Here is a 72,089-nt window from a genome sequence, read left to right on the forward strand (position 1 = left end):
AGAGTTCCAATGCAAACTCGAGATACGTTGGCTTGACGATCTCAAAGAAGAGCCCCCACGGGTCAGTCGTTAGGAGGGTTCGGACCGCGTCAGCCAATTGAGTCTGCTCGAGTGTGGCCCAATCAATGCAGCGGCCCACACCTAGGGGTCGGGCCTGTAATATCTGATATAATTCCTCCTAGGGTCCCTAGGGAACCTGGAGGACCGGGTTCCTAATCTCCGTGGTAGGACCCGAGGGTGACGCTGCTCCTTTCCTCTTCTTCGAGGCGGGAACAGTGGTCTTCTTACCACGTGAGGGCGACATTGTACCTGCATTAAAAAATCAAAAATCAACCAATATGCCCCACGAATAGTATGAAAAATCAAGGCTAAATATAAATATTTTATGAGATTTACGTACGAGATGATACAAGCTAAAACCACTCAATATATCAAGTTAGAGGATTATGGAAATAATGAATGCATGTGAGTAGGCATAAATTTCATGGAAACAAGGAAAAATGAAAGAGTATAGCATAATGTAGTAACTAAAATGACAAAAATGTTTATTAAAAAAGCATGAGTATTTTAATATTCTAATTAAAAAAGCATGAGTATTTTAATATTCTAACTATGAATATTCATTCAAAATAGTTCAATATAGCAGAGTAATCATGAAATAAGCAACATATTTAAAGAAAATAGAGAGAAAAGAGTAAACAAACGTAAAAACAAGGAGCTTTGGGAGTCAGAATTGGTGTTGTAGGTGGCGCACGGGCGTGGGTGATAGGGCGTGTGAAGTTGTAGCTGCTAGGGTTAAGGTTTTTTTGGGAGGGAGCTGATGAATAGTGAGGGGTTTATATAGATTTTGGGGCACACGGCCATAGGACGTGCTTTGTGGCCTAAATTTTGCCTTTGTGTTTCACGAATTTTGAATTTGAACGCGTCTGACATTTGGTCCGCGTCCGTGTTCTTTGGGCATGTAGGTGCACACAGCCGTGTAGCATGGCCGTGTCTTATTTCGTTCGCTTCTCCCACGCCAGTGTACATAGGTCCACGCCCGTGTCCATTTTGACAGTGTCAACCACGGGTGGTTGGCACGGGCGTGTCGCACGCCCGTGTTACATTTTCAGTTTCAACCACGGTTTCGAGGCACGGGTATTTGGTAGTTTCGCCCACGGCCATGTCACACGGCCGTGGCAACTTATCGTATCTCGTGTTGGGGAAAAAATCTTGCCCTTTTTTAACACGACCTAAGGTACGCCCGTGTGCCTGGCCTTGTAGCCCTTTGAAAGTCTGCGTTCCATGATTCGGTTAGTATGTTAGATGTTAAAAATTAAAATTTTAAAGAAATTGACATTGTTAGTGCTCGGATTTCCTCCCGAGAAGCGCTTATTTATAGTCTAAGCTCGACTTACCTCTCTTCTGCATGGTCAAGGTAGTGCGAGGAGTTTACACTCTTCATCCCTGCTATCAACTTTATCAACATAATGTTTAAGACGGGTATTGTTTACCTTAAATGTGCCAAATTTGGGATGAATTACCTCGACTGTACCATATGGAAAAATACTGAGTACCATAAGAGGAGTTTCTTCATTAGGTTCAGGAGTGACAATGCGAGGATCTGCTGCATCTAGTAGTACTTTGTCTCCAACCTTAAGTTTATTTGGTAAGGTATTGAGCTTGTCTTGGCTCAGTTTCAGTTCATCGGGTGTTCTTGGTTTCTGTATCCTAGCTCATCGATTTGTACCCTTCATTCTTCATAGATATGTCCTTTGTTGTTGTTTGAACACAACTCAAATGTATTCTTCGAAACTGTTTCCTGCATAGAGGGTGTCACCACATGATCAGTACTAGTAGAATGATTTATACAACCACCTTCAATATTTATTCGAATTAAGAGCTTGAAGAGTGATTGTTTTGTCTCCTACACGAAGTGTGAGTTCACCTGTACCAACATCAATAATGGTTCTAGCAATCGCTAAAAAGGGTCGTCCTAAAATTAAAGGTGCGTTACTATCCTCTTCCATGTCTAGAACAACAAAGTTTACTGGGTATATAAATTTATCGATCTTAACAAGAACATCTTCAATGATTACCCCAAGGAATCTAATGGTTTTATTAGCCAATTAAATGCTTATCTTTGTTTGTTTGGGTTTCCCAAGACCTAGTTGTTTAAACATTTTATAAGGTATAACATTAATGCTTGCCCCTAAGTTAGCCCATTGCATGATGAACATCTAAACTACCAATTAAACAAGGAATCGAAAACTCCATGGATCCTTCAGTTTGTTGGGTAGCTTATTCTGTAATATGGCTGAGCAAATTGAATTCAACTCCACATGCGACGCCTCATCCAACTTTCGTTTATTTATTAAAAGCTTCTTTAAAAACTTGACTGCGTTTGGCATCTGCGAAAGGGCTTCAATAAACGGTAAATTAATATGTAGTTTCTTTAAAAGTTTAAGGAATTTACCAAATTTTTCGTCTGATCGGTCTTTCCTTGTCGCATTGGGGTATGGCATACGAGGTTTATATTCTGTACTCATCAGCTTTGGGTCATTTTGGCCTACCTCATTCTTACATTTGCTTACCACCATTTCTGGCCTTGGTTTTGCAACTAACCCTTCATCATCTTGAATGGCAATCGTGTTGAGTTGCTCCCTTGGGTTAGATTCAGTATGGCTTGGCAGGCTACCTTGTGGTCGTTCAGAAATCAGCTTGGCGAGCTGTCCAATCTAAGTTTCGAGCCCCTGGATAAATTTGGTTGTTGATTTTTGAGTGTTGTCTCGGTATTCTAAAAACGAGTTTCTGACACCGAAATGAATTTGGTTAGCATCTCCACAAGGTTTAGCTTTTTCTCCTGCTGGTACGGTGGTTGCTGAAAGCCTAAAGGGGGTGGTGGTCTCTGATTTCCTTGGCCTCCCCATGAAAAATTTGGGTGGTTCCTCCAACCTGTATTGTAAATATTGCTATAAGGATTGTTTTGAGATCAAGAATTGTTACCCATGTAATTTAACTGCTCATTCTCCATGTTGTGGCTATAAGATGGGTATTCTGAACTGCTTGATCCACCTCCACTCACTTCGCACTACATTACTGGGTGAACTTGTGAAGAACTAAGGAGACCGTCAATTTTCTTATTCAAGAGTTCTACCTGATTAGAGAGCATGGTGACTGAATCGACATTATAAACGCCGCCTGCTTTTGTTGGCTTTGCCCTCATGACTTGCCACTGATAATTATTCAGTGACATATCTTCTATAAATTCATAAGCATCTTAAAGTGTCTTATTATTGATGGTTCTGCCAGCGGCTATGTCGATCATCTATCGAGTCGAAGGATTCAGGCCATTATGAAATGTTTGAACCTGTAGCCAGAGTGGTAACCCATGGTGAGGGCATTTTCTCAAGAGGTCCTTGTATCTCTCTCATGCATCGTACTGTGTTTTCAAATTCATCTACACAAAAGAAGAGATATCATTACGTAATTTAACCGTTTTAGCCGGCAGAAAATATTTTAATAAAAACTTTTCGGTCATTTGTTCCCAAGTAGTGATTGACCCCCGTGGCAATGAATTCAACCATTGTTTTGCTTTGTTTCTCAATGAAAAGGGAAACAACCGAAGGCAAATGGCGTCATCAGAAACGCCATTTATTTTAAAAGTGTCGTAAAATTCTAAGAAATTTTCTAAGTGAGCGTTGGGATCTTCGTCCCGCAAACCATCAAACTGAGCAAATTGCTGTATCATTTGAATTGTGTTAGGTTTCAGTTCAAAAGTATTTGCAGCTACAGCGGGTCTAACTATGCTCGACTCAGTTCCTGTTAAAGAAGGTTTAGCATAATCATACATAGTGCGCGGAGCAAGATTCTGATTAACAACAATCGCAGGAGGTAGTGAATTTTCTTGGTTTTCAGCCATTTCCTCGATTGTGGTTGAAGTATCGTCGTCTTGCACTTTCTCTATGTATCGTAAGCTTCATCTTATTTCTCTTCAGTTTCTGCGAACTGTGCGATTAAGCTCACTATCAAACAGTAATGGTCCTGGCGAGTTTCTTCTAGTCATAAACTAGAAAAACCTGTCAGAAGAAAATAAATGAAGAATTAGAAAAGAAAAGAAAATTTTAAATTGCAATAAAAGTAAAATGGCTAAAGTAATAAAAACCGAGTGTTCCTAATATCCTAGTTCCCCTGCAACTGCGCCAAAAACTTGATACGTGATATTCGTGACAGGTTTTAAAGATTTATGAATGAATCACTCTTGAGACTAATGTATTATCACGATTAAGACACGTGTACCTATCGAACAGTAGTATAGTTCAGCAAGACCAGATTGTCAAACCCGAAGGAACTACGAGTACTAGTTTTTACTTTCTTTTCATTATCTAGCCTAAAAATTAAGAGGTTTGGTTATCTAAACTAATTATTAACTAAGAATGCACAGAAAGAAAATTTTGGAAAATAGTTTTGTGAAAATTCGATTGATTAAGACAATACCTAAGGATAGACTTCACTTGTTATTTGACTCTGAATCAGACGATTTATTCATTTGACTTGATCCGTAGAAATCCTTAAGTTATATTATTATCTCTCTCAAGACTAATAATGTTTAACCTTAGGTTGAATAATTGAAATATCTTTCTAATTAACACCCTAGAATTGCATTAACTCGCTCTATGGATTCCCTTATTAGGTTTCACCTTAATCCGACAAAATCTTATCACCCTATCTCTAGGCGTGCAATCAACTCCGTCTAATACCTGGAACCAAACCTGCCGAATAAAAAGATTTGCTGCAGGTCCGACGACGACCCCCGAATATAATGGGTGGTGGGTTAAAAGATTCAATGATAACATCCCTGGGCTGAGTCAAAAAGGCACTCAACCAATGGAAGAATACCTGCAAGTGATCCCATCTGAGCTAGATATCATAAAGCAGGATTTTGAAAGAAGGAATGCAGAGCTAGGAAAGAGGATAGAGTAGTTGGAAGAGGAAAAGATGAAATTAGGACTAGATGTTGACGTTCAGAAGCTAGAGGCTGATAAACTGAGAAAAGGAAAGAACAAGGCAAGGAAGATCTGGACAGTTTAAAAACAGATTATAAGAAATTGCGCTTGTCGATGAAAACTGCTGGGCTAGAAAAAATATCAGAACAATAGTGACAAGAGATCAAAAAAGAAAAGAATAGAGCCGAACAATGGGAAAAGAAATTCCAAGATGCCCGAGTTCGAGAAAATGCTCTCGAAAGAGACCTATTGGAATGACAAAATGAAAAGGTCAGATTTAAAGCTAGGGTAGCAGAACTAGAAAAGTCACTTCATCAGTATCGTAGTCGCAACTCCACATTAAGCTGAAAGCGAGCTTAAACAGTATTGAAGAGTTGAAAAGGAAAATAGAAATGCTCGAGATTACATTACAAAATTGTGGACTCTTAGTTGAACTCTTGGAATCAAACAACGAGCATTGGAAGGAGCAATTCCACCATTTTCAAGTCAGGTCAGAGATAAAGACCATATTATGGGTGAAGCTGTGGCTCAAATATGAGAGGTGGCCGATCATTTGCAAACCCTAGCAATTCAGGTTGACTTGCTAAGCTTGAAGTATAATTAGAATTGGATCAGGGTCAAGAGTTAGCTTGGCTTTTTAGGAAGGTTAAGGCTTTGAGTATTAGGGCAAAGCCATATATGTAATCCATTTTATGTAAAGAAATTTATTTTCAGTAAAGTTGTTCTAATAGAATTGAATCAGAGTCAATGCCTCTTTTTGCATTCATTTCATGCATTTGCATTATATTGCATCATATGCGTTAAATTTCATAAAAAGGACCTTAATTAAACAAAATTATTTCAGTTAATCTGGAAACCAACAAGAGCCAACCAACTGAACATCGTTACAGTACTCGAGTCAAAACCAAAGTAATGGACCAAAGATTGGAAAGGCTAGAATAGATTAAAAAAGATATGCAAGATCAGTTGAAAGTGCAACTCCAAGAACAATTAGCAAAAGTACAACAGGATATGAGGGATCAGATACAGGAATCCCAAAGAAGTATGATAAGCTAATTGACGCAGTTGCTGGGACTTAAAAAGGGGAAGAGCACTACGGTCAACTCAGGGGATGATAATGATGATCCTATTTACCCCTCGGGTTTTACGCCGATAAACATCCAGGTACAACCAGAGGCGTACCCAAGAAGAGTACCTGTTACTATCAGACCCCAACAGTATCAAGCCGGTACCTCGGCACCAACGAATTACCTGACAGGTTCAAGCTCTAATCCGGGGGATAATCCAACTAATCCCATTGTTCCTGATCTAGATGATATAGCAGAAATGGAAAGGTAAGAGTTGAACTGCCAAAGCAACTTGAGGATCGATACAGATGGTTAGAAGAAAAATTTAGAGTAATAGAAAATGCTAACTACCACTGCGGAATTAATGCTAAGGATCTGAGTTTGGTCCTCGATTTAATGCTCCCACCGAAATTCAAAACTCTAGAGTTTGAAAAGTATAATAGGACTAGTTGTCATGAAGCTCACATCACTATGTTCTATCGAAGGATGACAGGATACGTCAATAATGATCAACTGTTAATCCACTGCTTTTAAGACAGTCTAATTGGGTCAGCAGCTAAATGGTACAACCAACTGAGTCGTACCAAAATTAATTCATGGAAAGACTTGCACAAGCCTTTATGAAGCAATATATTCATGTGACGGACATGACACCTGACAGAATCATGTTGCAGAATATGGAAAAGAAACAAAGTGAGCTTCAGGCAATATGCCCAAAGATGGAGAGTGGTGGCAACGCAAGTCCAGTCACCTCTTCTAGAGAAAGTAACCACAATGCTTTTCATCAATACTCTAAAAGCCTCGTTCATTAACCATATGTTGGGAAACGCTACCAAAAGCTTCCCGGATATAGTAATGTCTGATGAGATGATTGAAAATGCGGTGAGAAGCAGTAAGATAGACACAGGAGAAAACGCCAAAAGATTAACCCTGAGGAAGAAGGAAAATAAGCTGAATAATGCAAGCACATATAACAAAGGTTATTCAAAACCAATCACTGTAGGCCCGCCAAGGACAGTAACCACTAGCCACCAGGCCCCCTAAGGAAAGAATCCAACCTGAGGCTAAATATAGAAAAGTTTCAGTTCACATCTATCCCGATGACATATAGGGAGCTATATTAGAGTCTGTTTGATGCACATGTGGTATCCCCTTTCTACTTGAAACCTATGCAATCTCTATTCCCCAAATGGTACGACGCAAATGCTCAATGCGAATACCACGCGAAAATTACTGGACACTCAATCGAGAACTAAACCGCTTTTAAAAAGTTAATTGAAAGGTTCATCAAGATGGGCATTGTAAAGTTTGATAATCCATCGGGACCTAATGTGGCAAGAAATTAGTTGCCTAGTAATTCTGATAAAGAGGTAAATGCGATAATTGAGAATGGAGGGAAGAGAACCAAGAGGATGTAGCAGAAGTAGAAACCCTATTGAGATGGTTTTGGAATAAGATGGTAAATGAATGATTAATCGAACAAGATTCAGAGGAGAGACCCAAATGGATGAAGAACTACTGTGAGTTCCACATTAAAGAAGGTCATGACATCTAGGAATGCGTTGAATTCAGGGCTCTAGTGCAAAATCTGATGGATAATAAGGAGTTAGAATTCTTTGAATATGCCAAGGGCTTAAAAGAAGGAGATATATGCAACTCAGAGGAAATGTCAAGAACGAATGTCCATAAGGTCAATCACCCAGTGGTTATTATTTCACGACCTAGAAACAATGAAGCTGGAGTACAAATTGCACCAAGGTCATAATCTAAGAACCTGTAGCCTTTCCCTACAATGATAACAAGAGTGTTCCCTGGAATTATGACTGCAACATGAAGATCACGGGAGAAAAGAACCCAATTAGTGCTTTAGAAGAAGGCTAGGATGTGGGTTTCTACACATGTAGTGTAAGGCGCTATGATCCATCAAATACAGGAGCTAAGCTTATAAAAGGAAATGCCTTGGCGGTTGAACAAAAGAAAGAAAAGACGGCCAGGCTTGAATCACCGGTTAATAAGCTGGTAACTGAGAAAGAGGCTAAAGAATTCTTGAAATTATTAAAGCATAGCGAGTATAGTGTTGTAGAACAGCTACATAAACAACCAGCTTGCATATCAGTGCTAGCTTTACTCTTAAGTTTGGAGACACATTGTAGCGCATTGATGAAAGTGCTAAATGAAACTTATATCACCAATGATATCTCGATAAACAAGCTGGACCGCCTAGTTAACAATATAAGTGTAGATAGCTTCATCTTCTTTAATGATGATGAAATACTACCAGGGGGCATGAGATCTACAAAGGCTCTGCACATCACCACCAACTAATCACCGGTTAATAAGCCGGTAATTGAGAAAGAGGCTAAAGAATTCTTGAAATTATTAAAGCATAGCGAGTATAGTGTTGTAGAACAGCTACATAAACAACCAGCTTGCATATCAGTGCTAGCTTTACTCTTAAGTTCGAAGACACGTTGTAGCGCATTGATGAAAGTGCTAAATGAAACTTATGTCACCAACGATATCTCGATAAACAATCTGGACCGCCTAGTTAACAGTATAAGTGCAGATAGCTTCATCTTCTTTAATGATGATGAAATACTACCAGGGGCCATGGGATCTACAAAGGCTCTGTACGTCACCACCAACTGCAAAGGATATACATTACGAGGGGTGTTAATTGATAATAGATCTACATTAAATGTCTTGCCCATATCCATACTGAATAGGTTGCCTGTGGATAGCTCTCATATGAAGACCTACCAAAATATAGTGAGAGCATTCGATGGTACCGAAAGGAGGGTGATGAGAAGGATTGAGATACCCCTTTTGATTAGTCCAAAAACATATGAAGTAGATTTCTTAGTAATGGACATAAAGCCTTCTTATAATTTCTTGTTGAGGAGGCTTAGAATCACTTAGTTGGGGCAGTGCTGTCATCACTGTACAAAAAGCTAAAATTGGTAACTGAGGGTTGACTGGTAACGATAAATGCAGAAGAAGACATTATTGCATCCTTAACCAGTGACGCGCCATACATAGAGGCAGACGATGCAATGATAGAATGTTCCTTTAGATCGCTGGAATTTATGAATGCAACCATCATTATTGAAGGGAACAAGATCCCGAAGCCCAAAATCTCTAAGACTACAAGGATGGGCCTGCAACTGACGGTTGGGAAAGGAGCCTTGCCTGGGAGTGGACTTGGAAAATGCCTATAAAAAAGGTTCAAGGCACCCATGCTAATGGACAAACGAGATCACTTTGGTTTAGGATACAAGCCAGATGCGAGGAAAAAGAAAATAGAGCTAGAGAAGAAATAAGAATGGAGAAGAGCGTGACTGTGTAGGGAAGAGGTCAAGTGGGAACCGATAAATTTTCCCCATATATCCAAGGCTTTCGTATCAGAAGGAACTATTCACCCTGAACGGACGATGACAAGAAAAGAGGCCGCTGAAGAAATGTTAGGAAATCTGAACATCAATGCCATATCCAAAGAAAGAATTGAGGGAGAAAATTTATCAGGCATCTACCTCTATTTACCTAGAAGTGTTCTGAACAATTAAACTGTGGAAGAGATTCCTGTAGTTTTTGAGCTAATTCAGAGTAATGTTCAAAACATGCTTAATGCTTTAAGCCTCGGAGCAATAAGAATCCTTTTGTGAAATAAGCTTATATCCAATATCTTTATTTCAATAAAATGCATCTTTGCGTATCATCTTGAGCAAATATTCTTTTATTCTTTCCATTTCATTCATAATCATACCATACAGATAATTATTCTTAGATTCTTTTTTTTTTTGGATTTTTCTTCATCCCTATAACAGGTCTCCAGATATTAATGATATGAGTGACGCTACTATTAATTTAGAATCTCCTTTTTGAACAAGAAATGTGTATGGAGGATTCTCAGGATTTTGAAGATGATCGAGACTGTAACCTATCCCCTGATTTGTTGAGGATGGTAGAATAAGATGAGAAACAAATCCTACCTTACAAAGAGTCAGTGGAAATTGTGAGCTTAGGAGAGGAAAAAGAGGTGAAGATTAGAGCTTGCATTGTTGCAGAGACAAAGTAAGACCTTATTAAGTTACTCCAAGAATTTAATGATATCTCCACATGGTCATATCAAGACATGCTCGAGTTAAGTATTGATATCGTAGTACACCCACTCCCCATAAAGGAAGAGTGCCAGTTAGTTCAACAGAAGCTCCGAAGGATGAGGCCTGATGTTTTACTAAAAATAAAAAAGGAAGTCAAGAAGCAATTCGATGCTGGTTTCTTACAAGTGGTTAAATACTCAGAATGGGTAGCCAATGTCGTCGTCATCCCTAAAAAATTTGGAAAAGTACGAATGTGTTTAGACTACCGAGTTTTGAACAAAGGCTATCCGAAAGACAATTTCCCATTGCCTCATATCAACACTTTAGTATACAACATGACAAGTTACTCGTTGTTCTCTTTTATGGATGGTTTCTCGGGAGACAACCAAATAAAGATGCATAGTGAAGACGTGGAGAAAACCACATTTGTAACCATGTGGAGTACATTTTGCTATAAGGTGATGTCGTTTGGACTGAAAATGTGGGAGCAACATATCAAAAAGCCAGGGTAACCTTGTTTCATGACATGATGCACAAAGAAATTGAAGTTTATGTCGACGACATGACTGCAAAATCCAAAATGGAAAAAAAGCATGTGCAAGTCTTAAGGTAATTATTCTTAAGGTTGAGAAAATTTCAACTAAAGCTCAATCTAGCAAAATATACCTTCGGGGTAAGGTCAGGAAAATTACTAGGATTTGTAGCCAGAGAAAAGGGGATCGAGATCGACCCAGATAAAATTAAGGCTATACAGGAGTTGTCTCCGCCACGCATTCAAAAAAAGTTCGAGGTTTCTTAGGAAGACTAAATTACATCGCCCGGTTCATTTCACAACAAAATAAGAATTACGACCCCATATTCCATCTCCTTAAGGAACACAATCCAGGAGTTTAGGATGAAGAATGCCAAAAGACTTTTGACAAGGTCAAACAGTGCTTGTTTAATGCCCCAGTACTGATGCCACCTAACCCAAATAAGCTACTGATATTGTATTTGGAGTATTTAGAAATTCTATAGGATGCGTGCTTGGCCAACATGATGAGTCAGAGAGAAAATAAAGAGCAATATACTATCTCAGTAAGAAATTCACTGAATGTGAGACAAGATATTCCCCAATTGAGAAGTTATGTTGTGCCTTGATCTAGACAACCTGAAGACTGAGACAGTATATGTTGTATCACACAACTTGGCTCATCTCAAAACTTGATCCTCTAATGTACATGATGGAGTCGACTGCTTTGAATGGAAAATGGCGCGGTGGCAAATTCTGCTTTTCGAATTTGATATAGTCTATATGAATCAAAATGCTATAAAAGGCTGTACAACAACAAATTTTTTGGCCATTAGAGCTCTAGAAGATTACAAGCCTTTGAACTTTGATTTCCCGAATGAAGATCTAATGTATGTTGCAACCTAATCGCTTGATTCGTAACAAGTAATAAATATTTATAACAAAGATCAAACTTAGACTAACTATTATCACGACGAAAAGGCAAGCACACCTATCGAACAATAGTATAGTAATGGTAAGACCGAGATATCGTACCCAAGGGAACCAAAAGTACTAGTAATGACTATCTTTTTATTATCTAGACTAAGAATAATGGGGTTTTGTTTTAATTAACTAATTATCTAAACTAAGAATGAATAATTAGGGGTTTTTTAATTAACTAATTATCCAAACTAAGAATGCACAGAAAAAATAATTGGGGAATTGCTTTTGGGAAAATCGATTGAATGAAGACAATACCTAAGGAAAAATCCACCTAGACTTTACTTGTTATTCTGGCTCTGAACCGGACGATTTATTCATTCAACATGTTCCGTAGAGATCCATAAGTTATGTTATTATCCCTATTCAAGACAAATAACGTCTAATCCTTAGATTGAATAGCCGAGACTTTTCTCCAATTAACATTCTAGGGTTGCATTAACTCGATCTATGGATCCCCTTATTAGGTTTCACCCTAATTTGGAAAAATCTTGTCACCCTATTTCTAGGCGCGCAATCAACTCTGCTTAATTATGATAAATGTACTCTTAGACAGGGCCTATTCCTCTTCTAAATAAGTGCATGTCTTGAATCAGTATCCTGGGATATCAAAACAAGAATTAAGAAAACATAATTAAGAACAAGTCAAATATTTATCATACAATTCAGAAAATAATAACAAGATTCGTCTTAGGTTTCATTCCCCTTAGGTGTTTAGGGGATTTAGCTCAAAACTAAATAAGAAAATGTCTCCGAAGAATAAAGAATGCAAAACATAAAGAAAACCCAAAACTCCTGAAGGGAAATTGAGGAGGGATCTTCAGTCTTAATGATGAATCTGGCTTCTGAGATGGATCAATCGGCTTCCTTGGGTTAATTCCTTACCCCCTATTCTTCGTTCCCTTTTTCTTCCTCCTCTAAGGTGTATTTATAGGCTTTGGAATGCCTAGAAGCCCTCAAAATTGGCCTTTTTCCACATTAGACTTAACTTGGGCTCGGTAGGGACATGCCTATGTGACACGCCGGTGTACGATTACTTCAGGTCGTGTTCGATCCTATTAGAATGGCACGGCCGTGTGATATGCCCGTGTGAGTCGTACTTCAATTCTGCCAGATTGACACTGCTGTGTGGTCTGCCCGTGTGAGGAGGTCCAGGCCGTGTTAATTTCGTACTTTGGCCCATTTTCTCCGTTTTTGGCCCGTTTCTCATTCCTTTCGCTCTCTTATGCTTTCTTAAGTGTAAAACATGAAATTAAAGCATTTGGAGCATCAAATTCACGAATTCTAATGGAAAATCATCCATAAAATTTGTTAAACATGAGGGAAAAATATGTATAAATTACGGTTTATCAAATACCTCCACAGTTAAGCATTTGCTTGTCCTCAAGCAAAATCCTCAACTCATAATCAAAATAAATTTTTCTCAACTTATAATTTCTATCAATAATATATCAAATTAATCCATAGGTAATCATACATTGAGAATTTAACTAAAAGAACATAAAAGTTTCAAACATTCCAAGTTGAGTATTTAATCATGCCAACATAGGTGTCTCTCCGCATTTAAGTAATTACCTTTGATTCAGAATATCACAGAGTTTTACATCCTCACTAAAGATTCACTCAAATCACTCGAGGTGTTTAAGGACAATAAATGAAGCACTCAATAGTCAATAATGAAAAGTCATTACCATAGGCTTGCATGAAAATCAAATCTCCACTACTATAATTTAAGATGATATATCAATTAAAAGGTCTTTAGAGGGTTGTAGTACGGCTTGGTTAGGGGGGTGTGGTCACAAGCTGAAAGAAAGGGTTAGAATCGAGATTGAATTGAAAAATTGCCTAACTAGAAAAAGAGTTAATATTCACTTGCGTACAACAGAGCTTCTTCTCAGAATATGGAATTACTAATATATATATACATAACGTTTTTTTATTTATTTTAAGAACAAGTTAAATATTCATAGACTAACTTATTACAAACAAGACATAGCTAAGGAATTTCTTCAACTCAAATCTTGACAAAAATAGGGGTTAAATTAGGGGGTTTCAATAATAATGGGTTAAAGGTTAATATTAAGGGTAATACAAGAAATGACTTATTAGGCTCAAGGGGGTTTACTAGGGGTTAGTCGTGGAGGTAGGTGATCGCATGATTCGTAACAAGTAATAAATATTTATAATGAAGATCAAACCTAGACTAACTATTATCACGACGAAAAGGCAAGCGCACCTATTGAATAATAGTATAGTAACGGTAAGACAGGGATATCGTTCCCAAGGGAACCAAAAGTACTAGTAATAACTATCTTTTTATTATCTAGCCTAAGAATAAAAGGGGTTTGTTTTAATTAACTAATTATCTAAACTAAGAATGCACAACAAAAAAAGAATTGGGGAATTGCTTTTAGGCAAATCGATTGAATGAAGACAATACCTAAGGAAAAATCTACCTAGACTTTACTTGTTATTCTGGCTCTGAACCGGACGATTTATTCATTCAACTTGTTCCATAGAGATCCCTAAGTTATGTTATTATCCCTATTCAAGACTAATAACGTCTAATCCTTAGATTGAATAACCGAGACTTTTCTCTAATTAACACTCTAGGGTTGCATTAACTCGATCTATGGATCCCCTTATTAGGTTTCACCCTAATCCGGCAAAATCTTGTCACCCTATTTCTAGGTGCGCAATCAACTCCGCTTAATTATGGAAAATGTACTCTTAGACAAGGTCTATTCCTCCTCTGAATAAGAGAGTGTCTTGAATTAGTATCCTGGGATATCAAAACAAGAATTAAGAACACATAATTAAGAACAAGTTAAATATTTATCATACGATTCAGAGAATAATAACAAGATTCATCTTAGGTTTCATTCCCTTTAGGTATTTAGGGGATTTAGTTCATAACTAAATAAGAAAACATCTCAGAAGAATAAAGAATACAAAACATAAAGAAAACCCAAAACTCCTGAAGGGAAATTGAGGAGAAATCTTCAGTCTTGATGATGAATCTGGCTTCTGAGATGGATCAATCGGCTTCCTGAGGGTAATTCCTTACCCCTCTTCCCCATCTCCCTTTTCCTTCTCCTCTAGTGCGTATTTATAGGCTTTGGAATGCCTAGAAACCCTCAAAATTGGCCTTTTCCGAATTGGACTCAACTTGGGCTAGACAGGGACACGCTCGTGGCACACGCCCGTGTTCGATTACTTCAGGCCGTGTTCGAGCCTGCCAAATTGACACGGCCGTGCGGTCTGCCAGTGTGAGGAGGTCCAGGCCATGTTGATTTCGTACTTTGGCCCATTTTCTCCGTTTTTAGCCCGTTTCTTGTTCTTTTCGCTCTCCTATGCTTTTCTAAGTATAAAACGTGAAATTAAAGCATTAGGAGCATCGAATTAACTAATTCTAATGAGAAATCATCCATAAAATGCATTAAATATGGGGTAAAAATATGTATAAGTTACGGTTTATCAAATACCCCCACACTTAAGCATTTGCTTGTCCTCAAGCAAAATTCTCAACTCGTACTCAAAATAAATTCTCCTAAACTTATAATTCTTATCGATAATATCTCAAAATAATCCATAGGTAATCATACATTGAGAATTCAACTAAAAGAACATAAAATTTTCAATCATTCCAAGTTGAGCATTTTATTTCCCTAAACATAGGTGTCTCCCCTCATCTAAGTACTTACCTTCAATTCAGAATATCACAGAGTTTCACATCCTCACTAAAGATTCACTCAAATCACTCGAGGTGTTTTAAGGACAACAAAGGAAGCACTCAATAGTCAATAATGGAAAGTCATTACCATAGGCTTGCATGAAAATCAAATCTCCACCACTATAATTTAAGATGATACATCAATCAAAAGGTCTTTAGAGGGTTGTAATGAGGCTTGGTTAGGTGGTGTTGTCACAAGCTGAAAGAAAGGGTTAGAATCGAGATTGAATTGAAAAATTTCCTAACTAGAAAAAGAGTTAATCTTCACTTGCGTACAACAGAGCTTCTCTCAGAATATGACATTACAGATATGAATACATAGTTGTGTTTTTTTTTTTAACAATAAGTCAAATAATATAGACTAAATATCAAGAACAAAACATAGCTAGGCAATCCATTCAACTCAAATCTCGACAAAAATAGGGATTAATTTAGGGGATTTCAACAATAATGGGTTGAAGGTTAATATTAAGGGTAATACAAGGAATGGTTTGTTAGGCTCAAGGGGGGTTTACTAGAGGTTAATCGTGGAGGTAGGCTTTTCATGGCATGAGTGGGTTAATCCTAAGTGCCTTAATCATTTTGATATATCAAATTAAATGGTGTGGTCTCGATATGCATAATCAAGCAAGTTCTAGAATAACAAATCAATAATGACGCACTCAAAGCAATAATAAAAGTGAGCATGAAAGGATGAATAGATGCTCAAAAGGCTAAAAAATCTCACAAAATTTATGGTTTTTTGATGTTTAGACTCGTGAATTCCAATTCAAAGTAATACCTAGACTTGGGGAAACAACCTATAATTTAAAATTCTTAAAAATCAACTTATCATGCTTGATCCTCTAATGTCTTAAATTTTAAATAATCAATGCATGAATCCCTGTGTTTTAATTCAAGATATATCAATCAAAATCATAAATTAATTAAAATTTATCCTAAATATGATATGAGAGTTTTTCATGAGAACAAAGTGATTATTCAGGGATTTTTCTGATAGTGAAATAAATACCCCCCCACACTTAAGATGTACATTGCCCTCAATGTACAATGATAGATGTTAGAGAATAAAAATAAGAGAGGGAGAGAAGTGAAACTTCCTATATGATAAATTCCTTGAACTTAGAGTTTTGGAGAGTGATCGGTTTGAGAGTGGAGGAAGATGCTTCGGCAGTCATAGAGGTTCATTAGGCCATAAGTCCTTCCCCGGTGGAGTTGTAGTTCCTGTGTGATGATAAGCTTAGGAGTTCTATATAACTGTGATAAAATCAGGAACTTTTTAGGAGATATTAGGAAGTATAAGGATTCGAAAAGAAATAACTGAAATAAAGAATAAAAATAAAATTCTAAAATCTAAAAAAAAATAGAAATAGTTTCAATAATAAGTAAAAATAGAAAATAATGAATAAATATTTCTAAACATTTTCATCGCTGGATTGTTCACGACGCGGGACTGGCGATGAGATGGGAAGGTGATGACAACTCTGCTATAGAGTAGCATCAATGTTGTCAAATTGTTGAAAACACTGAAGCTTGAATCGGATGAGGTGCTCAGAGATGTTAGCATATGAAGCTGCCACATGAACTGGACGAGAGGGTAGTGGTGGCTGAGAATAGGGATCAGGGAGTGGAGAAGGGGAGATTTCGACTAGTGCTTTTGAAAAGAAGAAGAAAATGAACAGTGATTTGCTTATATAGGGGAGGGCCACGCGGCCTAGGGCCACGCCCATGTACGTATGAGGGTTAGCCCGTGTGTTTCGAATTTTGCAATTTTAGGTCGTGATTGGTTATTCTCCCACGCTCGTGTGTCTTGGGCGTATGTAGTACACGGCCAAATCGCACGGCCGTGCCTAACTTTGTTCGTTTCTCCCCTGCCCATGTTAAGGTGCCACGCCCGTGTATTGTCGTCCACAGCTTAACTGCACGGGCGTGTCTCATGCCCGTGTCGAAGAAACAGAATCAAGCCTTGTCCTTGGTATGCCCGTGTTCCTCTATCAAGTTCAGCCACGGCCATATCGCACGACCGTGGGGATTTATCGCATCTCATGTTTTGGGGAAATCATTTCCTACTTCAACTCGGTCGTCTCGCACGACCATGTCTCTTCCCCTATTTGGCCACGGCTTCAGGCATGCTCGTGTGCCTGGCCACGTGTGCTGAAAAACTTTGCAATTCAAAGATAAAGTTAATGATTGGAAGTGTTAGAAATTAATTAAAAATAAAGAAATCAAAATATGTTAGTGCTCGGGTTGCCTCCCGAGAAGCGCTTATTTATAGTCTAAGCTCGACTTACCTCTCCGTTGATTTATCATGGTGGGTTGAGGAGTTCATACTCCTCGTTCCTGCTATCAATCTTAAAACAAGGTTTTAGGAGGGATTTCCTCATTCAGTGTAGTAGTGACAATGTGAGGATCAACGGCATCTAGTAAGACTTTATCGCCTACCTTAAGTTGATTAGGAGAGGTATCGGGCTTGTTTTGGCATAGTTTCAGTTTATCATGTGTTCTCGATTTGTGTTCTCGCCATTTGTCTAGCTCCTCTATCTGTAGCCTTTGTTCTTCATGGATATCTTTGTTCTTTTCATGATAGTAGCGCATGTCTCTGTTGTCTTGGTTTGAGAAGGTTCCTGCAAGGACGATTGAAAATTAGTTTTATCATCGACAGATTTTATAGTATTATCCTGAGTCTTAGGGGTTTTGACTGAGTTGCGTGCTTGGAGTGTTACTGCGTCGTCACCAGCACGAAGTGTTAGCTCCCTTATGCCTACATTAATAATGGTTCTGGCAGTTGCTAAAAAGGGTCATCCTAAAATTAAAGGTACCTCGTTATCCTCATCCACATCTAAGATGTCAAAGTCTACTGGGTAAATAAATTTATCAATTTTAACGAGAACATCTTCAATAATACCCTTAGGAAATCTAACTATTTTATCAACCAATTGTATGCTCATCTTAGTCTGTTTGGGTTTACCGAGATGTAGTCGTTTAAACATTTTATACGGCATGACATTTATACTTGCCCCTAGATCAGCTAAAGCATTATTCACAGATAAACTACCAATTAAGCGAGGAATTGTAAAACTCCTTGGATCTTTCAATTTGTTAGGTAGCTTATTCTTCAGAATGGCTGAGCAGACTGCATTGAGTTCCACATGTGATGTAGCATGTAATTTCCTTTTATTAGCAAGAAGTTCCTTTAAGAATTTTGCTGAGTTGGGCAGCTGCGAAAGAACTTCAATAAAGGGTAAGTTAATATGTAATTTCTTTAAGAGTTTGACAAACTTACCGAATTGTTCTTCTGTTCTGTCTTTCATCATCGCTTTGGGATATGACACACGAGGTTCATAATTCGTACTTACCTGTTTAGGATCATCATCGTTTAACTCTTCTCGACCTTTGTTCATCGCGTTGTCTCGCTGTAATTCTAGCTCAGGTGAAATAAATCATTCCTTATCTTGGGCACTAATTGCATTGAGGTGTTCCCTCAGATTAGGTTTCGTATTACTTGGTAAGCTACCTTGTGGTCGCTCGGAGATTAGTTTGGATAGCTGGCTTATCTGAGTTTCGAGTCATTGGATCAATACTTGTTGATTCTTAAGTGCTGTCTCGGTATTTTAGAAACGGGTTTCTAACACCGAGATGAATTTTGAAAGCATCTCTTCAAGGTTTTGCTTCTTCTCTTGTTGATAAGGTGGCTGTTGAAAACCTTGAGGATTTTGTGGCTTTTGATTCCCTTGACCTCCCCAGGAAAAATTTGGGTGGTTCCTCCAACCTACATTATAGGTATTACTGTATGGGTTATTTTGAGATCGAAAGTTATTGTTACCTATGTAGTTGACTTGTTCTTCTTCAGTTGTAGGATTGAAGGATTGGTATTCTGTATGCACACCTCCTCCGCTTGAGTCACACCTCATTACTGGATGTACCTGCGTAGAACCAAGAAAACTATCAATCTTTTTATTGAGAAGTTCTACCTGATTAGAGAGCATGGCGACTGAATCGATGTTATAAACACCGGCTATTTTTGTTGGCTTAGTCCTCATGACTTGCCACTAATAGTTGTTCAGTGACATCTCCTCTATGGATTCGTAAGCATCTTCCAGTGTTTTATTGTTTATGGTTCCGCCAGCAGCTGCGTCAATCATTTGTCTTGTCGAGGGATTCACACCATTGTTGTCGTGTCAAATTACTTCAGGCCGTGTTCGAGCTTGTCAAATTGATACAGCCGTGTGGTCTACCTGTGTGACGAGGTTCAAGCTGTGTTGGTTTCGTACTTTGGCCCATTTTCTCCGTTTTTGGCCCGTTTCTCGTTCCTTTTGCTCTCCTATGCTCTCCTAAGTATAAAACATGAAATTAAAGCATTAGGATCATGGAATTCACCAATTCTAATGAGAAATCATCCATAAAATGCATTAAACATGGGGTAAAAATATGTATAATTTACGGTTTATCAACGGCCTAAAGTAATCGAACACGGACGTGTGCCACGAGCGTGTCCCTACCGAGCCCAAGTTAAGTCCAATTCAGAAATGGATAATTTTGAGGGTTTTTAGGCATTCCAAAGCTTATAAATACACCCTAGAGGAGGAGGAAAAAGGAGACGGAGAAGAGGGAGTAAGGAATTACTCCAAGGAAGCCGATTAATCCATCTCAGAAATATGATTCCTCATCAAGACTGAAGATATCTCCTCAATTCCCCTTCAAGAGTTTTGGGTTTTCTTTATGTTTTGTATTCTTTATTATTCTGAGATGTTTTCTTATTTAGTTATGAACTAAAACCCCTCAATACCTAAAGAGAATGAAACCTAAGACGAATCTTGTTATTATTTTCTGAATCGTCTGATAAATATTTAACTTGTTCTTAATTATGTGTTCTTAATTCTTGTTTTGATATCCTAGGATACTGATTCAAGACATGCTCTTATTCAGAGGAGGAATAGACCCTGTCTAAGAGTACATTTTTCATAATTAAGCGGAGTTGATTGCGCGCCTAGACATAGGGTGACAAGATTTTGCCGGATTAGGGTGAAACCTAATAAAGGGATCCATAGATCGAGTTAATGCAACCCTAGAGTGTTAATTAAAGAAAAGTCTTGGTTATTCAATCTAGGGATTAGACGTTATTAGTCCTGAATAGGGATAATAACATAACTTAGGGATCTCTACGGAGCAAGTTGAATGAATAAATCGTCCTATTTAGAGCCAGAATAACAAGTAAAGTCTAGGTGGATTTGTCCTTAGGTATTGTCTTAAGTCAATCGATTTTTCCCAAAAGAAATTCCCCAATTCTTTTCTCTGTGCGTTCTTAGTTTAGATAATTAGTCAATTAAAACAAAACCTCTTTATTCTTAGGCTAGATAATAAAAAGACAGTCATTACTAGTACTTTTAGTTCCTTTGGGTTCGACAATCCGGTCTTGCTAAAACTATACTACTGTTCGATAGGTACACTTGCCTACATTGCGATAATAGTTAGTTCAAGAACAAGTAATTATAAATATTTAAAACCTTTTTTTTTATTTGTCTTGCAATTTAATTTTATATTATTATTACTTATTTATTTTTTCCGTCTCTTGGCAGGTTTTTATAGTTTATGACTAGAAGAAACCCATCAAGGCCACTACTTTTTTACGAAGAAATAGATCGCACAGTTCGTAGAAACAAAAGAGAAATAAGGCGAAGCTTAAGATACACGGAGAACGAGTAAAAAGACGATACTCAACCCCCAATCAAAGAGATAGCTGAAAACCAAGACAATCAGCTACCTCCTGCCATTGCGGCTAATCAAAATCCTGCTCCACGCACTATGTATGATTATGCTAAACCTTCTTTAACAGGAACTGAATCTAGCATAGTTAGACCTGTTGTAGCTGCAAATACTTTTGAATTAAAACCTAACACTATTCAAATGATACAGGAATTTGTTCAGTTTGATGATTTGCAGGATGAAGATCCCAACGCTCACTTAGCAAACTTTCTGGAATTTTACGATACATTTAAAATCAATGGCGTTTCTGATGATGCCATTCATCTTCGGTTATTCCCTTTTTCATTAAGGAACAAAGCTAAACTGTGGTTGAACTCGTTACCACGAGGGTCAATCACTACTTGGGAACAAATGACCGAAAAATTCTTACTAAAATATTTTCCGCCAGCTAAAACGGCTAAATTATGTAATGACATTGTAACACCCCGTACCCGAGGCCGTTGCCGGAGTCGGACACGAGGGGTTCACAGACAAAATTCATTTCTTGCACAGCCCATTTTAACATTTCCAGACAAGCTGGCTAACTGCATCACTGTTACCTTAAAAATCATATCTCGAGTTCCAGAACTCAAAAACCAGTTCTGTAAATTTCTGCTGAAACTAGACTCATAAGTCCATCTACACAATTTTTTCTAGAATTTTTAGTCAAGCCAATTAGTACATTTTATTAGTTAAAGTCTCCCTCGTTTCAGGGTTTGACTGCTCTGACCTTCAAGCATTGCAACTTGAATATCTCCCTGTACAGGGCTTCAACACTTATGCCTTTTGTTTCTAAAGAAACTAGACTCAAAAAGGAATCTTTACATATAGGGAATGACTTCTAATTATCTCTGGTTAATTTATAGTAAATTTTCAAAGTCGGAACAGGGGATCCAAAAATCGATCTGGCCCTATTCCACGAAAACTTAAACACCTCATAAGATACGGCTGATATGATCATTTCGTTACTTCCATATGAAAGTAGACTCATCAAGGTTTGATTACATAATTTATTCACTATTTAATTCCATTCCTACTATTTTTAGTGATTTTTCAAATTTACATCACTGCTGCTGTCAGCATCTGCCTTTAAGGTAGACTTTACCTATTTCATAGTTTCCATGATTCAACTAACCCTTTTAGCATATATAGCACAAAATATGATCATGATTAACCATTCCAATGGCTAATCATTTCCAAACATTTCCATACCTCTTAATGAACAACATACAAAACGATTATAATACTATGCTCAAAGTGTATATAAGCCATTTTCGCATGGCTATCCAAATATATACAAAACCAAAGGGTACATGACCCACAACAAAATGGGTAGTCCTATACATGCCATTTCAAAGTTCAACCAAAAGTGTACCAAAAGGGCTTTGATAGTGTGGGCGACTTCGACTTCCATAATCCCGAGTCCGATAGCTGACGAACCAAAATCTATAAAACAGAGATTCAAAGAACGGAGTAAGCATTTAATGCTTAGTAAGTTTTAAGCAAAACAAAGTGTTCTCAATCACTATCGTTGGTCATTCATTTCAACTATTCGATGAAGTTAATCTAGAGCTTCATCTCGAACTATAATATCATTAAACGCAAAGACTTGGTCATCACATATATACTTTCGAATAATAATGACCTAGATGGTCAAATATTTCCAAAGCACATTCTTCATGAATTTTCAACTTTCCATGTTCCTTTCCACTTATTCATAATCACACCCTTATTTTTAAGTATTTCAACATGACAAATACTAAATTACCGTAGGCACATAAAGAAACAAACATATTCCTTATCACATATATGTAAATGTGCAAAACATAATCCTTACCTTGTACTGGTACATTTAGCCCAACCCATACTCAAACCATAAGGCTTTTGGGCGAATATGCTCTAATACATAAGAACATTTCATCACATACTTCATTATACAGGCATACCATTACCAATTAGATCATTCACATATTTGGAGTCATAATATTAATCACATTACCTACCTCTTCGATACTAATAATTCACCTCGAAATCACTCCACCGATGAGTAAGTAATACGTACCTGAACATCTTAAATACATAACACATATTTGATGGTAACTTATTGCAGATACTCAATATCAAAGTCTTACTTGAATCCTAGCATTTAGCCGTCGGGTCTTTAAAGCTCGGATATAGTACAAGCACGAAGCCTATGGACATTAATCAAGATAATATTCTCGCATAAAGCTCATGGGTTTTAACCCGGATATAGTACTGACACAAATGCCCTTCGGGACTTATCACATTTATACACTTTCACATCCATCACATTGGCCATTTGGCCTTATCACATATATACACATTCACATTCGTCACATTGGCCATTCGGCCTTATCACATATATACACATTCACATTCGTCACATTGGCCATTCGGCCTTATCACATATATACACATTCACATTCATCACATTGGCCATTTGGCCTTATCACATATACACATATTCACATTCATCACATTGGCCATTCGGCTTTACCACATATACATATCTTATACATCAATTTCAGCAATAGCTTATAAGCAACTCAAATAGTTTCATCAATGTTTACAACAAATTCACATATTCACTACAAACTGTTTTCCTGAGCAATAGTCACTAAATTATTTATAACTGGAGCTACAAAACTCAAAATCAATTGCCGTTAATTTTCCCTGAATATAGACTCATATATCTTCTATCCATAAAATTTTCAAAATTTTATGTTTGGCCAATCAATACCAGATTTTTCTTAAAGTTTCCCCTGTTTCACTGTTTGACTAATCTGACCACTCTTCACTACGAATCAAATTTCTCATTGAAAAAAAATTCAAAATGTGTTCTATTTGATTTCATTTGAAACTAGACTCATTAAGGAGTCTAAGCATATAAATTTTATCTTATAAACATTTTTGTACAATTTATAATGATTTTCTAAAAATGGAACAGGGATTTCGAGTCATTTCGACACCGTCTCACACAACTTTAATTATCTCTTTATAGGAGATTTCTTTGTTTACACAGTTTCTTTTATAAGAAACTAGACTCATTAAGCTTTGATTACACATTTTATTCAGCCTCTAATTCAAAACCAACAATTTATGGTGATTTTTTAAAATCACGTTACTGCTGCTGTCCTAAGCAGATTATTAAAATTTTGTTCTTAAAATTTCCAAGTTCAAACAATTGAGAACTTACGATTTGTGTTTAGAACATATCATGGCCACATCATATCTTACTAATTCAGCTCATCATATCCTATTATGATTGAATTCACTCAACGTTTAATCACTTAAAACTTACCTCGAAGTGGTTGACGATTAGATGTCCACGGCTATTCAATTACTTTTTCTTTCCCTTATCCAACTTTGATCCTTTAAGCTCTTGAGCTTAATCTAGCAAAAATCCAAGAGTGACCGAAAGCCTAACTTTTCCCTCCTATATTCGCAATTGAAGAACAAAGAAAATGAACTAAGCCTTGTTCTTTTCACCTTTCACTATTCTATTTATTTTATTATAACACTAATAACATATATTATTATAATAATAAAATAATACTAATATATGTATAAAATACATACATTTTCATTGATTATCCCACATGGCGGCCACTATATATATAAAATGTTAATTTGACATGCAAGTCCTTGGGTTTTAAAGTCACATAATACAAGGTCCTTTCAAAATTTACCTAACACAATTCTCAAAATTTTCACATAAGTCCATTTTCAATTAATTTCACATCAATTGGTAAAAATTAAAGCATTTAAAAATTCACACAGCATAAACATATATTTTAGATATAAAATTTTATATCCAAATATTTCGTAATTCGGTTTAGCGGTCCCGAAACCACTTCCGACTAGGGTCAAAATAGGGTCATTACAACTCTTCCCCTTTAGGGATTTTTGTCCTCGAAAATTTCTACCGATGCATAGTTTAGGATAACGTCCTCTTATTGAATTATATTCATATAAACATTAGCTCATCGATAGCAATTGTAATTCATTATTGATTTTGCATCGATCTATAAAATCATTTTCTTATCTTAAAACAAATACATAAACATTTCTACAAGTATGCACATATATCTCATTTTCTTGATTTCATAAGCAATAATCACTTAATTTAATTCACAAATGCATTTCAAACACATATTAAGCACATATTAATATGTATAATTCACATCATCAACCCACATATTTGTAACCCACATTTTCATTCATGTATAAGTTGTAACCTGACCGAAAGTACACATATAGTCAAACATCCCAATAAATATCCTTTATAACTCCATCATATCTCACTATTCAACTTAACCTATTTCCAACAGGAAATCAACTTCCACATACCTGAACATTGAATTCATTTCTTAACAACATATCCACCATCTTTTACGTATTCACTTATTTAGTATACATAACATAATATAATATGAACTCACAAATTTTTACTTTCATTTGATTTTCACATACCTTCCGTACATACCTGTATCACTTATTCTGATCTTACTTTATTTATCATCTTAAATATACCCGTTGAATCATTCGAAATCATTACGGATACTCATTAAGCACATATAGCTCTTACAATGCCATATCCTAGATATGGTCTTACATATTCTCACATATCGAGCCGATGCCATGTCCTAGACATGGTCTTACACACTATCTCAAATCAATGCCTTCGTCCTAGACGAGGTCTTACATGAATTCCATTTCACACACTTAGTGCCCACTGACCGATCTCGCACTCATAGTGCTCGGTTAAAAGAATTCGCACACACACAGTGCCTCTAATCATTCACACACATAGTGCTCTTATTCATTCATTATTACACATTGAAATGACTTAACCAAGTCTATAAACATCATGTATGTACACTTTTAAACATATCATCTGATTTAAGTTTGAATTCGTATAGTAATGAACACTTAAACTTTGCTCAAATTACCGGCACGAAGCCTACTAGGCACGAAGGCCCGAATACACGTCACCAGCATGATTGCTCTTCGGGGTTTAGCACGGATATATCACTAGCACGAATACTCTTCGGAACTTAGCCCGGATACATCACTAGCACGAATGCCCTTCGGGGCTTAGCCCGGATATATCACTAGCACGAATGCTCTTCGGAACTTAGCCCGGATACATCACTAGCACGAATGCCCTTCGGGGCTTAGCCCGGATACATCACTAGCACAAATGCTCTTCGGAACTTAGCCCGGATACATCACTAGCACGAATGCTCTTCGGGGCTTAGCCCGGATACATCACTAGCACGAATGCTCTTCGGAACTTAGCCCGGATACATCACTAAGTCTCATACATATTTATTCACATGTTATCATGTTTCACATAGCACAAATCACGTTTATAATTTAATCAATTCATTCACATGTTAGCATATAACATGATTCTTGACTTTAAGTCGTAAATATCATTCAAATCTAACACATGTATGCTTCTTTTACTAAACTTTCAGCTCAATAAGCAATCACACACAAGCATATATCCCCAATCTCTTCCTTTGTTCATTTCTCTATTAACCTTATTATGATAAGGACAATGGGACATCATTCATCTATCATACATGTATATCATGGCATTTTAAATTAAATACCAAATTCAATTACTCAAAACTTACTTATATTATACCCTTCTCAATATTGACATATCATAAGCATGTCTCATCCTCTCAATACCATCTGCTATATTTCGATCGGGATCGAATTCATTACAATAAATAAACACATTTTCAATTGTCAAAAATCACCACACTACCAAATAATCACATAATGGCATGTATAGCTAGACCCAAACGTATTACGGTAGTCCTAGAATCGACTAAACCGTAGCTCTGGTACCAATAAAATTGTAACACCCCGTACCCGAGGCCGTTGCCGGAGTCGGACACGAGGGGTTCACAGACAAAATTCATTTCTTGCACAGCCCATTTTAACATTTCCAAACAAGCTGGCTAACTGCGTCACTGTTACCTTAAAAATCATGTCTCGAGTTCCAGAACTCGAAAACCAGTTCCGTAAATTTCTCCTGAAACTAGACTCATAAGTCCATCTACACATTTTTTTCTAGAATTTTTGGTCAAGCCAATTAGTACAGTTTATTAGTTAAAGTCTCCCCCGTTTCAGGGTTCAACTGCTCTGACCTTCATGCATTGCGACTTGAATATCTCCCTGTACAGGGCTTCAACACTTATGTCATTTGTTTCTAAAGAAACTATACTCAAAAAGGAATCTTTACATATAGGGAATGACTTCTAAGTATCTCTGGTTAATTTATAGTAAATTTTCAAAGTCGGAACAGGGGATCCAGAAATCGCTCTGGCCCTGTTCCACAAAAACTTAAACACCTCATAAGATACGGCTGATATGATCATTTCGTTACTTCCATATGAAAGTAGACTCATCAAGGTTTGATTACATAATTTATTCACTATTTAATTCCATTCCTACTATTTTTAGAGATTTTTCAAATTTACATCACTGCTGCTGTCAGCATCTGCCTTTAAGGTATACTTTACCTATTTCATAGTTTCCATGATTCAACTAACCCTTTTAGCATATATAGCACAAAATATGATCATGATTAACCATTCCAATGGCTAATCGTTTCCAAACATTTCCATACCTCTTAATGAACAACATACAAAACGATTATAATACTATGCTCAAAGTGTATATAAGCCATTTTCGCATGGCTATCCAAATATATACAAAACCAAAGGGTACATGACCCACAACAAAATGGGTAGTCCTATACATGCCATTTCAAAGTTCAACCAAAAGTGTACCAAAAGGGCTTTGATAGTGTGGGCGACTTGACTTCCATAATCCCGAGTCCGATAGTGATTTAACCAAAATCTATAAAACAGAGATTCAAAGAACGGAGTAAACATTTAATGCTTAGTAAGTTTTAAGCAAAACAAAGTGTTCTCAATCACTATCGTTGGTCATTCATTTCAACTATTCGATGAAGTTAATCTAGAGCTTCATCTCGAACTATAATATCATTAAACGCAGCACTTGGCTGTCACATATATACTTTCGAATAATAATGACCTAGATGGTCAAATATTTCCAAAGCACATTCTTCATCAATTTTCAACTTTCCATGTTCCTTTCCACTTATTCATAATCACACCCTTATTTTTAAGTATTTCAACATGACAAATACTAAATTACCGTAGGCACATAAAGAAACAAACATATTCCTTATCACATATACGTAAATGTGCAAAACATAATCCTTACCTTGTATGGTACATTTAGCCCAACCCATACTCAAACCATAAGGCTTTTGGGCGTAATATGCTCTAATACATAAGAACATTTCATCACATACTTCATTATACAGGCATACCATTACCAATTAGATCATTCACATATTTGGAGTCATAATATTAATCACATTACCTACCTCTTCGATCATCGATAATTCACCTCAAATCACTCCACCGATGAGTAAGTAATACGTACTGAACATCTTAAATACATAACACATATTTGATGGTAACTTATTGCAGATACTCAATATCAAAGTCTTACTTGAATCCTAGCATTTAGCCGTCGGGTCTTTAAAGCTCGGATATAGTACAAGCAACGAAGCCTATGGACATTAATCAAGATAATATTCTCGCATAAAGCTGCGGGGTTTTAACCTGATATAGTATCGACACAAATGCCCTTCGGGACTTATCACATTTATACACTTTCACATCCATCACATTGGCCATTTGGCCTTATCACATATATACACATTCACATTCATCACATTGGCCATTCGGCCGTATCACATATATACACATTCACATTCGTCACATTGGCCATTCGGCCTTATCACATATATACACATTCACATTCGTCACATTGGCCATTCGGCCTTATCACATATATACACATTCACATTCATCACATTGGCCATTTGGCCTTATCACATATATACATATTCACATTCATCACATTGGCCATTCGACTTTACCACATATACATATCTTATACATCAATTGCAGCAATAGCTTATAAGCAACTCAAATAGTTTCATCAATGTTTACAACAAATTCACATATTCACTACAAACTGTTTTCCTGAGGAATAGTCACTAAATTATTTATAACTGGAGCTACAAAACTCAAAATCAATTGCCGTTAATTTTCCCTGAATATAGACTCATATATCTTCTATCCATAAAATTTTCAAAATTTTATGTTTGGCCAATCAATACCAGATTTTTCTTAAAGTTTCCCCTGTTTCACTGTTTGACTAATCTGACCACTCTTCACTACGAATCAAATTTCTCATTGAAAAAAAATTCAAAATGTGTCATATTTGATTTCATTTGAAACTAGACTCATTAAGGAGTCTAAGCATATAAATTTTATCTTATAAACATTTTTGTACAATTTATAATGATTTTATAAAAATGGAACAGGGGATTTCCGAGTCATTTCGACACCGTCTCACACAACTTTAATTATCTCTTTATAGGAGATTTCTTTGTTTACACAGTTTCTTTTATAAGAAACTAGACTCATTAAGCTTTGATTACACATTTTATTCAGCCTCTAATTCAACACCAACAATTTATGGTGATTTTTTAAAATCACGTTACTGCTGCTGTCCTAAGCAGATTATTAAAATTTTTGTTCTTAAAATTTCCAAGTTCAAACAATTGAGAACTTACGATTTGTGTTTAGAACATATCATGGCCACATCATATCTTACTAATTCAGCTCATCATATCCTATTATGATTGAATTCACTCAACGTTTAATCACTTAAAACTTACCTCGGAAGTGGTTGACAATTAGATGTCCACGGCTATTCAATTACTTTTTCTTTCCCCTTATCCAACTTTGATCCTTTAAGCTCTTGAGCTTAATCTAGCAAAAATCCAAGAGTGACCGAAAGCCTAACTTTTCCCCTCCTATATTCGGCAATTGAAGAACAAAGAAAATGAACTAAGCCTTGTTCTTTTCACCTTTCACTATTCTATTTATTTTATTATAACACTAATAACATATATTATTATAATAATAAAATAATACTAATATATGTATAAAATACATACATTTTCATTGATTATCCCACATGGCTGGCCACTATATATATAAAATGTTAATTTGACATGCAAGTCCTTGGGTTTTAAAGTCACATAATACAAGGTCCTTTCAAAATTTACCTAACACAATTCACAAAATTTTCACATAAGTCCATTTTCAATTAATTTCACATCAATTGGTAAAAATTAAAGCATTTAAAAATTCACACAGGCATAAACATATATTTTAGATATAAAATTTTATATCCAAATATTTCGGTAATTCGGTTTAGCGGTCCCGAAACCACTTCCCGACTAGGGTCAAAATAGGGCTGTCACAGACATCTCTTCTTTTGTGCAGATGGATTTGGAAACCCTCTACGATGCATGAGAGAGATACAAGGACTTACTGAGAAGGTGCCCTCACCATGGGTTATCGCTTTGGCTCCAAGTTTAAACATTCCACAATGGTCTGAATCCTTCGACTTCGCAAATGGTTGACGCAGCAACTGGCAGAACCATCAATAATAAAACACCTGAAGATGCCTATGAGTTTATTGAGGAGATGTCACTGAATAACTATCAGTGGCAAGTCATGAGGACAAAGCCAACGAAAATAGCCGGTGTTTATAATGCCGATTCAGTTACCATGCTGTCAAATCAGGTAGAACTCGTGACTAAAAAGATTGATGGTTTTCTTAGTTCTTCACAAGTTCACCCAATAATACAGTGCAAAGCAAGTAGCGGTGGAACAAGCCATTCGGAATATCAACCTTATGGTCATAACATAGATAACGAGCAACTAAACTACATGTGTAATAATCCTCGACCTCAAAACAATCCATTTAGTAACACTTACAATGCAAGTTGGAGGAGCCATCCCAATTTTTCGTGGGGAGGCCAAGGAAATCAAAGACTACAAAATCCTCCGGGTTTTCAGCAACCACCCTACCAACAGGAAAAGAAGCTAAACCTTGAAGAGATGCTCTCAAAGTTTATATCAGTGTCAGAAACCTATTTTTAGAACACCAAGACAACACTTAAAAATAAACAAGCGTCGATCCAAGGGCTCGAAACTCAGATAGGCTAGCTTTCCAAACTAATCTCCGAACGACCACAAGGTAGTTTGCCAAGTAATACTGAACCCAACCCAAGGGAACAGCTCAATGCGATTAATGTTCAAGATGAAGAAGGATTTGTGGAGCCTGAACCAGAACCGTGACAAGAAACTGTGGTAAGGAAGGGTTAAGGTGAGGTAGATCAAAATACAAACAAATCAGTAAATGTTGAATATGAACCTCATGTACCATACCCCAACACAACAAGGAAAGACCGCTCAGATGAAAAATTTGGTAAATTCCTTAAACTCTTAAAAAAATTACATATTAACTTACCGTTTATTGAAGCTCTATTGCAGATGCCAAACACAATGAAATTCTTAAAAAAGATTTTAGCAAATAAGCGGAGGTTGGACGAGGCGTTGTATGTGGAGCTAAACGCAGTGTGCTCAGCTATTCTGAAAAATAAGCTACCGAACAAACTAAAAGATCCAAGGAGTTTTACGATTCCTTACTTAATTGGTAGTTTAGATGTTAATAATGCATTAGTTTATTTAGGGGATAGTATCAACGTCATGCCTTTTAAAATGTTCAAGCAACCAGGTCTCGGGAAACCCAAACAGACTCGGAGGAGCATTCAATTAGCAGATAAAACTATAAGATTTTCTAGGGGTATTATTGAAGATGTGCTAGTCAAAATCGATAAATTTATATTTCCCGTTGACTTCATTGTTTTAGATATAGAGGAAGATAGCAATACTCCTTTAATCCTAGGAAGGCCCTTTTTAGCAACTGCTAAAACAATTATTGATGTTGGCACATGTGAACTCATGCTTCGCTAGGAGACGAAACACTCACCCTTTAAGCTCGCAATTCTGTTAACACATCGAAAATTGAAGGTGATCGTCTAAACCTTCCTATTAAAACCAACCACATGATACAACCCACTTTGTAGGAGATAAGTCCGAAGGAAGTACATGAGCCACTCTCGAACAATAGTAGAAGTTCTATTCATGAAGAACGAAGGCTGCAGGTAGAGGAGCTAGATGAATGGCGAACACATAAACTGAGAACACATGATAAATCGAAACTACACCAAAACGAGCCCGATACCTCTCAAAATCAACTTAATGTTGGTGATAAGGTCTTATTAGATACCGCAGATCCCCACATTGTCACTACCACTCTGAATGAGGAAATCCCTCTTACTCAGTATTTTTCCATTCGGCACGGTAGAGGTGAGTCATCCCAAGTTCGGCACTTTTAAGGTAAACAACACCTGATTAAAACCTTACTTTGATAAGCTTGATAGTAGGAATGAGGAGTATAAACTCCTCAAACCACCATGACCATTCACTGAAGAGGTAAGTCGAGCTTAGACTATAAATAAGCGCTTCTCGGGAGGCAACCCGAGTACTAACGATATTAATTTCTTTAAATTTTGGTATTTAACTCCTAACTTACTAATGGAAATCTTGAATACAGGTGTTTCCACAGAGACACGACCAAGTACAAGGGTGTGCTTATGGCCATGTGAAAACAGGGCAAGGATTCACCAAACACGGGCTGCGATAAAATGCAACGGCCGTGCGACATGGCCGTGGTCAAATTCGCCAAATAAACACGGGCGTGTGACACGCCCGTGTCTAGCACCCATGGAAAACACTATCAGAATGACACGGGTGTATGGAAACTTACAAGACCGTGGGAGAAGCGAACCACGCCAGACACTGCCGTTCGACACGATCATGTAGCCACACGGCCTATACACACCGGCGTGCGAGAAGGCCGTGTGACGACATCAGAATTCGCAACGAACACGGACGAGACACGAACCACATGGGTGTGTGCAACGGCTATGTCACTTGAAAAATTAGAATAATTATCTTATTTTATTTTTCTTTCATTAAGTTTTGAAGATTCATTTTTTTTCCTTTTAAAAACGCTTTACCTTCAGAGTCAAGCTTGCCATCCAGAGTTATCTCCAACACTCGATCTCGTCAATCCAAGAATATCATCTATTCTTAATACAGGAAGTTTCACTTCTCTCCCTATCTTAATTTTATATACTATAATACCTATCTTTGCACATTGAGGGCAATGTACATCTTGAGTGTGGGAGGGGGGGAATTCATTTCCTTATCAGAAAAATCCCTAAATGATTGCCTTGTTCTCTTAAAAAGCTCTCATATCATATTTAGGATAAATTTTAATTGATTTATTATTTTGATTGATATATCTTGAATTAAAATATAGGCATTTATGCATTGATTGTTTAAACTTCAAGACATTAGAGAATCAAGCATGATGAGTTGATTTTTAAGAATTCAAAATCTTAGGCTGTTTCCCCAAAGTTTAGGTATTACTTTGAATTGGAATTCACAAGTTCTTAACATCAAAAAGCCATAATTTTTGTGAGATTTTTGAGCCTTTTGAGCATCTATTAATTCATTCATGCTCACTTTTATTATTGCTTTGAATGCGTCAGTATTGAACTGTTATTCTAGAACTTGCTTGATTATGCATGTTGAGACCACACCATTTGATTTGATATGTCAAAATGATTAAGGCACTTAGGATTAACCCACTCATGCCATGAAAAGCCTACCTCCACGATTAACCCGTAGTAAACCCCCTTGAGCCTAACAATCCATTCCTTGTATTAACCTCAATATTAACCCTTAACCCATTATTGTTAAAATCCCCTAAATTAATTTGATTTCTATTTTTGTCGAGATTTGAGTTGAAGAAATTGCTTAGCTATGTCTTGTCTGATTATTTAACTTGTTCTTAAAAAAAATATGTATACATATCTGCAATTTCATATTCTGAGAAGAAGCTCTGTTGTACGCAAGTAATGATTAACTCTTTTTCTAGTTAGGTAATTTTTCAATTCAATCTCAATTCTAACCCTTTCTTTTAGCTTGTGACCACACTCCATATCTAAACCTCATTACAACCCTCTAAAGACCTTTTGATTGATGTATCATTATAATGGTGGAGATTTGATTTTCATGCAAGCCTATGGTAATGACTTTTCATTATTGACTATTAAGTGATTCATTTATTGTCCTTAAACACCTCGAGTGATTTGAGTGAATCTTTAGTGAGGATGTGAAAGTCTGTGATATTCTGAATTAAAGGTAATTACTTAAATGAGGGGAGACACCTATGTTTGCGTGAATAAAATGCTCAACTTGGAATGTTTGGAACTTTTATGTTCTTTTAGTTGAATTCTCAATGTATGATTACCTATGGATTATTTTGAGATATTATCGATAGAAATGATAAGTTGAGAAGAACTTATTTTGATTATGAGTTGAGAATTTTACTTGAGGATAAGAAAACGCTTAAGTGTGGGAGTATTTGATAAACCGTAAATTATACATATTTTTACCCCATGTTTAATGTATTTTATGGATGATTTCTCATTAAAGTTGGTGAATTCGATGTTCCTAATGCTTTAATTTCATGTTTTATACTTAGGAGAGCGAAAGGAATGAGAAACAGGCAAAAAACGGAGAAAGTAGGCCAAAGTACGAAATCAACACGGCCTGGGCCTCCTCACACGGGCAGACCACACGGTCGTGTCAATTTGGCAGGCTCGAGCATGGCCTGAAGTAATCGAACACGGGCGTGTCCTTGTCGAGCCCAAGTTGAGTCCAATTTAGAAAAGGCTAATTTTGAGGGGTTTTAGGCATTCCAAAGCCTATAAATACACCCTAGAGGAGGAGGAAAAAGGAGACGGAGAAGAGGGAGTAAGGAATTACTCCAAGGAAACCGATTGATCCTTCTTAGAAGCCAGATTCATCATCAAGACTGAAGATATCTCCTCAATTCCCCTTCAGGAGTTTTGGGTTTTCTTTATGTTTTGTATTCTTTATTATTCTGAGATGTTTTCTTATTTAGTTATGAACTAAAACCCCTAAATACCTAAGGGGAATGAAACCTAAGACGAATCTTGTTATTATTTTCTGAATCGTATGATAAATATTTAACTTGTTCTTAATTATGTGTTCTTAATTCTTGTTTTGATATCCCAGGATACTGATTCAAGACATGCTCTTATTTAGAGGAGGAATAGACCCTGTCTAAGAGTACAATTGTTATAATTAAGTGGAGTTGATTGCGCGCCTAGACATAGGGTGACAAGATTTTGCCGGATTAAGGTGAAACCTAATAAAGGGATCCATAGATCGAGTTAATGCAACCCTAGAGTGTTAATTAGAGAAAAGTCTCGATTATTCAATCTAGGGATTAGACGTTATTAGTCTTGAATAAGGATAATAACATAACTTAGGGATCTCTACGGAACAAGTTGAATGAATAAATCATCTGATTCGGAGCCAGAATAACAAGTAAAGTCTAGGTGGATTTTTCCCTATGTATTGTCTTAAGTCAATCGATTTTTCCCAAAAGAAATTCCCTAATTCTTTTCTCTGTGAATTCTTAGTATAGATAATTAGTCAATTAAAACAAAACCTCTTTATTCTTAGGCTAGATAATAAAAAGACAGTTATTACTAGTATTTTTAGTTCCTTTGGGTTTGACAATCCGATCTTGCTAAAACTATACTACTGCTCGATAGGTACACTTGTCTACATCGCAATAATAGTTAGTTCAAGAACGAGTAATTATAAATATTTAAAACCTATCACAAAATCACGCGATCAAAAATCCCTTTTGTCCATTGTGATAATCTTTTTCAAGCATTTTTCATTGAAATAACGATTAATGGACTAATAAAATTCAAATAAAATGATTTCTTGCATATTGCTTTGAAAGTTTTCTAAATTGTGACTATTTCTTCAGATTTTCTGTTAAAGATACCAGCTGAACAAGAAAGCATGGTAACACATCAGTGGTAGAACCTTGATAAACAGTGAGCAATGACAACCTAAACATTAAAAAGGGGTCATTCTCAAAAAATGACATTCTACATTCGTGTAAATATCATTCATACACATATAGTTAGAGCTTTTAATTCGTCCTAGACATGATATCTTAATCACTAGGCATAAATAGGCCCATAAAATGGATTCTACAGGTCATGTTCTCCAAAGAATGGTGTAACAAGATCAAAGAAAACATAAATCTTATACCCTTGAAATTACAGTGGGATGGATTGAAATCATTATGGCGAATCTTATCTCCCTGAAGTTGCAGTAGAGCAGATTGAAGCCACTAATCTTATCTCCCTAAAGTTGCAGTGGAGTAGATTAAAACCACAAATCTCATCTCCCTGAAGTTGTAGTGGAGTAGATTGAAGATAGCAAATCTTATTTCCCTGAAGTTACAGTGGAACAGATTAAAGTTACAAGTTACAAATCTTATCTTCCTGAAGTCGCAATGGAGTAGATTGAAGCTACTAATCTTATCTCCCTGAAGTTGTAGTGGAACAGATTGAAAATAGCAGATCCTATCTTTCTGAAGTTACAGTAAAGCAGATTAAAGCTATAAACCTTATAAGGTTGAAGTTACAAGTCTTATCTCCTTAAAGTTGTAGTGGAGTAGACTGAAGATAGCAAATCTTATTTCCCTGAAGTTGTAGTGGAAGATTAAAGCTACAAGCTAAAAATCTTATTTTCTTGAAGTTGCAGTGGAATAGACTAAAGCTACAAGCCATTAATCTTATCTCCCTGAAGTTGCAGTAAAGCAGATTGAAGCGACAAATCCTATACCTCTAAAGTTGCAGTGGATTGGATTAAATCTAATATAGCAAGTCTTATTTCCCTGAAGTTGCAATGGAATAGACTGAAGCTACAAGCTACAAATCTCATCTCCTCGAATTTGCAGTGGAATAGATTAAAACACTAAATTCTATACATCTGATAAATCGTAATTTATGCATATTTTTATCCAATGCTTAGTACATTTATGGATGAATTATCCTTAGATTTGGTGAATTTGATGCTCCTAATCCTTTAATTTCATGTTTTATACTTAGGTAAGCATATGAGAGTAAAAAGAGCAAGAAACCGGCCGAAAACGGAGAAAATGAACCCACATAGGAAATCAACACAGCCTGGACTTCCTCACACGGGTAGTCCCCATGGCCTTGTCCATTTGGCAGAAGCAAAGCACGACTTACACGGGTAGACCATACTTTTGTGTCTATTTAACAATCTTGACCATGGTCTGAAGCAATCGCACACGGGCGTGTCACACAGGTGTGTCCCTATCGAGCCCAAGTATAGTCCTATTCAAAAAAAGCCACTTTTGAGGGCTTTTAGGCATTTTAAAGCTTATTTAAACACCTGATAAGGCACTAGAAAAGGGGACATGGAGTAGGAGGCAAGGAATTACTCAAGGAAAGCCAATTGATCCATCTCAGAAGCCGGATTCATCATCAAGACTGAAGATCTCCCTTGAATTTCCTTCAGGAGTTTTGAGTTTTCTTTATGTTTTGTTATCTTCATTCTTTTGAGAAGTTTTCTTTCATAATTATGAACTAAAACCCCTAAATACCTAAGGGGAATGAAACCTAAGATGGATCTTGTTATTATTATCTGAATTGTATGATAAATATTTGACTTGTTCTTAATTATGTGTTCTTAATTCTTGTTTTAATATTCCAGGATATTGATTCAAGTTTATGAGTTTATTCAGAGGAGCAAAAGTCGCTGTCTAAGAGAAAATTTTTCATAATTAAGTGGAGTTGATTGCACGCCTAGAGATAGGGTGACAAGATTTTACCGGATTAGGGTGAAACCTAATAATGGAGTCCATAGATCGAGTTAATGCAACACTAGGGTGTTAATTAGAAAGAGATTTCAATTAATCAACCTAGGGTTAGACGTTATTAGTCTCGAGAGAGATAATAATATAACTTAGGGATTTCTACGGATCAAGTCAAATGAATAAATCGTCTGATTCAGAGTTAAATAACAAGTGAAGTCTAGGTGGATTTTTCCTTAGGTTTTGTCTTAATCAATCGAGTTTTCCTAAAAACTTTTCCCCAATTTTCTCCCTGTGCACCCTTAGTTTAATTAATTAGTTTAGATAAACAAATCCCTTAATTTTTAGGCTAGATAATAAAAAGAAAGTAATTACTAGTACTCTTGGTTCCTTTGGGTTCGACAATCCAGTCTTGCTAAAGCTATACTACTGTTCGATAGGTACACTTGCCTTCATCGTGATAATAGTTAGTTTCAAGAACGATTAATTATAAATTTTTAAAACCTGTCACGAATATCACATATCAACCTCTGAAGTTGCAATGGGTTGGAATGAGGCTACTTAAAGAAAAAGAGCACCAAAGAAATCGAGATTTGGCGAGACCGGGCAAAATTGGTCATTCTTAAAAGTTTTTGCTCTATTCTCGTTACACGACAACGACCAAAGAGGGGCTGCTGTAATGACCCATTTTTGCCCAGCCCACTAAATCAAATAAAACCCAAAATAAAACAAAATTTTAAACTGTCCAGTTACAGAAATATTAGGCCCAAGTTTATAGCCCAAAACAAACAAAAACCCTAAGCCTAATAGGCCCATAATGTAACAGTCTGGTAGTCTAAAAAGAGGTTTCGGGACCACAAATTCGAGTCATATAAAAATTTTAAATATTATTTTTCGTGCTTATGTTATGTGAATTAGCATGTGTGAAAGTTTTGTACAAAAATTTGATCAATTGTGTGCTTAATTTGATAAAAAGACCTAATCATGTAAAATGTAAAAGTTACATGCTGTTTGTTAAAAGTGCCTATTTGTTTTGGCTCACTAATTGTAAGGTCCTTATGATGCAATTTGACTATTGAACATTTGGATGGACATTAATGACCATTGAATATAAGTTTATTATATGTTTTAATAAAGGTTAAATTTGTAAATAGGTAAATAAACCAATTATAATAAAATAAAACATGATATTTGTTTCATATTTCCATCATTTTGGCCGAATATATCAAAGAAAAAGAAAAGAGAAAAGCAAGCTAGGGTTCGGCACTATTAAGCTTTGATTTAGGTATGTTTTTGTTTCAGTTTTTTATAATTTCTACGTTTTTGTAATCGTTGCTTTGAATGCTATCAAGCCCATGTCTCAATTTCTTATTTTGTTGATGATTTTGAAATGTGCCATAGATGAAACTATGAGTTTTGTGAAGTTAATTGTTGATAAATGGAAGATATGTTTTGGGTTAACATGTTTTGTCTTTGGATTTTCGATGAATTTGAGTAAAATGGGCTAAATTCTGAAATTTGTAAACTAGAGGACTAAAATGTGAAATAAATGAAATGTGTGGACCAGTATGAGTACTAGGAGAATTCAACCAAACATGAGTGTATGCAAAGTATGTGTATTTTGTGATTTTGTGAATTAGGGACTAAAGTGTCAAAATGTGAAAATGTGAGGGCTAGTTTGCAAAATTCCCTAAATGTATGTTTGTAGATTGAATTGAATGACTTGGTGAATAAAAGGGTTAATTTTGAATACATATAAATTAAGAAAAGAGGAATTCGGATTTAGACCGAGGAAACTCGAAGATAATCGAGTAGACAATTCAAATCGACAATTCCGAGTACGAGATAAGTTCGTACGGAATAAATGATATTATAGTCATCTTTTAATGCTTTGAAGATGCATGAATTATATAGATGTTTTACTATGGTTTGTGTAAGTGGATAAATCAAAGGTATTCAGCACTAAGTGTGCGATTTGAAATAGTTGCGGTTATAAATAGCACTAAGTGTGCGAAATGGAATAACTTTGGCTATATGAGGCACTAAGTGTGCGATACTGAGGTAGCTTCGGCTATTTAAGATGGCACTAAGTATTCGGGATCATTTTAGCTTCGGCTAATCATTAAAGCACTAAGTGTGCGAATTCTTAAAGCGTGGAAAGACTTCAGAAAGAGTTAATGCAGTCGAATGTGAGGTAAGAATGAAACTGAATAAACATGGGAAAGTTTAGGTATGTACGAAACCTATGTGGTAGATGATACTGTGTGTGTAAAGCTTGATAAGTTGGAACAAAATCTATTAGATGAAGATGTTTTGTATTATATAAAATGTTGGTTATATTTAGTACGAGCTTACTAAGCTTTTGAAAGCTTATTTTGTGTGTGTTTTCATTTTTTTTTTAGATATCGAAGCTACTGTGAGCTTGGGGATCGTCGAGGATTGTCACCATACTATCGAATCTTAATTCGGTACCTTTTGAAAATGTATATAGTAAAGTATGGCATGTATAGGCTAGAAGTATTTTGGATATGTTTTGTAATGTTTATACCATGCCATGTGATATGGCTAGCTTGTGTTTAAACTTATGGTTGGGAATGTTATATGGTATGTGAGGCATTATGAATTATATGGTATGTTTTGAATGACCAAAAGAAATGGCCAATGTTGATAAGTTTTGGTAAGTTTTGAGCATGAGATTGAATGATGTATTGAAACATATGTTTTGGTATGATTTTAGTTTAGATTTGTTATGATTTGGTTGGTGAATTGAGTTGGGAATGTGGTTGGCAATGATATTTCATGAATGACTTATGTTTTGGTTGTGAATTAGTTATAAATGTTGTGCAAATATGCTTAGTTTGGTGCTTGTAGGTTTGACCCAATTGGGGTGGCAAGTTGGCTATTCAAATGGCATATTTTTGTCCACACGGGCAGAGACACGGGTGTGTGTCTCTGTGACAGCCCTATTTTGACCTTAGTTGAAAAGTGGTTTCGGGACCACAAAAACCGAGTCTAAAATAATTAAATGTTATGTTCTATGCTTATTATATGTGAAAGTGTATGTGTGAAAGTATCGTGTCTTAACTGTGTCATTTGAATGTGGAATTAGCTAAAAAGAACTTGTGTGTTAAAACTTAAAAATGTGATAGGAAGAATTTAGAGGGCCGAATAATGCATGGTATATTACAAAGAGGACTTGCATGTCAAATGGACCACTATTAAATTAGTGGACGACAATGATGAATGTTGATAAGTAAAATATGTATTTTGTATTATAAAATAATAACCTAATGAATATTATATGATTCCATGTTAGTATTATAATATTTAATGATATTATAAGAGGAATTATATAATTAATAAAAGAAAATAGGTGAGAAAAACAAAGTTTTTATCCATTCTTCTTTCATTTAGCCGAAATTTAAAGAACAAGTAAATCAAAAGGTTCTTGGATATTCGGCCTTGGTGTTTCTAATTGGAGGTATGTTTGTTTTTATTTCTTGATAATTTATGTGAATTTGAGTTAATTGCTAAGCTCCTTTCATAGCCCATGAATTAATTTTTGTTATTGTTTTGAAATGATGCATTCGGTTATGGGTTGATTGGGTGTCTTTGAAAGTGTTATATGTTTTGGAAATGGTTTGATAATGATGATAGTTATGAAGTATAATCGGTCATGTAATTAGCTCAATTTGAAAATTTTGTTTAATGTGTAAGTGCGTGAGATACTTGGGTAAATGAATCGGTTTGAGTAATGCTTTAGTTGGGAATGAGTTTTTGCTAAAATTCAAAAATATATATATTCGAGTGGGTACTAATTATTATGAAATGGATGTAATGACAATGTATGTGATTGTATCTTACATTGGAATGATTAGTTTGTGCCTGAATTGTGGTTCAACAAGAATGTATATTAGGTCATTATGGGTTTATTTATATGATAATGCTATAATTGTAGTATTGAATAATTGTAGACTTAGTTGGACTATGATATTTTGATTAATGCATCTGACTTTTGTGTCGGTCTTCAAATGGTATATTAATTGAAAGTATTGGTCAAATATTTAAGTAGCAGAATTGGATTAATTTGGTGATATATTCAATTTATAATAAGTAGGATATTATACGATATGAATCATGTTATGTAATTGTCTGCAGATAAATGAATAAATGACATGATGGTATATGTTATTTATATGAAATGAAATGATGTATATGGAAATATGATAAGAGTTATGTTTTGATTTTATTACAAATTGTAATTCGGCACTTGTTCCATGATATAATTTTTGGAGTTGTATGTATATTAATTTATGAAATTCGGATATGCAAGATAATAAGTTAGTAAAATGTTCCTTGATGGTCTTAGTCTATTATTTGGGAATAAATGCAATTGTTGATTGTAGCCTAATAATGTGTTCGGTTGTGCATGAGTAGGGAATATATATATATATATATGGTGTTTAAATAACTAGTTATTAAGGTCATTTGTACCTTAACTATATGATATACATGTATTAAATTAAATTGCCTATTTGATAAGTGATTAAATAGTAAATGATATTGGTTCAGTAATTAAATAAATCTATTTTTTTTATATTAAGCTCAAGAGCAAAGAGGGTCGAAGTTGGATAGGGGAAAAGAGAAAGTAATTGAGTAGCCTTTCCGCAACCGTTCAAGTATATTCGAGGGAAGTTTTGAATAGTCACATTTAGTACGTAATTGATAATATCTTGATATGTGTATGATAACTGTACTGCGATCTATTGATTCTATTTGAATATAGTTGAGTGACGAATAATTTATGTTTAAGGCTTAAAACCGAATAGACATTAGAAGTTAAGCTTGGAAAGTAAAATGGACATATATTCTTATGTAAGTTATTGAGCTAAAAGTTATATGAATGGTGCCCATGTTATGCTATTATTCGAATGGAATAAATGAGCTATGATTGTGAGATGTTATGTGAATTGAATTTTCTTGAGAATAAGTATGCATGACATTCAGTGATGTTTATCCAGACTTAGGGTCCGCAGGCTATATGCTAGAATTATATCCGGACTTAGGGTTCGCAGGCTATGTGCTAGAATTATATCCGGACTTAGGGTCCGCAGGCTTTGTGCTGGTAATATGTCCGGGCTAAAGTCCCATAGGCTTCGAGCTGGTATTATACCGGGTTTAAATTCCCACAGGCTTGTGCTGGTAATTGGTTTCAAGTTCTAAGACCTAATAGGCTTAATGCCAGTAAGTTAAGTAAGATTACGATATTGAATGTTCGTAGTAAACCTTCGTCGAGTAAGTATTATACATTTAAGATGTTCAGGTACATATTACTTACTCCTAGGTGAATTGATTTCGAAGTGAATCATCAGCATCAAAGAAATATATATATATATATATATATATATATATATATATAAATATGATTGATGGTTATATTTGCGAATATGAGAATGATTTAATCACCATGGTATATTTGTATATGAATTATATGTTAAAATTACTTTATGTACTCATGTACGCTCAGTCAATTATTTTTGAATTATTAGTATTAGAGAATGATTGTTATATCTAATAGTAAAACAATGACCTATTCGGTCAAATCATCGTTAATATATGAGATTATTTGATTTAAATGCATCGTATGAACTTTAAGTAGAAGAAAAATATGTGCTGAGAAATCTATGTATATGTATGTGTATTCGCTATGAAGCAATTTGAATTGAGAATAAGTCTGCTTTAAATGAATGTTTCGATTTTCGATAAGTCTTTAATTGTTTGTGATGCTTAAAACTTACTAAGCTTTGAAAGCTTACTCGTTCTTTATTTCTCTATTTTATAGATTGTTGATTTTGGCCACCGACTCTGGGGATCGTCAGCAGTTCATCACACTATCGATCTTTTTGGGTACAGTTATATTTTGGACTCAATATGGCATGTATGGGTTAGGCTGATGATAACGATGTTTTGAAATTGTAAATATTTTGGCCATACGAAAATGGCATATAACTTAAATATCAATATGTATTTCAGCTCGATCTCTGTTTATGTTTGTTTACAATGTGAATGAGATAATCAAATGTTTAGTTCGGTAATACCTCTTAGCCTTAATCCGATGATCGGATTCGGGTTAGGGGTGTTACAGTCTCAGCTGTGTATGACACACAGTCACATTACACGACCGTGTGTCCCCTTAGGTACCCTACGAATTAAAGTCAGTATACCCTCGAGTTTTGACATGGCCTAGACACACGGGCGTGTCTATTGGTCGTGTGTGACACACGGGCTGGTAAACGGGCGTATGGTTGGCCGTGTGGCCAAGTCAGTAGCCTCCCTAATTTTCACACGGTCGTGCATACAGACGTGTCTTGAGGCCGTATGGACAAGTCAGTATGTATGCTTTGTTTCGCCACGGCTTAGACACATGGGCGTGTCTATTGCCGTGTAAGGCACACGGCCTGTTCATACGGGCGTGTGACCTTTGAAAAATTGAAAATTTTTCTAAGATCTGAAACTTTCATATGTTATTAATTTGGTCCCAAATGCATGATTTAGACTTTGTATGCTCGTTTTAAATTCATATTGAATATGAATGACTTATATTATTGAAATGAGATGGTATTTGATATATGATTGTTCTGAACTGAGTTATAAGATTGGTAATGCCTCTTAACCTATTCCGGCGATGGTTATGGATTAAGGGTGTTACACATAGCCGAAACAACTTCAGCAGAAGCAGAAACCCTAATGCGCCACTACCTCCATGCCACGTCAGTGTGCCCCGTCCAGAGGTTTGTCACCCTTTCCTAAAAAAAGCCTTCCCCCCTCTGTTGACCGAGTGCCGGACCTGCCAAAGGATGAAAGAAGGACAGAAACAAGGACAACAAAAATAGTAGCAGAAATGAAAGCAAACTGGGGCAACAAACAGAGAAATAAACAGTGTAAAATTGGCTATAAAAGCCACAAAATTTTCAATGTATTTGTTTTTTTTTCGAGAGAAATACAAAAAAACTAGAAATGTTTTAAAACAGGAGAAATCAAAATCGAAGGTAGTTAGTTTATTGTTTTTATTTAATGAGAAAACAATAAATAAGAACAAAGATTCTTACCTGTCGTCGTCGAGGGCTATCTCCGGCAATCCAAACACCTCAAAACCCATTAGGGTTCTGTGAGGGTTTGCTGAAAACGGCAAGGCCGATAGTTACTCTTTTTGTTTTCTTTTTCTTCTTTTGATTTCAAAAATATTTGGTTTTTAAGGTTGTAAACCTAAAAAATAGGGACTAGGAAAGTTTTTTTTCGGCCACGACGGAGGCTCGCCGGACCCCATGGTCGGATTCTGGGCTATTCCCAGAGAGAAAAAACAAAGAAAAGATTTTTTTTTAAATCTAGTTATAAAATGATTTTTTTGTTGATATCTTAACTTATATAGCTAACACCGAACGACGCCATTTCGGAAGAGTCCAAAAGCCCCGAAAATGACGTCATTTCGGGGCCAAACCCGAAGTCTGACCCTCCCTTTAATAGGATCCGCGTGTTTTGTGATCCATGGGTTATTTGCAGTTTCGACCCTTCCACCTTTTATCTGTTTTTAAATCCAGTCCTATCTATTTTACATATTTACAAATTTCACCTTATAATTTTATTTCTGTTTTATTTTGGTCCACCTGAGAAACGTTGCATATAAGGACAAAGGATATTTCCCTTTTTCAATCCCTGTCCTTGTTTAGGGCGTTAAATTTTAACCCTTATTGGCCTACTTTTTATTATTTGCAATTTATACCCCTAGTTTTTTTAAAATTTTAATTAAATCCTCTATTTAGTTAATTTCTGTTAGTTGAGGAGTAAGTTGGGATTTTATTTTTCATTGTAATGGAAGTGATTGTTGATTGTGTTTAATCATTTTTTATGCTCGATCAGGGGAGAATCATGAGATGTTTGGTAATACGTGATTTTCGAGACAGCCTACTTTTTATTATTTGCAATTTATATCCCTAGTTTTTTTAAAATTTTAATTAAATCCTCTATTTAGTTAATTTTTGTTAGTTGAGGAGTAAGTTGGGATTTTATTTTTCATTGTAATGGAAGTGATTGTTGATTGTGTTTAATCATTTTTTATGCTTGATCAGGGGAGAATCATGAGATGTTTGGTAATACGTGATTTTCGAGACAGGTTTTAAAGATTTATAATTAATCGTTCTTGAAACTAACTATTATCACGATGAAGGAAAGCGTACCTATCGAACAGTAGTATAACTTTAGCAACACCAGATTGTCGAGCCGAAAGAAACCAAGAGTACTAGTAATTACTTTATTTTTATTATCTAACCTAAAAATTAGGGGATTTGTTGATCTAGACTAATTAACTAAACTAAGGGTGCACAGAGAGAAAATTGGGAAAAAACTTTTGGGAAAACTCGATTGATTAAGACAATACCCAAGGAAAAATCCACCTAGACTTTACTTGCTATTTGACTCTGAATCAGGCAATTTGTTCATTTGACTTGATCCTAGAAATCCCTAAGGTATATTATTAACTCTCTCGAGACTAATAACGTCTAACCCTAGGTTGATTAATTGAAAGCTCTTTCTAATTAACGCCCAAGTGTTGCATTAACTCGATCTATGGATCCTCTTATTAGGTTTTACCCTAATCCGGCAAAATCTTATCACCGTATCTTTAGGCGTGCAATCGACTCCGCTTAATTACGGCAAGTTTACTCTTAAACAGGGTCTATTCCTCCTCTGAATAAGAGCATTAACTTGAATCCATATCCTAAAATATTAAAACAAGAATTAAGAACACATAATTAAGAACAAGTCAAATATTTATCATACAATTCAGATAATAATAACAAGATCCGTCTTAGGTTTCATTCCCCTTAGGTATTTAGGGGATTTAGTTCATAATTATAAAAGAAAACATCTCATAAGAATAATGAATACAAAACATAAAGAAAATCCAAAACCCCTGAATGGAAATTGAAGGGAGATCTTCAGTCTTGACGATGAATCCGGCTTCTAAGATGGACCAATCGGCTTTCCTTGAGTAATTCCTTGCCTCCTACTCTCTGTCTTCTCTAAGTGCCTCCTTCGGTGTTTAAATAGGCTTTAGAATGCCTAAGAGCCCTCAAAAGTGGCCTTTTCCAAGTAGGACTATACTTAGGCTCGGCAGGGACATGCCCGTGTGTGATTACTCTAGCCCGTGGTCAAGGCTGTTGAATAGGCACGGATGTGTAGTCTACCCATGTAAGTCGTGCTTCGATCCTGCCAAATGGACACAGCCGTGTACCACGCCCGTGTGAGGGAGTCTAAGCCATATTGATTTCCCACGTGAGTCCATTTTCTCCGTTTTTAGCCCATTTCTCGCTCTTTTTATTCTCCTATGCTCACCTAAGTATAAAACATGAAATTAAACAATTATGAGCATCGAATTTACCAAATCTAAGGAAAAATCATCCATAAATGTGCTAAGCATGGGATAAAAATATGTACAAATTACGGTTTACCAAATACCCCCACACTTAAGCTTTTACTTGTCCTCAAGCAAAATCCTCAACTCACAATCAAAATAAATTTTTCTCAATTTATAATCCCTATCAATAATATCTCAAAATAATCCATAAGTATTCATACATCGAAAATTCAACTAAAAAGTACATCAAAGTTTCAAACATTCCAAGTTGAACATTTTATCATGAAAACATAGGTGTCCCCCTTCATCTAAGTAATCACTTTTGATCAAAATATCACAGAATTTAACATCCTCACTAAAGATTCACTCAAATCACTCGAGGTGTTTAAGGACATCAAATAAAGCACTCATTAGTCAATATGAAAAGTTTTTACCATAGTCTTGCATGAAAATCAAGTCTCCACCACTATATATTGAGATGATACATCAATCAAAAAGGTCTTTAGAGGGTTGTAACGTGGCTTTGGTTAGGGAGTGTGGTCACAAGCTGAAAGAAAAGGTTAGAATTGATATTGAATTGAAGAAATCACCTAACTAGAAAAATAACTAATTGTCAGTTGAATACAAGTGAGCTTCTTCTTAGAGTATGGAATTAACACTCAAGCTCAAAAACGACGAATTACAACTAATATCTATGTAAGTATTGTTTTTTTTTTGAACAAGTCAAATAACATAGAACTTAATTATTGCAACGAAGAATAAAATATAGCTAAGCAATTAATTCAAATCAAATCTCGACAAAAATAGGGATTTAAATTAGGGGATTTCAACAATAATGGGTTATGGGTTAATATTGAGGGTAAATCAATTAATGGCTTGTTAGGCTCAAAAGGGATCACTAAGGGTTAATTATGAAGGTAAGCTTTTGTGGAGTAAGTGGGTTAAACCTAAGTGCCTTTATCATCTCGACATATCAAATCAAATGGTGTGGTCTTAACATGCATAATCAAGCAAGTTCTAGAATAACAAGTCAATACTGATGCACTCATAATAAAAGTGAGCATAAAAGAAATAACATATGCTCTAAAGACTCAAGATCTCACAAAAAATTATGGCTTTTTGATGTTTAAACTAGTGAATTTCAACTCAAGATAATACCTAAAAGTTTTTAATTCTTTAAAAATTAACTTATCATGCTTGATTCCCTAATGTCTTAAAGTTTAAACAACCAATGCATGAATGGGTATGTTTTACTTCAAGACATATCAATAAAAATCATAAATTAATTAAAATTCATTCTAATAGTGATATGAGTGATTCACGTGAGAATAAGAAAAAATTCACGGATTTATAATGATGATATAAAAGACCCCCACACTTAAGATGTATATTGCCCTTAATGTACAAAGATAGATTTATTAATAAATATAGATATATAATCATAAGATAGGGAGAGAACTGAAACTTCCTGAATGATGAATGAACTCCTTTAATTGGAGTTATGGAGGCCAAGGCAAGGATGAGAGTGGAGGAGGATACTCCGGTGGTGGTAGAGGTTCATTAGTCCATAAGTCTTGCGCCAAAAGAATATTATATCTGGTAGTAGCTATGGTCGTGGTCGAGCAGGACATGGCAGTCATGGAGAACCTTTTCCAGTGGAGTTTTTAGTTCCTATCTAATGATGAGCTTTAGAGCTCTTTATGACTGTGATAAAATCAGGAACTCTTTAGGAAATATAAGGAAGCATAATTACTCGTAATGAAATAGCCGAAAAAAATATAAAAACTAAAATTAAAATAATATTAAAGGAAAATGAAATAAAAAGTACTTAAAGAAGGTAAATAAAGATAAAAGTGAGAATAAAAATAATAAATAAAAAGTTTTTAAACATCATCATCGTCGGATGGTTCGCGAGGTGGTGGAGGCGATAAGATGTGAAGGTGTTGACAAATCTGATGAAGAGTAGCATCAATGTGATCAAAACACTAAAAACAATGCTGCTCAAATCGAGTAAGGCACTCAGGGATGTTAGAGTATGAAGCCGCCGCATGAACTGGATGATGGATGGGTGGTGGCCGAGACAGTGGGTCCTCATGACATGGAGAGACATCATCAGTAATGTCCTCTGGGTCCTCCTCCTCGGTGGACTGGACGAGGTGATACTAAGGAGGGTAGGTGCCACGTCGTTTCTCGATCCTCCTCATATATAGCATGCTCGAGATGCCTTGTGGGGACATTTGGTCGATGAGAGTGAGGGAGGATGATTGTGCTGCTGTGTTGAGGAGCCCAAAGTGCCGTGCTAATCGAGTCACATAGGGCCCGATAGAGATGACTCCTCTCTTGTGTCATTCCTTCTGATGGAAGATGGCGAGGGCAATGAAGTAGGCAAGGACGAAGACGTGCCCGTTTGCCATGCTCCACAAGAAATAGGCATCGTGAGTGTTGACGACGCTAGTGCTCTCTCGCCGTCCCATCAGAGTGTGGGCCAAGATGGCGTATAGGTATCACAGGGATGGGACGAGGGCCGATGCCTTAGAGTGGCTACGATCATAGGTGGCCAAGGCAAGTACGAGGTCCTTCCGGCACTTTGACGGAGAGTAGTGGATGTGGCACTGAAGAGTTCTAAGTTCATCGTCGTCCATGACCTCCTCCGTGTACAGCCCAAGTGCAATTTCGAACTCCAGTACGCTCAACTGGCGCACTAGACCACCAAGGCAGAACTAGACTGTTCTAGGATCGTCGAAGTTTGTCATGACGACTTGAAGATGGAAGGTAGAGCAGAGTTCCTGATCGCGTGGTTTCGTGATAGGTTTTAAATATTTATAATTACTCATTCTTGAACTAACTATTATCGCAATGTAGGCAAGTGTACCTATCGAACAGTAGTATAGTTTTAGCAAGACTGAATTGTCGAACCCAAAGGAGCTAAAAGTACTAGTAATGACTGTCTTTTTATTATCTAGCCTAAGAATAAAGAGGTTTTTGTTTTAACTAACTAATTATCTAAACTAAGAACCCACAGAGAAAAGAAATAGGGAATTGCTTGTGGGGAAAATCGATTAACATAAGACAATACCTAAGGAAAAATCCACCTAGACTTTACTTGTTATTCTGGCTCCGAATCGGACGATTTATTCATTCAACTTGTTCTGTAGAGATCCCTAAGTTATGTTATTATCCCTATTCAAGACTAATAACGTCTAATCCCTAGATTGAATAACCGAGACTTTTCTCTAATTAACACTCTAGGTTGCATTAACTCGATCTATAGATCCCCTTATTAGGTTTCACCCTAATCCGGCAAAATCTTGTCACCCTATGTCTAGGCGCGCAATCAACTCTGCTTAATTATGACAAATGTACTCTTAGACAGGGTCTATTCCTCCTCTGAATAAGAGCTTGTCTTGAATCCGTATCCTGGGATATCAAAACAAGAATTAAGAACATATAATTAAGAACAAGTTAAATATTTATCATACGATTTAGAAAATAATAACAAGATTCATCTTAGGTTTCATTCCCCTTAGGTATTTAGGGGTTTTAGTTCATAACTAAATAAGAAAACGTCTCAGAATAATAAAGAATACAAAACATAAAGAAAACCCAAAACTCCTGAAGGGAAATTGATGTGAGATCTTTAGTCTTGATGATGAATTAGGCTCTTGAGATGGATCAATCGGCTTCCTTGGAGTAATTCCTTACCCCCTATTCTCCGTCTCCATTTTTCCTCCTCCTCTAGGGTGTATTTATAGGCTTTGGAATGCCTAAAAACCCTCAAAATTGGCCTTTTCCAAATGACTCAACTTGGGCTCGGTAGGGACACGCCCGTGGTACACGCCCGTGTTCGATTACTTCAGGCTGAGTTTGAGCCTGGCAAATTGACACGGTCGTGTGGTCTACCCGTGTGAGGAGGTCCAGGCCGTGTTGATTTTGTTCTTTGGCCGATTTTCTCCGTTTTTGGCCCGTTTCTCATTCCTTTCGCTCTCCTATACTCTCCTAAGTATAAAACATGAAATTAAAGCATTAAGAGCATCGAATTCACCAATTCTAATGAGAAATCATCGATAAAATGAATTAAACATGGGGTAAAAATATATATAATTTATAGTTTAGCAGTTCTATTGTAAGCTCGATGTATGTCGGCTCAATGATCTCAAAGAAGAGCCCCTATGGTTCAGTTGTTAGGAGGGCTCGGACCGCGTCAGCCATCTGAATTTGTTCAAGCGCGGCCCAGTCAATACAGTGGCACACACCTAAGTCCCGGGCCCATTATATTTGAAATAGCTCCTCCTAGGGTTCTAAGGGGAACTGAAGAAAAGGGTGCCTGATCTCTGCGATAGGATTCGAGGATGACGCTACTCCTTTCCTTTTCTTAGAAGCGAGGACAACGATTTTCTTACCACGATTCGACATGATTTATCTACAAGACAAATGAAAAATATAACATAAATTAACTAATTCAAGAAGTAATCATGAATGTAGATAAGTTAACCAATCTAACCAACTGAACAATACTCAGCAGTTTAATCTAGATGATAGAATTTTATATAGTAAATGACGTAAAAAAAGCATGATTATTTTCAACATGAAATGAATGAAATAGACTCTATGGGAACACAAGAAAGAATGAAAGTACCAGAAAACATTAACTTATAATGGCAAAGACTAAAAGCATATTTCTATAGTGAGAACTATGAATATTCATCAAAAATTATCCAAATAACACCATAAGAATCATAAAATTAGTAAAAGAGATGAAGAAAATAGAGAGAAAAGAGTAAACAAACGCAATATGTTGGTGGAAGGAGGAGCTTGGGTTGTCTGAGGAGAGCTGTCGGCCGGCCACGGGTGTGGGGGTGGTGGCGTGTGAAGTTGCAGCGACTAGGGTTAGGGATTTTGACGAAGGGGATGATGAGTAGTGAGGGGTTTATATAGATTTTGGGGTACACGGACGTGCCCCGTGGGGCACACCCGTGTGTCCTAATTTTTACCCGTGTGTTTTGCAATTGTTTAAATTTAGGCGCATTTGAGACTCGCACACGCCCGTGCTCTTTGGGCGTATTGGTGCACACGGCCGTGTCGTATGACCGTGCCCTACTTTATTTGCTTCTCCCACGCCTACAGTCTAATGTGTACACCCGTGTTGTTTTATCAGTCTTGAGCACGGGTGGTGGGCACGGGTGTGTCGCACGCCCGTAATAAATTATCAGTTTCAACCACAGTTTCTAGACACGGGCGTGGCGCACGCTTGTGTTGGTTTGACAAACTCGCCCACGGCCACTCACACGGCCGTGGCCATTTATCGCATCCCGTGTTAAGGAAAAAAATTTTCCTATTTTTACGCAGCCGTGTCTCTTCTCGTAGTGTGAGCACGGCCTAAGGCACACCCGTGTACCCGGCCATGTGGATTAGAAAACCTATGTTTCAATGACTCAGTTAGTGATTAGATGTTAAAAACTAAAATTTTAAAGAGGTCAATACTGTTAGTGCTAGGTTGCCACCCAAGAAGCGCTTATTTATAGTCTAAGCTCGACTTACCTTTCTGGTATATAGTCATGGTGGTGCAAGGAGTTTACACTCCTCATCCCTGCTATCAATTTTATCAACATAAGGTTTAAGACGAGTACTGTTTACCTTAAAAGTGTCGAATTTGGGATAAATTACTTCGACTGTATCATATGGGAAAATATTGAGTACCGTAAGAGGGATTGCTCCGTTAAGTTCAGAAGTGGCAATGTGAGGGTCTGCTGCATCTAGTATTACTTTGTCTCCAACCTTAAGTTGATTTGGTGCGACATTGAGATCGTCTTGGCGTGGTTTTGGTTTGTCATGTGTCCTCGATTTATGTGCTAGCCATTTATCTAGTTCCTCGATTTTTAGCCTTCGTTCTTCATAAAGAGGTCCTTTGTTGTTGCTTGAACATGGCTCATGTAGGTTCTTCGAACTTATTTCCTGCAAAGCAGGTTGCACCACATGGTCAGTTTTAGTAGAATGATTTATACAACCACCTTCAAGTTTTGATGAGTTACTCGTATTACGAGCTTGAAAAGTGATTGTTTCATCTCCCAGACGAAGTGTGAGTTCACCTATACCAACATCAATTATTGTTTTAGCGGTTGCTAAAAAGGGTCTCCCTAAAATTAAAGGAATGTTACTATCCTCCTCTATGTCTAGAACAATGAAATCAACTGGGAATATAAATTTTTCAATTTTAACGAGTACATCTTCAATAATCCCTCTAGGAAATTTGATTGTTTTATCGGCTAATTGAATACTCGTCCTAGTTTGTTTGGGTTTCCCAAGACCTAGTTGCTTAAACATTTTGTAAGGCATAACATTGATACTAGCCCCTAAATCAGCCAAAGCATTATTAACATCTAGGCTACCAATTAAATAAGGAATTGTAAAACTCTCTGGATCTTTTAATTTGTTGGCCATCTTATTCTGCAGTATGGCTGAGCAAACCGCATTTAGCTCCATATGCGACGCCTTATCCAACTTCCACTTATTTGTTAAAAGCTCCTTTAAGAATTTGATTGCGTTGGCATCTGCAAAAGAGCTTCAATAAATGGTAAATTAATATGTAACTTCTTTAATAATTTAAGGAATTTATCGAATTGTTCGGCTGTGCGGTCTTTCCTTGTTGCGTTGGGATATGGCACACGAGGTTTGTACTCTTTACTTACCGATTTCTGGTCATTGTGGTCCACCTCACCTTTACCTTTACTTACCACAGTTTCTTGCCTCGGTTCTGATTCAGGTGCAACTAACCCTTCCTCATCTTAAATGGTAATCGCATTGAGTTGCTCCCTTGGGTTAGATTTAATGTTACTCAGTAGGCTACCTTGTGGTCGTTTAGATATCAATTTAGCGAGCTGACTTATCTGAGTTTCGAGCCCTTGGATCGATGCTTGTTAATTCTTAAGTGTTGTCTCAGTATTCTGAAAACGAGTTTCTGACACTGAGATGAATTTTGTTAGCATCTCCTCGAGGTTCGACTTTTTCTCTTATTGGTAGGGTGGTTGTTGGAAGCCTGGAGGTGGTGGTGGTCTCTGATTTCCTTGGCCTTCCTATGAAAAATTTGGGTGGTTCCTCCAACCTGCATTGTAAGTGTTACTATAAGGATTATTTTGAGATCGAGGATTATTACCCACGTAATTTAACTGCTTGTTCTCTATGTTGTGGCCATAGGGTGGGTATTCTAAATTGCTTGATCCACCTCCACTTGCTTCGCACTGCATTACTGGGTGAACCTGTGAAGAACCAAGAAAACCGTCAATTTTTCTATTAAAAAGTTCTACCTGATTAGATAGCATGGTGACTGAATTTACGTTAAAAACACCAGTTGTTTTCGTTGGCTTTGTCCTCATGACTTGCCACTGATAATCATTTAGTGACATCTCTTCATAAATTCATAAGCATCCTCAGGTGTCTGATTATTGATAGTTTCGCCAACGGCTGCGTCGATCATCTGTCGAGTCGAAGGATTCAAGCCATTGTAAAATGTTTGAACCTGTAGCCAGAGTGGTAATGTAACATCCCGAAATAGGGCCTAAACGGAACAGTGGTTGCGAAACCACAAATCCGAGGTAGAATGTAACGGCCTAATTTTCAGTGGTGTCAAAAATGGTGATTTGAGATCACTAAATCGGACAAATAAGATTGAACAAGATAGTAACTTAATATTTATAAGTCAAGTAAGAATTTAGAAGAATTTGTGAAATGGTGAAATTAGTGAATTAAAATAATTTATTAGGTCAGACGGGTCAAAAACGAGGTATCGAGGCCTCGAATTTGAAAATCAAGCTATAAATATTTTTATAAATATTTATGAAGTGTCATTGAGTTAGTATTAAAGTTTCGTTAGAAAATTTTGATGTTTGGATAGCTAATTAATTAAAAAGGACTAAACTGAAAATAGCTCAAAATTTGTTAAATTGTGAGTAAATAGCTTAAGTATTTAAAAAGATGGATTTAAAGAGCAATTAGACCCAAAGGTTAATGGCTGGACGGTTTGGGTATGAAATAAGCAAGAAAACAATGTGAACAAGGGACAAAATTGGAATTAGCATAAAAGTTAATAGTTAAAAAATGATGTAATTGAAAATCTAGACATTTCTTCATCTTTCTCAGCCGAAATGCCGTAGCAGGTCTCCTATGCTGGTTTTTCATATTTTTGCACCATGTAAGTTCAATTTTACTATTTCTTAGTAATTTTATGTTTTGTGACTTTTACAATTAGGTCCAATCATCTAATTCATTAGTTTTTGATTTGGTGGGTGAAATTGGAAGTTACCCTGGCTGAGTAAGGGTAGTTTATGATGAATTATTATGAAATTAAAGTTCTAATTTCATATTAAGGTTGTTTTATTAAGTCATTTTGATAGAAAATGGTATTTAGGACCTAATTGTGAGCAAAATTGTGAATTAGATGTTGGTGTTGAAATTCAGAATATCAAAGGCTGTGAAATAGTTTATAATGATAAAATAAAAGTGTTAATTTAGAAAAATTAGTTCAATTGATGGGTGAATTGAGCAGGACTAAATTGTAAAAAGCAGTAAATTTTGGGGTGAAAGTGCAATTTCAAAATTTGAACAGCATAAATTGTGAAGTGAAATAGAAATCAAATAAATGCTAATGAGTAGAAATATTTTATATTATAGATCAAGAATCCAAAGAAGAACGAGGAAAAGAAAAAGTAAAGGACTAAATTGTAAGGTTTAGTCACATTTTGTATCAAGGTAAGTTTACAAGAAATAAATGCAATATTCTTTTATTTACATTATTATTGTCAATTTCCAGCATTTATATATTTATGTTATGAGAATATTTAAAGTCGAATTAAAGGCTAAGTGATGAGAAAAAGCATCGAAGCCCGCTTTGAACCTTAGGAATGTTAGGATATTGGGGTTGACAGACGGACAGATGAAATGAGCCATGTAAGTCCATATCAGATATATGGCTTTGGAGACAGGAATGAGCCATGTAAGCCCATATTATATATATATATATATATATGGCATTGGAGACAGAATAATTCATGTAAGTCCATGTCAAGACATGGCATTAGCGAGATATTGATAGACAAAAACGACCCTAGTATCCTTAGTATTCCGAGTGGTTCAACGGGTCATTGTACACGTTAAATTACAGTGAATTATCAGCAAAAGGGAAGGTAGATTATATTTATGAATAGTGAAAGGTCGGTAAGAAAGAAGGTAAGTGAGTAAAGAAGAAGGTAGAAAATGAGAAGTAAAGGAAGTTTATGAGGCTAGGTGACATTATGTATATTTATTCAACATGTTGAATGTTGTAATTTATTTGCTTGTAAGCTTACTAAGCCTAGTGATTACTCTCTTTATTTTCTTTTCTTATAGTTTTATCAAGCCACTCGAGGATCGAAGGAAACGTCGGAGACCGATCACACTATCGAAGAAACCACATTGGTATAGTTAAACGTTTCGCTTTTGTGTATGGCATGTATAGGAACTTGGTTTCTTTTAATATGATATGATCAATGAATGATGTGTAAATACTTTCTAGTGATTAACTAATAGAATGGCTGATGATATACATGTTTAATAGTATGTATGATTAAGTAGTAACTATCACATGAAAACTATGAAAATGTGAAAGTAACTTAAAAATAGATTCAAGTATCGAAATAACGTGATTTTGAAAAATCACAAGAAATTGTAGAGACATGGGTTGATGGTGAATAATATATGAAATTAAAGCTCATTGTGTCTATTTTCATATGGAATAATCAAAACAGGTAAAGGTTTTGTATTTTATAAGATATCTGGGTTTTAGTGAAATAGGGCCAGAGCAATTTCTGGATCCCCTGTTCCAAATTTAGAAATTCACCATAAATTTTACAAAAATAATTAGGTGGTGTACTTTATATTTTTAGAATCCTTATTGAATCTAGTTTTAATGGAAATAAACGGTATAGTCATATGAATTTTTTACAGAGAGAAAAGTGGTTCGTAGTAAGTAGAGGCCAGTGTAGTTGAATTCTGAAACAGGGATAACTTTAACTAATAAACTGTACTAATTGGCTAAGTCAAAAATTCTAAAAAAAAAATTAATAGATAGATATATGAGTCTAGTTTCAGGAAAAATTTACGGATCTTAATTTCGAGTTTTGAAACTCGAGAAATGAATTTTTAAGCAACCATGACGCAGAAAATAGTTTATTCCGAAAATTAAAATAAGTGATTTAGAGTTGTTTAAAAGGTAAGATACGTTTAGTAACACCTCAAGCTTGACTCCGGTGACGGTTTCGGGCATGGGGGCGTTACATTTATTGGTATTAGAGCAGTTTTAGTCGGTTCTCGGAACAGTTAGTGTGAGAAAAAGTCTAGCTATACATGCCATACTTGTATTTTGATAGTGTGACGACTCCTGACGATTTTTAAATAGTTTGTTTTATTGTAATGGATCCCGAGTGAGCTGATGATGATGATGTAGAAAGTAATGCGCCTACTCCCGCAGAAGGGGTAGCACCATCTGAGAATAGGCCAGTAACAGTTAATCAGGGAGGAGTGACTCGAGAAGCTCTCTTCCAAGCTTTGAATTATTTGTTTGCCGAGTTCGTTCATACGAATCCGGCAGTTAGACCTCCACCCCCTCATGATTCTCAGGCTACCCATGTAGCTCAAGCTCCCCCAATCACAGGTACAGTAATAAGAGAAAAACCACCAGTTGATAGAATCAGGAAACAAGGGGCAGAAGAGTTCCGAGCAACAAAAGATGATGATGCAGAAAGAGCAGAATTTTGGTTGGAAAATACTATCAGAGTCTTTGATGAATTATCTTGTACACCCGAGGAATGTATGAAATGTGTAGTATCACTTCTTAGAGACTCAGCCTACTACTGGTGGAAGACACTTGTATCAGTTGTACCAAAGGAGAGGGTCACTTGGGATTTCTTTCAGGAGGAATTTCGTAAAAAGTACATCAGCCAGAGGTTTATTGACCAGAAGAGAAAGGAATTCCTGGAATTGAAACAAGGTAATATGATGGATCGATGAGATTGTGCATAAATTATCGGCAACTTAACAAGGTAACAATAAATAAGAAGTATCCATTGCCTAGAAATGATGATCTGTTTGATCAATTGAAGGGAGCTACTGTGTTTTTCAAGATAGATTTGAGATCCAGATATTATCAGTTGTGAGTTAAAGAGTCAGATGTCTTGAAGATTGCTTTCCGGACTAGGTATGGTCATTATGAGTTCCTTGTGATGCCATTTGGCTTGACTAATGCTCCTGCCATTTTCATGGACTTAATGAACCGAATTTTTAGACCGTACTTGGATAAGTTGTAGTGTTGTTCATTGATGATATCTTGATTTATTCTCATGATGAGACTGAGCATGCAGAGCATTTGAGAACAGTTTTATAGATTCTGAAAGATAATCAGTTGTATGCCAAGTTCAGCAAAAGTGAGTTCTGGTTACGAAAAGTTAGTTTTCTTGGACATATTGTTTCAGGTGAAGGTATTAAGGTTGATCCGAGCAAGATTTCAGCCATTGTTGATTGGAAGCCTCCTAGAAATGTATCGGGTTAGAAGTTTTCTTGGTCTTGCCGGATATTATAGGCGATTTGTAGAGGATTTTCCATGATAGCTACCCACGACAAGATTGCTGCAAAAGGATGTCAAGTTTGAATGGACTGAGAAGTGTCAACAGAGTTTTGACAAGTTAAAAGCATTGTTGACTAAAGCTCCTGTTTTAGTGCAACTAGAACCAGGTAAGGAGTTTATGATTTACAGTGATGCGTCCATGAATGGACTTGGTTGTGTACTTATGCAGAAGGAAGGTAATTGCTTATGCCTCTAGACAACTAAAGGCACATGAGAAGAACTATCCGACACATGATTTAGAGCTAGCCGCCATTGTTTTTCTGTTGAAGATTTGGAGACATCATTTGTACGGTGAGAAGTGCCACATATTCACTGATCACAAAAGTTTGAAATATTTGATTACTCAAAAAGATTTGAATTTGAGGCAAAGAAGATGGTTGGAGTTGATTAAAGATTATGAGCTAGTGATCGATTATCACCCAGGTAAGGCAAACGTTGTTGCTGATGCTTTGAGGAGGAAATCTTTATTTGCATTAAGAGCTTTGAACACTAGTCTAGCCTTATCAGATGATGGTTTTATCTTAGCTGAGTTGAGAGCTAAACCGATGTTTCTTGAAGAAATTTGTGAAGCTAAAAAAAATGACAGTGAGTTGTTAGCCAAAAGATATCAGTGCGAGTCGGATGTAGAGTCAGATTTTCAGATCAGTTCTGACGGTTGTTTGATGTTCCGAGACAAGGTATGCATACCGAAGAATGATGAGCTTATTCGAAAGATTTTACAGGAAGCACATAGTAGTTCTTTGTCTATTCATCCAGGTAGTACAAAGATGTATAATGATTTTAAAAAATGTACTTGGTGGGTAGGAATGAAAAGGACATTTGAGTTTGTTTTAGATGCTTGATCTGTCCAGTAAAGGCCGAACATCGGTACCTTCAGTTTATTACTGACTGTGCTAGTCCCCGAGTGGAAATGGGATCGAGTTACTATGGATTTTGTGACAGGATTGTCTTTACACCGAGAAAGAAAGATGCAGATAGGTTGTGATTGATAAGTTAACGAAGTCGGCTCATTTTATCCCATTCAGTATGGATTATTCACTTGACAAGTTGGTGAGTTGTATATTTCGAGATAGTCAAACTACACGGGTACCATTATCGATCATTTCGATGAGATCCAAGATTTACTTCACGGTTTTGGAAGAAATTACGAAGGCTTTGGGCACAAATTTGAGTTTTAGTACACTTTCCACCCTCAAACCGATGGTCGATCGAGAGAGTTATTCGTGTACTTGAAGATATGCTTAGATGTTGTGTAATCGGAATTTCAAGGCGCTTGGGAAAAATATTTACCATTAGTAGAGTTTGCCTACAATAATAGTTATCAATGAGTTTGAAGATGGCACCTTATGAAGCTTTGTATGGACGTAAATGTCGCACACCTTTATATTGGACAGAGTTTAAAGAAAGCGGATTTACGGGTTGATCTAGTTAAAGAAAGAAGAAAAGTGAAAGTTATCGAAATTGTTTAAAAGCGCTTGAGACGTGCGTAAGTCGTATGCGATTTAAAAGAAAAGAGATCGAATATCAAGTTGGTGACAAAGTTTTTTGAAAGTATCCCGTGGAAGAAAGTTCTCAGATTTGGCAAGAAAGGCAAACTAAGTCCACGTTTTATTGGACCGTTTGAAGTGATTGAGAGAGTCGGACCATTAGCATATCGGTTAGCTTTCCCGATTGAGTTAGAGAAGATTCAAAATGTATTTCATGTGTCTATGCTACGTCGTTATCATTCAGATCCGTCACATGTGATTTCTTAGACAAAGGTTGAGATTCAACCAGACATGACTTACGGTGAAGAACCGGTAAAGATTCTAGCTCGAGAGGTAAAGCAATCAAGGAACAAAAGTATTGCACTTGTGAAAATACTATGGAATAGACATGGGGTAGACGAGGCTACATGGGAACCCAAGAGGCTATGCGAAAATAGTACCAAAATCATTCACGGTAAGATTTTCGGACGAAAATCCCTAAAGGGGAGAGAAATGTAACATCCCGAAATAGGGCCTAAACGGACAAAGGTTGCGAAACCACAAATTCGAGGTAGAATGTAACGCCTAATTTTCAGTGGTGTCAAAAATGGTGATTTGAGATCACTAAATCGGACAAATAAGATTGAACAAGATAGTAACTTAATATTTATAAGTCAAGTAAGAATTTAGAAGAATTTGTGAAATGGTGAAATTAGTGAATTAAAATAATTTATTAGGTCAGACGGGTCAAAAACGAGGTATCGAGGCCTCGAATTTGAAAATCAAGCTATAAATATTTTTATAAATATTTATGAAGTGTCATTGAGTTAGTATTAAAGTTTCGTTAGAAAATTTTGATGTTTGGATAGCTAATTAATTAAAAGGACTAAATGAAAATAGCTCAAAATTTGTTAAATTGTGAGTAAATAGCTTAAGTATTTAAAAGATGGATTTAAAGAGCAATTAGACCCAAAGGTTAATGGCTGGACGGTTTGGGTATGAAATAAGCAAGAAAACAATGTGAACAAGGGACAAAATTGGAATTAGCATAAAAGTTAATAGTTAAAAAATGATGTAATTGAAAATCTAGACATTTCTTCATCTTTCTCACCCGAAACGCCGTAGCAGGTCTCCTATGCTGGTTTTTCATATTTTTGCACCATGTAAGTTCAATTTTACTATTTCTTAGTAATTTTTATGTTTTTGTGACTTTTACAATTAGGTCCAATCATCTAATTCATTAGTTTTTGATTTGGTGGGTGAAATTGGAAGTTACCCTGGCTGAGTAAGGGTAGTTTATGATGAATTATTATGAAATTGAAGTTCTAATTTCATATTAAGGTTGTTTTATTAAGTCATTTTGATAGAAAATGGTATTTAGGACCTAATTGTGAGCAAAATTGTGAATTAGATGTTGGTGTTGAAATTCAGAATATCAAAGGCTGTGAAATAGTTTATAATGATAAAATAAAAGTGTTAATTTAGAAAAATTAGTTCAATTGATGGGTGAATTGAGCAGGACTAAATTGTAAAAATCAAATTTTGGGGTGAAAGTGCAATTTCAAAATTTGAACAGCATAAATTGTGAAGTGAAATAAAAATCAAATGAATGCTAATGAGTAGAAATATTTTATATTATAGATCAAGAATCCAAAGAAGAACGAGGAAAAGAAAAAGTAAAGGACTAAATTGTAAGGTTTAGTCACATTTTGTATCAAGGTAAGTTTACAGAAATAAATGCAATATTCTTTTATTTACATTATTATTGTCAATTTCCAGCATTTATATATTTATGTTATGAGAATATTTAAAGTCGAATTAAAGGCGAAGTGACAGAGAAAAAGCATCAGGAAGCCCTGTTTGAACCTTAGGAATATTAGGATATTGGGGTTGACAGGACAGACAGATGAAATGAGCCATGTAAGTCCATATCAGATATATGGCTTTGGAGACAGGAATGAGCCATGTAAGCCCATATTATATATATATATATGGCATTGGAGCAGGAATAATTCATGTAAGTCCATGTCAAGACATGGCATTAGCGAGATATTGATAGACAAAACGACCTAGTATCCTTAGTATTCCGAGTGGTTCAACGGGTCATTGTACACGTTAAATTACAGTGAATTATCAGCAAAAGGGAAGGTAGATTATATTTATGAATAGTGAAAGGTCGTAAGAAAGAAGGTAAGTGAGTAAAGAAGAAGGTAGAAAATGAGAAGTAAAGGAAGTTTATGAGGCTAGGTGACATTATGTATATTTATTCAACATGTTGAATGTTGTAATTTATTTGCTTGTAAGCTTACTAAGCCTAGTGCTTACTCTCTTTATTTTCTTTTCTTATAGTTTTATCAAGCCACTCGAGGATCGAAGGAAACGTCGGAGACCGATCACACTATCGAAGAAACCACATTGGTATAGTTAAACGTTTCGCTTTTGTGTATGGCATGTATAGGAACTTGGTTTCTTTTAATATGATATGATCAATGAATGATGTGTAAATACTTTCTAGTGATTAACTAATAGAATGGCTGATGATATACATGTTTAATAGTATGTATGATTAAGTAGTAACTATCACATGAAAACTATGAAAATGTGAAAGTAACTTAAAAACAGATTCAAGTATTAGAAATAATGTGATTTTGAAAATCACAAGAAATTGTAGAGACATGGGTTGATGGTGAATAATATATGAAATTAAAGCTCATTGTGTCTATTTTCATATGGAATAATCAAAACAGGTAAAGGTTTTGTATTTTATAAGATATCTGGTTTTAGTGAAATAGGGCCAGAGCAATTTCTGGATCCCTGTTCCAACTTTAGAAATTCACCATAAATTTTAAAAAATAATTAGGTGGTGTACTTTATATGTTTATAATCCTTATTGAATCTAGTTTTAATGGAAACAAACGGTATAGTCATATGAATTTTTTACAGAGAGAAAAGTGGTTCGTAGTAAGTAGAGGCTAGTGTAGTTGAATTCTGAAATAGGGATAACTTTAACTAATAAACTGTACTAATTGGCTAAGCCAAAAATTCTAAAAAAAAAATTAATAGATAGATATATGAGTCTAGTTTCAGGAAAAATTTACGGATCTTAATTTCGAGTTTTGAAACTTGAGAAATGAATTTTTAAGCAACCATGACGCAGAAAATAGTTTATTTCGAAAATTAAAATAAGTGATTTAGAGTTGTTTAAAAGGTAAGATAAGTTTAGTAACACCTCAAGCTTGACTCCGGTGACGGTTTCGGGCATGGGGGCATTACAGGTAACCCCTGGTGAGGGCACCTTCTCAACAGATCCTTGTATCTCTCCCATGCATCGTAGAGTGTTTCTAAATCCATCTACACAAAAGAGGAGATATCATTACGTAATTTGACTGTTTTGGCTGGTAAAATATTTTAATAAAAACTTTTCAGTTATTTGTTCCTAAGTAGTGATTGACCCTTGTGGTAACAAGTTTAACCATTGTTTAGCCTTATTCTTCAACGAAAAGGGAAACAACTGAAGGCGAATGGCATCGTCAGAAATGCCATTGATTTTAAAAGTGTCGCAAAACTCTAAGAAATTTTCCAAGTGAGCATTGGGATCCTCGTCCTGCAAACCATCAAACTGAACAAACTGTTGGACCATTTGAATGGTGTTAGGTTTCAGTTCAAAATTTTTTGCAGCAACAGCAGGCCTAACTATGCTCGATTCAATTCCTGTTAAAGGAGGTTTAGCATAATCATACATAATACGTGAAGCAGGATTCTGATTAGCAGCAATTGCAGGAGGTAGCGGATTTTCTTGGTTTTCAGCCATCTCCTCGGTTGTGGTTGAAGTATCATCCTCTTGCTCTTCCTCTGTATATCGTAAGCTTTGCCTTATTTCTCTTCGATTTTTGTGAACTGTGCGATCGATCTTATTATCAAACAATAATGGTCCCGACGGGTTTCTTCTAATCATACACTACAAAAACCTGCCAGGAACGAATAAAAGAAAAAATTAGAAAATAAAATAAAAATTTAAATTGCAAAAAAGTAAAATGGCTAAAGTAATAAAAATCGAGTGTTCCTAATATCTTAGTTCCCCGGCAACGTCGCCAAAAACTTGGTACATGATTTTCGCGACAGGTTTTGAAGATTTATAATTAATCGTTCTTGAAACTAACTATTATCACGATGAAGGCAAGCGTACCTATTGAACAGCAGTATAGCTTTAGCAAGACCAAATTGTCGAACCCAAAGGAACCAAGAGTACTAGTAATAACTTTCTTTTTATTATCTAACCTAAAAATTAAGGGATTTGTTTATCTAGACTAATTAACTAAACTAAGGGTGCACAGAGAGAAAATTGGGAAAAAAATTTGGGAAAACTCGATTGATTAAGACAATACCCAAGGAAAAATCCACCTAGACTTCACTTGTTATTTGACTCTGAATCAGATGATTTATTCATTTGACTTGATCCATAGAAATCCCTAAGTTATATTATTATCTCTCTCAAGACTAATAACGTCTAACCCTAGGTTTATTAATTGAAATCTCTTTCTAATTAACGCCCTAGTGTTGCATTAACTCGATCTATAGATCCCCTTACTAGGTTTTACCCTAATTTGCAAAAATCTTATTACCCTATCTCTAGGCGTGCAATCGACTCCGCTTAATTACGACAAATTTACTCTTAGATAGGGTCTATTCCTCCTCTGAATAAGAGCACTAACTTGAATCAATATCCTGAAATATTAAAATAAGAATTAAGAACACATAATTAAGAACAAGTCAAATATTTATCATACAATTCAGATAATAATAACAAGATCCGTCTTAGGTTTCATTCCCCTTAGGTATTTAGGGGGTTTAGTTCATAATTATAAAAGAAAACATCTCAGAAGAATAATGAATACAAAACATAAAGAAAACCTAAAACCCCTGAATGGAAATTGAAGGGAGATCTTCAGTCTTGATGATGAATCTGGCTTCTGAGATGGACCAATCGACTTCCCTTGAGTAATTCCTTGCCTCCTACTCCCTGTCTCCTCTAAATGCCTCCTCCGATGTTTAAATAGGCTTTAGAATGCCTAAGAGCCCTCAAAAGTTGCCTTTTCCGAATAGGACTATTCTTGGGCTCGGTAGGGACACGCCCGTGTGCAATTACTCCAGCCCATGGTCAAGGCTGTTGAATAGGTATGAGCGTGTAATCTACCCGTATAAGTCGTGCTTCGATCCTGCCAAATGGACACGGCCGTGTGCCACTCCCGTGTGAGGAAGCCCAGGCCGTGTTGATTTCCCACGTGGATCTATTTTCTCCGTTTTCGGCCCGTTTCTCGCTCTTTTTATTCTCCTATGCTCACCTAAGTATAAAACATGAAATAAAAGAATTAGGAGTATCGAATTCACCAAATCTAAGGAGAAATCATCCATAAATGTGCTAAGCATGGGATAAAAATATGTATAAATTACGGTTTATCATTTGGTATTCTTCCAATGACTTAACTATCATGTAGTTGCTGTTCATTTATCGGTAAGTGTTCGAATGTGTTTTGAGGGTCAAATAAGGACGTTTGTGATCAATCCTTAATTTATGTTTCATGATTTGTCGCTAAATTAGTCGATTGAATCTTGATTTTAGGTTCTGAGAGTCTTGTGGTTGCTTCTGTATCAAAATCGAATCAAGTGTGTAATGAAGACTCGAGAAAATAGTGAACGATGAAAGTTGAAATTGGGTCTATCGACGCCACATGGCCGTGTGCTGGATCGTGTGAGTCACACGGTCTGAGCCAATTGGGCCATGTGGGCTACACGATCGTATGGGCCCAAATTTTAAAAAATTTTCCATAAGTTCGTCTTCATCGTATGAGTCAAATGTGGCCCTCTCGTAGGGTCTGTATGGTATAAATGGGACTATAAATCATGATTTGTGATATTTTGTATCTTTTAAATATGACTTACGTGTACATGATTATTATGTCGAATGCTGTGTATGATCTGTAATACGACAAGTATGCTCTATAATGTGGTAAGCATGATCTGTATCTATTTTAAAAGCATATATGACGTATGCATTTATGATATCTTTTAGTATTGCATGTGAATTGGGGTAAGATATATGTTTACGGAGGAAGAGTGGATAGTTTAATCTATCTGCCATATCTGGTGGCTTAGCCACACATATATTTCTATATTGGCGAATTATCGCATTAAGATTTGGCAGCTTGGCTACAAATATTTTAAAAACTGTCATATCGACACTAAGCGATGTGCAGGGCTGGATAGGCATTTAATACCTTGTATGGTGTGTAGGGATTGTCAGAAATAGTGTGTAGGGGATGCTGGTAGGATTGTGATTCTGCATCTAATATGTTAAAAATGTCTAAATGATTTTTCAAAATATGTCTAAAATTAAATTTGTGCTTCTATTTTTATAAGTTACACACTGAGCTTGAAAACTCACCTCTGTCTGTTTACTTTCAGGTAACCCCCAAACTTAAGATAGGTCGTCGCTATGGGAGCTCGATTAACATTTTTGATAATTTTGCTATTTTAAATTCTAGTTTATTCTGTTTTGATTTTGTTGGACTATTTTGAACATTTTTGGGATTGTTTGATTTTGAACTTCTATTTACTATTTTTAAACTGTTTTTCGGTTTTAAAGTTAAAATTCACTATCAACAAAATGTTGGATTTTCAATATATAACTCATTTTTCCAAATTGAATTTAAATAAGGGTTCTGTTGCAAATAAGTGCGCTTTGATAATAGAAATTTAGTCGTTAGGATTAATAAATTAAATATGAAGGATATTTTCACTAAAAATAAATCAGAATCTTTTTTATTAAAATCTAGTGTTATTTTACAAGACAAATGGATTCTGGATTTTCAAATAAATTGTAGTAACTTTTCCAGATCTGGCCATAACATTTAGGTTGGGTGTGGGGTGCTACACTATCAATAGAAGATTGTCTGATCCTAGTTGATTTTAAGAAAATGCATTCTAGAAATGAGAAATTAGTCCATCTAAAACCCCCTTAAGTATGTTAACCAGAACTTCAGAGATGATTTTGTAAGCCATGTTACAAAAATTGATAGGTCAGAAGTTGTGGCCTTACTTTAACTTTTCCCTTTCAAAATGAGCACGATAACAATTTTGTTCAATTCTTTCATAATTTTTTTTGTGGATGTATGAAAAAAAAATTATGTTTATATCTCTTACAAGATCCCAAATGATTTTAGATTTCTGCATTCATTGGATTTGCTCTTATTCCTCCATTTACCTCAATTATTCCCTAAAGCTTTTTTTTTATAACAAAATCAACTTCAATTAACAACTTCTTATGGACCATCTCCAATAGTAGCTCAAGGATTTGTCGTCTACTAAGTACTTAAACCTTACATACAACATCTGTAACACCCCCACACCTGGCCTGAACGTTATTTTCAAATATGGAGAAGTTACACCAACTCGTTTGAAACCTAGAAAACCTAGAAATCCAATTTGAAATTGTAAGGTAAAATAGTGCCAAACTAGGTAATTTGTTTTCCAATTTCAGGGAGACATCCTTGATAAAACCATCTATATTATTATGAAAAACCATTTAAGTGATCATTTCGATTTGCAACTAAATTTTCTAATCTAAGAAGTTTTGGGAGCCATGGTTTGACTTGTAAACAAGTAGTTTTGTATATAGGACTATTAAAACACCAAATTTGTAAAAATAGTCCACAAAGCAAAAACAGAGTCCAAAATAATAATAATAACACAGTCCAAAAGTCTCGAATAGTCCAAATTTAACAAAAATCCTTAGTTTAGTCGTTTTTAGCCATATACCAATTTCGAGTTTCCATGTACCGTTCGATCCTAGGTTTGTTGATTACCTGGGAAGAAATAATCAAAAGCGTGAGCTAACAAGATCAGTGTATAACTCAACCCAACAAATAGATCAGTTAAAGATACAAAATCAAATTCATTTACAGATACAGTTTTAGAAACAAATACAGATTCAAATACATATATGCAGATTAAGAAACAGATATAGATCCTACCCCTATCCGCTACACACCATCTTTGTCCAACTTTACACACCAATCAGGGTAATAAATACCCATCCAACCCCACACACCTATAAGTGAGCATATGTCACTTTTTAGAATAATGTAGTCAAGCTGCCAGAATAGATACGTGATCAAGCCATTAGAATAGATATATGTGGTTTAAACATTCATATTAGGCAGATTATTAAACTACCAACATTTCGTCCGTCACATCATTATCTCACCCCATGCACACGCACCATACTAACATATATCAAATGCAACTATTTATTGCATGCTTTTCATATCAATCATGCTATCAGAATTATCAGATTACATATCATATGCAAATTTCGCATTTTAGACATGCTAGTAATTAAAACATATACAATATTTATATCACATACAGTAGCAATATATCAAATTTCATGTTTTGGAGTCAGTTTTATACAGTATGGACCCTACAGAATGGGTAAAAATGAATCACACATCAATACGATCCTAAGCAAAAATTTTAGATAATGGGTCAACATGTCCCAATCGACCCAACCCATGTGGCCCACATGGTCTAGCACACGGCTTGTCACATGACCGTTTGGCATCTACAGTCCACTTTTCGGCATCGCGTCATTCGCTGTTTTTTGGGTTTTTTGTTACACACCTTATCAATTTTTTATATGCATCGTTACGACACACTTCCAGACTCCTAAACAAAACTTAAGAAAAGATTAATTAGCATGATTTTACCAAATCTGATTCACTAATTCGACACGACATCAACAATCGAACTTTATTACATAAAAATCAACCCTTACAATGGCGAATAAACACTTACTCTTGCAAAAACAGTAGCTAACAATAATCAACTCCCCAAAGAATTCCATAATTCACACTCCTCACCTAACCGAAATCAGAAAATAACCATTAATCCCCAACAAAAAAAATGATAGAAAACATTGAAAATTAAACACACAGAGAATTTACCTACAATGGCTTATGAATCATACCTCAAAACACTTACCATGCACGATCTACACAGATTAAATAAGCAAAAAGGTGTCTAAATCAACAATAACAGGAAAAACAAAAAAGAAAAACCAAAGATAGAAATAGATCGAAATAGGGATGCAATAGAAGAAAAGATATTAGCAAAAAGAGCAAAAGAAAAGAAAGAAAAAAACAAAAACGTGAACAGAAAAAGAAGTGACGTGAGAGAGAAAGAGGGAAAGATTTTGAGGGACAATTTCAATAATACAATCCCACTAACTGACCACCCATCAAATTTTATAATTCAAACTCAACCCAAACACTGCCATATAGGCAGCACCACACAAGGAATTGAACACAAAACCTTAGGATAAGTTGGAGCCTTACCACTGAACCAACAAGTTCATTCTTGTCATCAATTGAGCACAAATTAAATATAAGCTATAAGTTCAAAGATAGGGATTGGGGCAAAATTAACAAAAATTCAAGGGAAAAGATTCAAACCTAAAACCTCACATGCACAAGCAACACACTTAATCATTGAACCAAATCACTTCACTTAACAAATTTAAACAATTCAAAAACTAAAATTTTGGGGCATTACAACATCTTTTTATTTTTCTTTTAGCTAAGAATAGTTTTTTGCTTCAACAATTGATCAAAAAAAGAAATTTGAAAAAACAGAGAGATGGATTTTTGCCTCATTCGAGAGAAGATTTCGAAGTTTTATTTTTTAAGAGCTAACAAACTCCTCAACAAGTCTGATATTGTTCTTGGTGGGGGTTTTGTCTCTCGACCTCGTCGAGAGTCACACGCAGCTCATGGAGTGGGAGTGTCTTGTTTGGTGCTTGATAAGGCAGATGTACATCTGTGTATAGCTATTCATCAATGAAATCTCAACATTTGCCTATTTTGTTGAAAGATTTCTTCCTCTAAAAGTTTCAAAGTTTGTTGGTTCTTCCTTATCAACTATTCATTCAGTTGCACCTGGATGAAGTAGTTACTAGTAGAAAAGTAGAGATAAACACTAGAAAATTGTTCACACAATTTTGAAACTTCCTATACTTGCGGTGTCTTACCTAGAGAGTAATTCACTGTCAACAACATGTTCAAGTTATGATTTAAGTTCAACTCACTTACCAAGTTGCAATCTTATCCCTATTCAATCTAGATCACTTTCCTCTAAGTCTTTCTCCCTGGAAGAGTAGGTGTAAATTGATTAACTCAATTAATTTTACTAGCAAATTTTTGCACTAAAAATTAGTTCCTAAATGAACAAGTAATGTGCTAACCTAACATAAATAAGATGTACAATATATAAGCAATAAAAGCCTTGTTCAAACACAACCAATTACAATCACTAATTCTTCTAAAATATTTACTTAGAAAGGTTTTTAAGTAATCAAAATATTGGTAGAGATCTTCCCAAACTCAATCTCCTTTGAAGAACAAATCTTCTATTTAGGAGAACTTCAATTGCATTGAAATTCTAAATTCGATCCTTGCTTGACTTGATTCTTCCACATAAAGTCTTCACTAATATGTTGCTAATAATCATCGAAAATCAACAATTAATTGTCCAAGTGAATTTGGTCAAAAAATGACCATCGAATAATGCAAGTTAATAATATTCTACCAGTTTTTCCTTAAGTTGCAATTTGTATTGTAGTTAAAAGTTATAACTAGCATTAAAAAAGTCTTCGAAGTATCATTCGCTTAAAGTCAACAGATCCCTCAAAATGTCCAGTATTGTTTCGATAGGGGTTTTGTCTCCCAGCTCTGTTGAGAGCCACATATGATTCATGGAGTAGCAGTGTTTCACTGCTGCCATATAAGGCATGCGCACAACCACACATCAAGGAAATCTCAACATTTACAAAGACATATTGAATCTGAAACACGTCAAGAGCAATGTTTTGGATTGATATGATTGAAATATTGGATCAATTCGAAAATTGACATGCATAAAAAATACAATCATATTTAATGAATTTAACTATTGAATTATTAAAATATTAATTCTACAACCTCCAATTTTAATTTTCACTTTGTACTAGATTCTTTACAAATGCATTTTTGCCACCAAATCAATAGATTCTACGCATTAAATATATTTATTTTTCATAAATAAGAAGAATTAAGGTTTTAATTTTTCATTAACATTAATATGTGAATGAATTTATTGGATAAAATAAATATTATATAATTATATGTTAATCTAAAAAATATAAATACATATTTTCGAAAAATAATTAAAACAATGGATATTTACATATGAAATAACAAGTACAGGCACATATTTATATAAGACTTTGCTGATAAATTTATCATCTAACCTTTGCTCCTTTTGTTATTTTATCTCTAACTTTTTTGAATTATTTTGACATTCAACCTCCAAATTTTTAACGACACTGACATAAAACTTCATGTGACAATTCACGCATGTCAACACCGACATGAATAATTAAAAAAAAAACACTCTTTAACATTTTTAATATTTTCTATAAATTATTTGAGATATACACTCAATCCATTTAAGTCTGTAGCGTCTACCAATTTCACCATATCCCCTTTTGCGTCTTGAGATTAGGATCTCATTAGGATGCCCCTCCTCCCCTCTTT

At 35.7% G+C, this 72,089-nt stretch overlaps 3 non-coding genes across 3 annotated transcripts; 2 read left to right on the forward strand and 1 right to left on the reverse strand.

The window, feature by feature from the left end:
• Positions 1–3,365: 3,365 nt before the first annotated feature.
• Positions 3,366–3,472, forward strand: LOC128296213 (small nucleolar RNA R71). The gene has a single exon (XR_008286762.1). It is a non-coding gene; the product is annotated as a small nucleolar RNA R71 (small nucleolar RNA).
• A 27,059-nt stretch (positions 3,473–30,531) lies between these two features.
• Positions 30,532–30,633, reverse strand: LOC128295928 (small nucleolar RNA R71). Its single transcript, XR_008286477.1, has one exon. It is a non-coding gene; the product is annotated as a small nucleolar RNA R71 (small nucleolar RNA).
• Positions 30,634–63,739: 33,106 nt separating this feature from the next.
• On the forward strand, positions 63,740–63,846 carry LOC128296079 (small nucleolar RNA R71). The gene has a single exon (XR_008286627.1). It is a non-coding gene; the product is annotated as a small nucleolar RNA R71 (small nucleolar RNA).
• The last annotated feature ends 8,243 nt before the right edge of the window (positions 63,847–72,089 follow it).

This window comes from Gossypium arboreum, chromosome 7 (genome assembly GCF_025698485.1).
Source record: "Gossypium arboreum isolate Shixiya-1 chromosome 7, ASM2569848v2, whole genome shotgun sequence".
Lineage (NCBI taxonomy): Eukaryota > Viridiplantae > Streptophyta > Magnoliopsida > Malvales > Malvaceae > Gossypium > Gossypium arboreum.